Raw genomic sequence first — 72,089 nt, forward strand, 5'->3', positions numbered from 1 at the left:
TGGTTTTATTTCCTTTCTTGTTTATTATGAAATGACATATCTGGGAATTGAGGGAAAGGGATCCTTTTACTTTTCCAGATCTGTAATTAAAAAAGGTTCCAGGGTGCTCACCTTGGACTGGAATCATGAGTACCTATTTGGGACCTTGCTTCCAAAACTTTGCCTTGGTTGGAAGAGAATTATGGAAGAGAAATGCAACTGTCTGCAAAATGAGCAAGGTTGGCTCGTGAGGGCCAAAAAGGATGATAGGCTTAAAAATTGCTAACAAACGACTCACAACGTCTGGAACTGAAGGAAACATGATCTGTGGTGCCAAGAACCAAAGAGGGGAAGAATTTGGGAGGGAAGCAGATTAGAAGACCTGAGTCTGAGGACATGAGCCTTGGGGATATGTGAATCAGAGTAAGATGGGGACTTCAGGAAAAGACTTGGGTGGCAACAGGACAGGTTTGGCCACACAGGGTTGGCAAATATTTAGTGATGGCTTTGTCAGAGAGGAGCAGGCAGGATAGTAAGTCAAGGGGAATCAGACCCCCTAGAGATGAGAGATGAACAGTTGGTCATAGAGGATTGGGAGAGCAGCACCAGACAGCAAAAGAGGGGCCAGGGAAATAAACGGGTGGTCTGAACATGGAAGCTATTCATTCTCTGATTCTCTGAGCCCCCCCCCGCCGACCCCGCTTCCCTTCCTGTTGGTCATGGAACCTCCCGGCCCATGGCTGTTAACTATGGCCAGGAATGAGCCAGAGGTCTTGGAAGAGCTCCACCCCTTATCAGGACAGAGGATGGAACCACATTACTGCCATCACTGCGAATCCTGAATTTGTAAATGCTTTCTCCTTGGAGCCCAGGTTACCGTCTAAGAGTTCAAGGTTCACTTTTATGTACTTGCATCTAACTCGAAGCCAGCTGGCCATTATTTGGGTTTGGATTTTGGTGTTTGCATGGAGGAGTGGGAAGTGTATCTGTTTGTTTTGAGTTATGACTTCTATTCTCATTTGCTTATTATTATTTAGGACATCACCATTTTTGGTTCACAGATGTCCCTCCTTATTTTTTCCTGTGGCTGTTATTGATTAAAAAAAAACAGACTCATTTTCTTTTTTGTAATTTCTGAAGATTTTAGATATGAGGACGAGGTAGGTGCCATCTTGATCCAATCTGCTTAGCTACTTAAAATTGTTTTTTTTCTATTAAAAATTGTTTTTTTAAGTTTATTTATTTTAAGAGACAGAGAGAGTGAGCAGGGGAGGGGCAGAGAGAGAGGGAGACAGAATCGGAAGCAGGCTCCGCGCCATTAGCATGGAGCCCCATGACGGAGTGGAACTCACGAACCATGAGCCAAAACCAAGAGTTGGATGCTCAACCAACTGAGCCACCCAGGCACCCCTACTTAAAATAGTTTTTATTTGTAAATAAGAAATAGTACACAGAATTTCAGCACACCCTTTCCCCAGATTCACCTATTGTTAACATTTTGGCACATTTTGATTTATTTGGTTTGTCATTTGCCCTTTGAATGTATGTGTGTGTGTATATATATACATATGTATCTATCTATCTATCTATCTATCTATCTATCTATTTATCTAACTATCATCTATCTATCTAATTTTGGAACCAATTGAAAGTTGCATAGAGTATAACTAAATACTTCACTGTAGATTTCCGAAGAATAAGATCCCCTGCACTATGGGATCCGGCTTAGGATGAAGTAATGCATTTAACAGTCATGTCTTTTTAGTATCCACAATCTGGAACAATTCTTCAGTCTTTCCTTTTCTTCTATGACATTGAAATTTGTAAGACTGCGGTCCCCTTTCTTTTTTTATTTTTATTTTTTTTTTAACGTTTATTTTATTTTTGGGACAGAGAGAGACAAAGCATGAACGGGGGAGGGGCAGAGAGAGAGGGAGACACAGAATTGGAAACAGGCTCCAGGCTCTGAGCCATCAGCCCAGAGCCCGACGTGGGGCTCGAACTCACGGACCGCGAGATTGTGACCTGGCTGAAGTCGGACGCTTAACCGACTGCGCCACCCAGGCGCCCCTGCGGTCCCCTTTCAAAGCAGAATGTTCCTCATTTACGGTTTGTGTATGTTTTGTCTTGATCAGTTTTAGGTTATGCACCCCCCCCCCCCAGTCAGAATACTACAAAAGTGGGGCGTCTGGGTGGCTCAGTTGGTTAAGCGTCCGACCTGGGCTCAGGTCATGATCTCATGGTTGGATTGGTTCGAGCCCTGCATCAGGCTCTGTGCTGACAACTCAGAGCCTGGAGCCTGTTTTGGATTCTGTGTCTCCCTCTCTCTCTGCCCCTCCTCCACTTGTGCTCTTTCTCTCTCTGAAATGATAAATAAATAATAAACTGTATTAAAAAAAAAAAAAAGGAATACTACAAAAGTGATACTGTGTGCTTCTCAGGGTGTGTCATCCAGAGACAACAGTTTCCATTGCCTTTAACTTACAATGATTTTGATCAGTGTAGCTTGATTTCTCTACTAGATGATATTATTTTCTCCCTGGCTCCTAATAAGCAATCTTTGGTGAGACGTTTTCAGACCATGCAGATATCCTGTTCCTCATCAAAGTTTACTCCCTACACACCCACTAGAAATGGCTAAAATAAAAAAAAAAAAAAAAAAAAGGAGTGACAATACCAAGGATACAGAGCAACTGTAATTTTCCTATATTACTGTGGGAATGTAAAATGGTGCAACCACTTTGCAAAATATCTGGGAGTTTTTAAGAAAGTTAAACATGCACTTTCCATATGACCTAGGACTTTGCTCTCTGTTATTTATCCCAGAGAAATGAAAGCCTACGTCCATACAAAGGCTTATGCAGAAATACATACATGGCAGCTTTGCTTATCATTGGCCCAAACTGGAAACAACTGAAATGTCCATCAATAGGTGACCACAGATACAAATTGTGGTGTATTCATACCATGGAATAAGACTCAGCAATGAAAAGGAACAATATTCTGATACATGCCACAGAATGTATGAATCTCCAAAACGGTATGCTCCATGAAAGAAGCCAGAGACCAAAGAATATGGGATGTGTGGTTCCATTTATGTGAAATTCTAGAAAAGGGGAAACTAATATCTACTGAGAGAAAACATATCCGTGGTTGCTTGAGGCCAGGAGTGTGGGGGGTGTTGACTGCCAAGGGGCACGTGGGAATTTTTAAGGTGATGGAAACGATTTTAATCTTGATTTTAGTGGTGGCCACCTAGGTATATAAATCTGTCACAACTCCTCAAACTCTACAAATAATGGGTGCACCTTATTATGTGGCAATTTTGCCTTTATAAAGTTGGCAATTTCCCTCCTATATTTAGCACCCATTTATGATTCTGCCCTGAACCGGTCCTCATTGTTAGGGCTAGAAAATGATGATTTGCTGGGGAGTATGGGTGGCTCAGTTGGCTAAGCGTCTGACTCTTGATTTCCACTCAGGTCATGATCTCAGTGTTTGGTTAGTGAGTTCGAGCCCCAAGTCAGGCTTTACACTAACAGCACAGAGCCTGCTTGGGATTCTCTCTCCCTCTCTCTCTCTCTGCCCCTCTCCTCTCTCACACATACGTTCTCACTCTCATAAATAAATAAATAAACATGAAAAAAATTTAAAAAAAACAAGAAAATTATTTGCTAGCTCCAACATTCTCTCCACATTTGCTACTTGGTACTTGGCTTTCTTCTATTAGCAAGTGTCCGCCCTTGTGCCAGTATCATTCTTGCCTTGTTTGTTATCATTTTCTTTTTTTTTTTTTTTTTTTAATTTTTTTTTTTCAACGTTTATTTATTTTTGGGACAGAGAGAGACAGAGCATGAACGGGGGAGGGGCAGAGAGAGAGGGAGACACAGAATCGGAAACAGGCTCCAGGCTCTGAGCCATCAGCCCAGAGCCTGATGCGGGGCTCGAACTCACGGACTGCGAGATCGTGACCTGGCTGAAGTCGGACGCTTAACCGACTGCGCCACCCAGGCGCCCCTTTGTTATCATTTTCAACTCACTGAGTCCCATTTCCCCATGAAGGGCTTATAATTTATTAATGCCTTTAACTCTTTTTGGCACTTACATTGTCTTGTCTTTGTCTCTAGGTCGCCCCAACAGGCTGATGCCTGTGTCCTTGGGACACGCCCCATCCTTTGTTTTTGAGGACTTCTCTCCTTTCTGGTGTAAGACGAAGTTCCAGTCTCATCTTGTACTTTCTCTGCGATAGACCGGGAATAGCTATTTTTTAAGCCATCTTGCTTTCTCTTAGTGAGGAATGGTAATAGAAACAAGGATCTGGCTGTTAGATGTGCTCAATGCTCCTGGGCCACTTGTGCTTCTAGGCTCTTTCAGAGCTATTAAGTTTGTTTCCTTTCCTTCCTTCCTTCCTTCCTTCCTTCCTTCCTTCCTTCCTTCCTTGTAGGCTCCATGCCCAGCATGGAACCCAGTGTGGGGCTTGAACTGACAATCCTGAGATCAAGAGCTGAGCTGAGATCAAGATTCAGATGTGTAACCAACTGAGCCACCTAGGTGCCCCCATATTTTCTACTAGAGTTCTTTTAGAAAGGAATGAAAGGAATAGAAGGAATAGGGATTAATTGCACTAGAACTCTCTGCAAAGAAGGTGAAGAAGAGGAGTAAGTCCAAAAAGGGAGAAAATAATTCTTAAAAAAACCCTTTTGGGGCGCCTGGGTGGCGCAGTCGGTTGAGCGTCCGACTTCAGCCAGGTCACGATCTCGCGGTCTGTGAGTTCGAGCCCCGCATCAGGCTCTGGGCTGATGGCTTGGAGCCTGGAGCCCATTTCCGATTCTGTGTCTCCCTCTCTCTCTGCCCCTCCCCCATTCATGCTCTGTCTCTTTCTGTCCCCCCCCAAAAAATAAATAAACGTTGAAAAAAAAAAAAACCTTTTTCTGGAAATCCTCTAAAATCCTAACCTAAAGCCATAATCACTTAATATTTGTGTGCTCTAGACTTTGCTTTAGCCCCTTTTACTAATTGCCATCACCTTGTATTCTTCATTTACTTTGTGTATTTTCATGTTTATTGTCTTGGCCAGAAAGCAAATACGATATTTTCATCAGAGCTCTGTTGGCCACACTGCTTCTCAGGAAGGCAGCTGCCTCTGTGGGGTGTGCATGTATGAATGTGGTTGAAAGTGTGTGTGTAATTTATTTTTTTAATGTTTATTTCTGAGAGAGAGAGAGACAGAGCACTAGTAGGGGAAGGGCAGAGAGAGGGAGACACAGAATCTGAAGTAGGCTCCAGGTTCTGAGCTGTCAGCACAGAGGCCAACGTGGGGCTCAAACCCATGAACCATGAGATCATGACCTGAGCTGAAGTCGGAGAGTTGACCGACTGAGCCACCCAGGCGCGCTTTGTGTGTGTGTAATTTAGGAAGGAGACACAATGTGATCAGAAAATGGAGGTGGGATCTAGAACAGCAGGCTTTGGAATTCTGCTTCCAAGTAAGGTAGGGCAAAGAGAGAATCTGAATAACTATAATTTCACAAGCTTCTCCATACTGTTAACAAGGCAGCCTGACCAAGGGTATATGAATGTTAAGAGAGGTGGTTCCTAGATTTTCTTCTTGTTACTGGAAATATCCATCAATGAGTCTAATCTATGGTACCATTGTTGCTTAATCAGATATCAAGGGAACTGTGGCATGCCAGGAGGTCCTCTTAGAACTCAATAATAAGGCACGGATGACCTTTCCTCACATCATAGCGTATTTGTCACCCTGTAGATGTAAGAGAATGGTTGGCTTCTATAATGGGAAATAGATGAAACCCTGACACTTGAGTCATTTAATACTGAACTAAGAGAACCCCGGAGAATACACACAGGAAACATTGACAGGAGATGGGGAGGCCTTCTCCAGCTATAATTGGTATTATTGAATAAGAAGAAGACAGGGATGCCCATTAAGTGATTGGAATGGCTGTCTCAGCTCGTGTTTCCTGTAGCGAAATCAAATTTACAGAATGGAAACTCCATTATAGTGTTTTCTTTGACTCATCCAACAGACACACTGAGCACATTATAATGGAAACTCATCATGGTAATGCTAATTGTTTTCTTCTCATTTTACTCTTATTCTTATTTTTCATTTTGCAGACAGTGGACTTTATTGGTTTTGTAAAAAGGATATAAACTTTATTAGAAATTCAAGTCATAAAGAAAAGGAAAATGGAATCGCTTAAAGCCCCATTTAGGATTGTTCTTAATATTTGGTGAACCCTATTCTACAGGGGTTTTAACTCACATATTCAGGCAGGATAGATAGGAATCATCTGGAAAACTGAGATCATATGTTACATACGAATTTAAATAAAATATATCAAATAAACTTCCCTTGACTTTTGCTTCGTTCTGCAGAAGAGACACTAACGTTAAATGAAGGAATTGCTGAAATCCAGTAAATATTTTTTCACTCTGTGGGATTTGGAAAAATGAAGATGTACATGTATGTATGTATCTGTGTATGCACTTGGCACATGTGATGTTGTGTTTGCACGTGTCTGTATGAGTGTATGCCTGTATATGTGTACATGTGTATGCAGGTATGTTTCTGTGTGTGTGGGTGTGTGTGTATGTGTGTGTGTGTGTGTGTGTGTGTGTAGGTATGTGCACATGTGTATTTGTAAAAACGAGTGTTTGGAACTGGAATCCCTAATTCTTACATACATTGAAAATGCCTTTTGGGGCACCTGAGTGGCTCATTTGGTTGGGCGTCTGACTCTTGATTTCTGCTCAGGTTGTGATCTCACAGTTGTGAGATTGAGCCCTGCATTGGGCTCCATCCCGAATGTGGAGCCTGCTTGGGATCCTCTCTCTCCCTCTCTGCCTCTCTCTCTCTCTCTCTCTCTCTGTCTCTCAAAATAAATAAATAAAACTTAAAAAAAAAAAGAAAGTACCTTTCTTGCAAGAAGTCTTGAGTCAAACTTTCTTTCCTTGGGAGATTTATGGACATCACTAGCAATAATCTGTTTTTTCACTCTATAGGGCTTGCTTCATAGGTGTAAATGTCTATACAATTTTTTTTTGTACTTGAAGCCCAGAAACTCCTTCGATAGTCGATCATTCACTGTTTTTCACAGCACTTGGTATAGGCTCTTGAGTTGCACATTCAAACATTTCTTGCTTTCGGGAGAAATACTAACGTACATTTGCTAGGTCAGTGTTGATTTTGGTAGATTGTCATATTTCAGGAGTTTCCTCTTATTCCTGTTTCACCTCAGTTTTTATCCGAAATGACTATTGGATTTTATAAATTTTCTTTCCTTCAGTTTGCTGATGTAATCATTGCACTGGTGTCTTATATGTGTTTGCATCCCTCCAACAAAATACTTCTTGGTCATGGTGTCTTGTTTCAATATGCTGCTGGATTTAATTAGATGATGTTTTATTTTGAATTTTTGTATCTGCATTCACGAGTGCAGTTTACATACTTTAACTAATATTGATGTGAAGGTATTATTAACTTTACAAATAGCTCTCTTTTTGTGCTGTTGTCTGAACTAGTTTCACTATTATAAGACTAGGAATTGTCTGTTTTATAAAGTTTTATTTTAACCTGCTCACAAAGCCCACTGATAAGAATACTTGAGGCGAGGATCTTAAATGGTAGATCTTAAAAATTGCTTTTCATGGGGCGCTCCATTGGTTAAACATCCGACTCTTGATCTCAGCTCAGGTCTTGATCTCAGGGACTTGAGTTCAAGCCCCGCATTGGGCTCCATGCTGGGAATGAAGCTTACTTCAAAACAAAGCAAAACAAAACAAAACAAAAACCCTTTCTTTTCAGACCTACTATTTATTTTTCTAGAAAATCATCCAAGTCCTTTGGCTCTTCAGCAATGTTGATAATTGCAGATGATATTCTTTTGTAAGTCTTCTGATATCTTCTATACTTTATAGCATTTTTTGTAGCTAATATTGTTAATTTTGTGTTCTCGCTTTTCTAGGAGTTGATTTAATTCACTTTCTTTGTGGGGCACCCAGCTGGCTCAGTTCATGGAACATGCGACTCTTACTCTCAGGGTCATGAGTTCAAGCCACATGTTGGGGGTAGAGGTTACTGAAAAAAATCTTTAATTCACTTTCTTTTCTAGAGCTTTTGTTTTGTTTATCCTTTCTACTGTTTGTATTTTCTCTTTTGTTAAATCAGCTTTTCAACACTTTATTAATCTCTTCCTACCTATGTGTACTTTCTTTTTCCTTATACATATTTCCAATTTGTTATTTTGCATGCTTAAGTTATTCTTTTATTTTTTCTCATCAATTCTAGTCTCTGGCTTGAGTAATGAACACAAATTATGTGTATGTTGGATCCAGTTTATGTGTGGCTTTTCTTTGTAATATTTTTATCTCTTTTCCCCCTTTCTTTCTCAAATTCTACCTGCTTGCCTTTTCATCCATTCATGCTAACTCATAATATCTTCTTTGAACTATGGAATCTCTAATTTGAGCTCTTTTTTTTAAGTTTATTTATTTTGAGAGAGAGAAAGAGAAAGAGTATGAGTGGGGGAGGAGTAGAGAGAGAGGAAGAGAGAGAATCTCAAGCAGGCTTCGTGCCGAGTATGGAGCCTGATGTGGGGCTTGATCTCACAAACCATGAGATTATGACCTGAGCTGAAATCAACAGTCAGACACTTAACTGACTGAGCCACCCAGGCACCCCTGACCTCTTTTTAAATAATCAGTAAGCTTTCTGCAGTTTCTTTGAGGCTATGAATGACTATTGCTCTGGATTCATTTTGGCTTTCTTTTTGGCCGTTCCCCTTTTAAATGTGTTCTCTACTTGCCTGTTGCTTGTATTTTATTCCACCTTTACCCTCCCCTCCTTTTTTTTTTTTTTTAGATTAAAAAAAATTAGAATGTGAGTGAGGGAGAGGGGCGGATAGAGAGAGAGAGAATCCTAAGCAGGCTCCATGCCCAGTGTGGAGCCTGACATGGGACATGATCCCGTGACCCTGGGATTATGACCTTACCTGAAATCAAGAGTCAGATGCTCAGACAACTGAGCCACCCAGGTGCCCCACAGAGTTTTAAATGCACATGTCCAGGTTGGTTCTTTTGTGATTGTTGTTCATCTCTGAGTTTGCCTGGCCACCTGTACGGGGTGTGGGGAGGGAGTGGGTTGGTGCCCAAGAGGAGGAAAAATTATCTGGATAGTCCTAAATGTCTACTGTGATTTTCTATCTTAAAATGTCCGCCTGAAATGTGTTATTTCTCTTTTTTTCCCATGAGTCCTTTAGGTGAGAGTCTTTCAGTACTGTGATTTGTCAGCTCCTGACCCCTGCTTTGTCTTCACGAAGCCTCGTCTATGGGAGCTTCCTTGGCTCGGATGCTAGAAGTAGCCTGACAACATGGTTCCTCCTTCAGCCCCGCCTCCCCTGCCAGGTATCTATAGGAGCTTTCACAGTTCCTCCATGGTGTTGGGCATGTCCCATGTCACAGGATCAGAAGCAATGTGTGTACTGGCTGTAAACTTTTGAGGAAATCTGTACTGTAGGGGCCAAGGGCAGGCCGCCCCAAGATGGGCCACTTTGACATGGAACTTTACTCTGAGTTAAAAGCAATCAAAACCCAGCAGACTCAGGAAAAGCTCTTTACCTCCCCCTCAACTGCCTGCTTCTACCAGGAAAAGAGCTAGTAACACAGACTCCCCTTTACCGAAGCAACGTATCTACATAACAGGGCAGAGCCTCTTTGTTTTCTAAACATTTCCCCTCACCTTCCTGCTCATGGTCTTTCTCCTGTTTGTGTCCTTGGGCCCCAACCCCTCTCCTTAGCTCATGGAAGCATCATATTGCCTCATTGGTTTTGCAATTTCCGTGTCTGTGTAGATTCCCTTTACATATGCTATTACATTTGATTTTCCCTTGTTAATTGTTCTCATGTCGATTTGACTCATGATCCAGCTGGAAGGACCTTGAAGAGTAGAGGCAATTATTCCCCCCAAAACAGTATGTTGCTTGAGACACGGGTAGGGTATTTTGCACACTCCCTTGTCTTAATCCCGACTTCACGGGATTTGGCTGGTAGGCCTCTGAATTTGTAGTCAGTGGTTCTGTGATCGTTCCCACTGAGCCTTTCAGAGAGCCCAGGATGAAGCAGCTGAGTGGGTGTTCAGGTCTGCCAAAGAGAAAGGCAGCAAGGGAGAAGAGAAATAAACCGTGAAAATCTACCACCCAGTTCATCAGTCCTTGAATTACTGAGCCATCTGTATTCACTTTAGAGCAGAGAGGAGAGGCAGACCATTTATACTGGGACAAAGTGACTTACTGGGATTGATTTTGTTATTCTTTGAAATCTCAGAGTGGTGCAGCCCAATTTATATTTATATTTTGGCAGGTAAGATGCTTCATATGCTCAAGGTTGTGTTTATCTATCTCTGGCATCAGCCTCCTTGCTTCTGTTGGTGGAGATTTAGTGGGTGACTCGTGTGCCCTGTTTCAACATTAATAACTAGAAGTCCACATCTGTTTCCAGAGGTAAACAAGTTGAACTCTTCAACCAAACGGCCTCAAGTAGCTGCCAAGCAGCCACCAGAGTGAACACGTATCTGAGATCGGGTGGGAGACGGGTGTGCTGTTGTTTCCCAGTTCCAAATGCACCTGTCTGTACCCCTGCTTTGTGATGCTGTGGAACAGCTTTCTCTTTTGGATCCTAGCTTTCCCGTAGGTCTGCCTATAGGAGGCACTAGAGAGCAACCGGAAGGCTGGTGGAGGGAGAAGGTGTACATTGTCCAGTTGGCTCCTTGTTCCTGCCAGCAAGGCCTCTTCATCTTGGCAGTGCACTTAGTTCAGGTCTCCAGCTGTTTTTTCCCAGCTTTCCAAGAACGAGCCTCTTGGGATACAGTAGCAGCAGCCAGGCGGCTCCCTTCCTGAGGGGATTTGAGTTCTAAGAAGTAAAGTTGGCGTTGTGCGTTTCACGTGACATATTTATATTGTAACCAAAGTTTATCATTGAAGGTTGATGGTTTACTGACCTTAAGGAGTCATGAGTAGGGAGCTCTAGGAAGACTTAAATTAATAAATAATAAGGGAGAAAGGGAAAGAGGGTGGTCGGATTCTGATACTGAAGTTCTTTGGCTCTTCAGCTGGTTGTGGTACAAACCCAACAAATAAATGCTTTATATATATTTATAATATATATTATTATAATATATGTTACATATTATATAATATATGACATAATAATATACATTATTATATTGTATATATACAATATATATTATATATTGTATATTTATAATATATACTATAGTATATAATGTATAATATATAACATATTATAATATAATATACAATATATAATATATTATAATATAATATACATAATTTGTGACATATAATATATAATAATATAATATATATAATAATATAATATATTATATATAATATGAATAATATATATAAATAATTATATACTATATATAAATGTATATTTATATAAAAATATATATATATTTACATATACATATATATAACATATATAATATATATTTCTTTTTTTTGCTTATAGCTGCTAACAATTGCATTGCTATACTTGGGGTGATGTTCGAGTATACTGTAAAAGAAATGCAGCACTATAGCTGAAGGTGAGTGTAGTGTGTGCAGCTAGGGGAAGAGTAGGATCTAGATTCAGAAACAAAATCTTCATACAAACTAAAAGTATGAAAAGTGTCAGTAATTGCACAGGCTACCCCTCCCCCTCCCATCCCCCACCACGTGTGAAACACTTGACTAAGACACAAGGGTCCTAGTTCAGGGAAACACCCTTTCCAGAGTGTCTGGGTATCAAAGCCACCATTTTGTGGTGGAACAGTGGCCATAAGCCCAAGGGCCTTATGGGCTTGGAAGTTTGATATTGTTACTTTTTAAAGACACATTTTAAGCATTTTTGTTCCCAGTGAAATTTGTCAGGTAGTAGTTTAAGTTCTCACATGAGAGGTGTGACCTTTCCTTCTGTATCTAGACTGCTGTTGTGTGGCAGGCAGTGTTGTAACTTGGAAATTCTTGTCTTGCACATGTACAGACACAAAAACACATCTATGTTTGTTTTTTAAAAAGTTTATTATTTATTTTGAGAGACAGAGAAAGAGAGAGAGAACCAGTGAGGGAGGGGACAGAGGATCCAAAACTGGCTCTGCACGGACAACAGAGAGCCTGATATGGCACTCGAACCCACTAACCATGAGATTATGACCTGAGCCAAAGTTGGATGCTTAACCAACTGAACCACCCAGGTGCCCTACATCTGTGTGTATTTGGTGAGCATTTGACGACTTTCCCAATGACCTTCCTTTGTGGTAATTCATTGTTAATAATTTAACTTTCCTCGAGGGCATGATATTTACAGGGTCCTTTGGAACAATTTTGATTTTCTTTGTAATATCAGCTTGGTGGAAGTGATTTATAAAATGTTCGCTTTTATGAAAACATCCAAATTGTTTGTGCTGATATGGAAATGAGACCAGTCTGTGTTACTTTCCTGGATAAATTGGAAGAGTGCAGACCGACTGCCTTCATCTGGCAAACTGGGTTGTTTGTGTGGCTTAATCAATGAGGTCAGTATATTGGCTGATTTCTACATCCCTCTCCATTTCAGAACTTGGGGAGCTCATACTTCTCTGTCTCTATATTGACTCCTCTAAATAGCTCAGGCTATGTGATTACATTTGAAATTTCTGGAGGGTACAGTTTGAATAATGCCTCCTTATGGAGAATGTCTTGCTTTATGGATTTGTTCCTTAATTTATGCAACAAATCTGGTCAGTTGTAGTTGTGTGTTAGGAACTATGTGGGAAGCAGACAACACACAGATAAGATCTCTGTGCTTATGGAACTAATGTTCTAGCGGAAAGTAGTAAAAAGCATACTAAAAAGATTAATGATTGGGGCGCCTGGGTGGCTCAGTTGGTTGAGCACTGACTTTGGCTCAGGTCGTGATCTTGTGGTTTGTGGGTTCAAGCCCCGTGTTGGGCTCTGTGCTGACAGTGCAGAGCCTGGAGTCTGCTTCAGATTCTGTGCCTCCCTCTCTCTCTGCTCCTTCCCCACTCATACTTTGTCTTTGTCTCTCTCTCTCAAAAATAAATAAACATTAAAATTTAAAAAAAAAATGAAAAGGTTAATGATAATTGTAATAAGTTCTTGAAAGGAAAGGAAATATGGTCTCGGGAATAACTATGTGGTGATATGATGGTCTGGGAGGTCTCTCTGAAGAGGTGCCAGTAGAGCAAAGGCCTGAGAACAGGAGGACTCAGTCATGCTGAAAAACCTTAAGGAAGAATATTCTAGTGCAGGCTGAAGAAAGACCAAATTCTAGGATATCAAGGCAAGAAAGAGCTTGGGATACTTCAGTAACATGAGATAGGGAGACAGAGCATGGGAAGCAAGGAGGAACATGAGAAATAACAACCATCATGCAGGAACTTCTAGAAATTTAGAGTTTATTTGTAGGGCAGTAAAATGCCAATAAAGGAGTGTAAGCTGGTGAAGGACAAAATCTGACACATGGCAGCAGTTTTGTTCCTAATCGAAGCAGAAGGGTAGCAAGTGGACGTTTGTCCATGTTTTCATAATTGAGGAACATAACTCTTAAGTTTCTATTCCCTAAAATGTGTTTAAGATCATTATTATTTCATGTAAAGTCTAAAATCGGGTTGGGACACTTGAGTGGCTCAATCGGTTAAGTGTCTGACTCTTGATTTCTGCTCCGATCATGATCCCAGGGTTGTGAGATTGAGCCCTGTGTTGGACTGAGCATGGAGCCTGCTTAAGATTCATTCTCTCTCTCTCTCTCTCTCTCTCTGTCCTCTCTCTCTCTCCCTCTGCTCCTCCCTTGCTTGTGCACTCTTTCTCTCAAAAAAAAGGTCTAAATTCAGATTGGACGAGATCTTGAAAAACTGAGGACTGTGGGTAATGCATGAATATTTTTTCCATTGCCTATCTTCTGTGTTTTAAAAGTAGAAACATCCATTATAGAGCAGGCATTGCTAATGCTTAATACTCTGACGAGGACCTCAAGGAAGCCTCGGAATTCTCTGGAATAACTTGTTTACCTGTGGGTTGAGAGGTGGGGGAGCATGGGAAGTGGCAGATTTATCCTCATGTTGACAGCTGCTCCCTGCTAAGAGTGTACCCTTGGTGTAGCTGGTAGGAGTTTGAATCAGGACATTATGTCAATACCCCCTTTCCTTCTTCCTCCTTTCTCCACTAGGTCTTTTCCCAGGCCTTGGAAGCTCCTGACTGATGCTGTAGAATGTCCTTCAAGGAAGACACGGTCTAGTCTCCAGTTTCTTAGGAAATACAAATACACATAAAAAAGAAGTTTACTTCCTGTTTATTGTCATCAGGCACATAAATGTGCCAGCTGGGCATTAGAATTAGGTTGGATTGGGGGAATTAGCTTGTATGGTGGAGCTGGGGACAGAAAACGGGTGACCAGCAATCTGCTGTCTAACTTTGACATTGTGGAAGCGTGATGGCATTGTGGAAACTTTAGTCCTACTTGTTGACCATGGTAAGGAGGAACCCAAAAGGTCAACTTTCCCCACACATTTAGGGGAAGTAAAATAGACAGGAGCAGCGCCCTGAATCTTTTAGAACAGGGTTTCCCAGCCTTGACATTTGGGGCCATATAATTCTCTGTTTGGTGGGTGAAACTGTCGTGTGCACCGTAGGATACTTAGCAACATCCTTGAGAAGGACCTGCTAGGAGCATCTATGTCATTGTGACAAACAAAAATGTCTCCAGCCACCGCTGTTTTAGATCCTCAGCCAGGTTATCCCCAGGCCCACCCCTCTTCCTCCTGTGTCTTGACTCCTTAAGCTGTCACTTAACGTTGGTGAACATCCAGGACTTTGTCAACTTTTTTCATCAATCCCTTCTCTTATATCCAGTAAACCTGGGCATTGGTGCAATGTGTCTGCGCTTGAAGTCATTCCAGCTGCTCTCTATTTAGTTTATTTTGTAGGTTCAAGGCCCTGAATTTTCTCCGATTATCAGCAAGGAGAATTTAGAAAAAAAAATTGCTTCCAAAGGTGTTAAGTGTTATCTCTGGTAAACATGAGGTGAGAGTGAAGAGAACGAGGTGGGGGGAAGTATCTTTTTTATCTTATCAAATAGAGCTAACATTTGGTCATAAATTCCTTAGGGTGAATGGAACCAAATTTTTATTTTTATAGACTTCACTTGTATCAGATGAAAGAAAGAGAAAGCAACTTGAAAGATGAACTTCAAGGTTCTAGAATATTTTGATAAAGCCAACCTTAGCTTCCTAATTTTATAACAACAAAATTCATCCCTGAATGTGTTTAGAAATTGATGGCATTCAACTGATGACCTTAAATGTGTGATATGAGGATATTCTGAAATGACAAAATGGGAAAACCTGATTCCAATGAAATGTGATTTGGGGACTTAGTAGCTGGGTGACCTTGGACTTTCATTTTTCAATTTAGGGATAAAAAGTTACTCATTAGGTATGCATGTACGTAATACCTTCGGTTTGGGTAACCATCCTTTAGAGGCCCTTAGTAGAGGTCATATATGTAATATTTCCTAACTAATGAATATGTAATAATATGGAGAGAAATTTACTTTCTGTGTATGTCAGGAGCAGGACTTCAAGGATTTAGTGTCTAATTGACTTCACCAGAGTCAAACATTGGCAGTATCATAGACAAAAGTCTTATTGGATTGACTCAATAAAATCAAACTTTAGTTTTTCAATTAATTTTTTAAGCTCAATTATCTTAATAAGTATGTACATTTAACTGATCAGCAATCTAGGTGAGAGATTTAAAGTTTTTCTAGTTCCAACCTTGATAACCAAGTTCAAATAATGCCACTAGGCAGTTCTGACTTGGAAGGAGCTTTATCGCTCTTCCTGAGGTACTCTTACTTCATTCAAAGATTTAGTTTTTCTTTTCTCAACAGGATAATTATGTTCGTTACTATGGAAAATGAGATACCCCTTAGTTTCCTCCAGGCCAAGTCTTTATGTTTCTAGTTATCTTATTGGGGAATTTGGTTTTCCAATATGGCGACATGAGTTTGTGAAGTCAATGAAATCAAATGGGAACCTGACCTGTTGGTGGCTTGGCAATTGTAGGCCATTAAGAAATTCCCCCCCACCTGGCATTGTATGGCCTTTGGGTATCTGACCCTTACCCTAAGCATTCCATACTCTATCTATTCTATTCCCTCTCAACTCTCTTGGCTTCCCAACCATGGCTAGTTTTATCAATGCATTCATGGTTATTCCAGTACCTCATTTCCTTGACAAATGCTCCAGTCTGTCTCAGCTGTCACTTGACTCTCCTTCCACCACACTCTTACCACCTCCCCCAGTTTCCCTCCCTCTTCTCCCTCAGCTCTGATGGTATCTTTCACCCCATGGCCTATTCTGGTGACTGTGCAAAAGGGGCAGGAATTCTCACTTAGCACAGTGGCCAAGTTAGCCATTCATTATGAAATACTCACAAGTTCTTAGCATGTTTCATGCACTGTGGGTAATTTAGTGTCTCGTCCTGGAGCCTATGTGTAGTGGGGAAAACAGAAATCAAATAGGCATGCAAATAACATATATAATGACAAAGTATGTGGGTGGAGGAAGACATTACTACAAAAATAGCACAGATAATGGCCCTGAGGTGGGACTCAGGAGAAGGAGAGAGGCCAACTTAGTTGTGCTATAGTGAGCAGGGGAGGGCGAGTTATATTCCACTGTAGACTGTCCCCCTTACTCATTTCACCTGGCTGTCAGTCAAGTAAACTCAGAGTCAACAAAGCAAAGAGATTCTGAAGGATGGACAGGTACCCTGGGAGATGGGGCATCTTTGGGGAGCCCTCGCTATGGCTCTGTCAGGGCTCTGCTTTTATGTGAGGCTTAACACAATCTTGGCCAAATGTCCTAAATGGTATTCCTGTCTGCTTTGTACCTCACATTCTGAATCCATTTCTCTGTGAATCCATTTCTCTCTCTCCTTTCTACCCCCTCTCTGTCCCTCCCTTCCTTCTTTCTTCAAGTGAAACTTCCTTAAAACTTCCCAAAATTTATAACAGAAACCAAACTACAAATTCAGGAAGCTCAGAGAATCAGAAGCAGGATAAATAATTAAAAAAAAAAAAAAATCGATGCATAAACATACCGTATTCAAGCTGCAGAAAGCCAAAGCCAAAGAAAGAATATTGAATGAAGCCAGAGTGGGGGAAACTTTACCTGTTGTAATATTGTGATTTGTAATAAGAAATATATTGGGGACACCTGGATGGCTCAGTCAGTTAAGCTGAGGCTCAGGTCATGACTTTGGCTCAGGTCATAATCTCACGATTCGTGGGTTCGAGCCATGCATTAGGCTCTGTGCTGACAGCTCAGAGCCTGGAGCCTGCTTCGGATTCTAAAAAATAAACAAAACAAATAAACAACTTTATAATAAGAAATATATTAGGGCGCCTGGGTGGCTCAGTCTGTTAAGTGTGTGACTCTTTTTTTTTTTTTTTTTACTGTTTATTTTACATTTTTTTTTTTCAACGTTTATTTATTTTTGGGACAGAGAGAGACAGAGCATGAACGGGGGAGGGGCAGCGAGAGAGGGAGACACAGAATCGGAAACAGGCTCCAGGCTCTGAGCCATCACCCCAGAGCCTGACGCGGGGCTCGAACTCACAGACCGCGAGATCGTGACCTGGCTGAAGTCGGACGCTTAACCGACTGCGCCACCCAGGCGCCCCTACTGTTTATTTTAGAGAAAGAGAGAGAGAGAGACAGAGTGCAGGCAGAGGAGGGGCAGAGAGAGAGGAAGACACAGAATCCAATGCAGGCTCCATGCTCTGAGCTGTCAGCACAGAGGCCAACGTGGGGCTCGAGCCCACGGACTGTAAGATCATGACCTGTGCTGAAGTCAGTTGCTCAACCGACTGAGCCACCCAGGCATCTGACTCTTGATATTGGGTCAGGTTATGATCTCATGGTTTGTGAGATCAAGCCCCATGTTGGGCTCTGTGCTGACAGCATCGAGCCTGCTTAGGATTCTGTCCCTCTCTCTCTCTGTACCTCCCCTGCACACTCTCTTTCAAAATAAATAAACTTAAAAAAAAAAAGAAATATATATTTGGTATTCATCCCATATAGAGAGGAGTCTTTTGCTATGTTAATTAGGTGACTTTTGGACCCCAAATGAGGGGGGAGGCTGGTTGCTGGGGAAACCAACCATGGGACTAGGAACAGGGCTGGATTTCGAATCAGTCACCAGTGGCCGATGATTTTAAGCAACAATGCCAATTGAAGCCTCCATAGAAACCCAAAAGGGTGTGGTTTGGAGAGTTCCAGATGGGGAGCTTCCAGAACTCCGGAAACTCATTTACTCACTAGAGTACCCATTTAGTACAAATGATATTAGATGATATGAATCAATAGCCACATAAAGAGATACATAGGGCAAGGTCCCGACCAAAGGAGCTTCTGCCCCCTTGGAATTTAGGGCCCAGAACGTGGCATGTGGAATGTGTTTTGGTTCATCCACCAGAAGTGTAGAAGATAGTCTAATAGATAACTGCTCAAGGTAATTATAGCATAATGTATTAGTTGAATATAGGATATGGATAAGTGGAAGGATGGAGACCATGTTGCAAGGGATGGGAAGGAGGATGGTGAATGCTCTTTTATGAGATACCCTCCATGAGGTGCCGTTTGAGAGTGGACTTCGATTTGTTGAACATGTGGTTCTAGGGAAACCACTAACAAAAATTTTTTTAAAAGCTACAGAAGTTGATATAATTCAAACATTTATTTTATCCGCTGCTCATACATGAGAAATACCTTTAAATTTAAGTGTGAGCTCTTTGTAAGAGTGAACCCTTGTCAGGTAGTGGAAAGTGACGTACCTGGCTTTGGGGAATGTGGGCTCCTATTTGGTCTCCATTTTATGTTTCAAGGATTAGGATGTAAAGAGGAAATGGAAGACGGTACATTTCTCTCTGTGTGCTCTGATGTTGTCACTTTCACCTTTCCCAGCCCTGATTCCTCGCTTGCCAGTGCACTACCTGCAGAGGTAGCCCAACAATGCTGTTGTCAGCTTACATGAAACAACAGATATTTAAGCTTTTGAGGAATCCTAGGACTTCCCTCAATTCTTTTTTCTATTTTATACTCAGTTTTTAAAAAGAAAAATACTTTTCGGGCAAAGGGAAGTTCTCAACAAATAATCACCAAGCTGTCTGTCTTTTATGGTTGCTAAGCAACTGTTAGTTATTTCCTTCCATGCCGAACATGGAAGCCATATTCATGAAAGAAATGCACTGTTTTGTCTGGAAAGTTTTGCCACCTGTTCCCCCCTCAGCTTAAACTATAAATGCTAAGGGTCCTGGGGTCTAACAGTCTAGTTGTTGGCTTTGCTGCAGAAGTTTTGTTCCTCATTTCCTAATGAAATATGTGATGAGTTCAAATGGGATTAAAAATCTCTTGGGGGACCTGGGGGGCTCAGTTGCGTAAGCCTCCAACTTCGGCTCAGGTCATGATCTCGTGGTTCATGAGTTCGAGCCCCATGTCTCAGGGCTCTGAGGAGCCTGCCTCAGATTCTGTGTATCCCTTTCTCTCTGCCCCTCCCCCACTCATACTCTGTCTCTCTCTCTCTCTCTCTCTCTCTCTCTCTCAAAAATAAGTAAAACATTAAAAAAAATTTTTTAAGTGTCCAGTGAGTTTTCAAGGGTAAATTCTTTACTTGTCAAAATGAATCAGGAATAACTACTCCCATTTGGTTTTGTTTGGTTTGTTTCAACTGTTAATGGAAAGAAAATCTTTCAGAAAGGCATATTAGTCATCAAGACACTCTACTCCCACTTTATTAGATACATACCTCGTTTCTTGAGTATGATGGTGACATCACAGAGAGCGGAAGTTTGCCTTTCCAAGTGCTGGCTACCAGCCAGATGGGGCCACGCACAAGTTCACAGGCTCTGCACCTAGGAGGTAGTGCACTGAAGGATTGAAGGAGGAGGACACGATCAAGTAGGTAGGTCAAACTTTTTGCATATTTAGGGAGCTCTAAAGTCAGAGCTCACAGGCTTGCAGCCCCTAAGTCTCACTTCCATGTTCCCAGTGAAGGAAATGGGGTGGAGAGTGACCCTGAGCAGGGCAGAGCTACTCTGCTATTCCCCTCAGATGTGGGCATGCAGACAGCTGCCCAAGGAGCAGAGCCTAGGCATGCTTGGAGATGCCAGCTGCTGTGGGTCATGATCTCCACGAGGGAGGTGATATCGTCCAAAGGATATGTAAATATACAACAGTCCCATTGCAAAGCCATGGGGTCTCAAGGGACCCTGAGGCAAGGAGCATGAAGAACTGGGGAAGGTCCAAAGCCAGTCTCAGGAAACAGCTCAGATCAGAATAACTGTGGAGACAGAAAATACAGGGAGAACAGAGGGTGCCTTTCAAGTACATCTTGTTTTGTAATTTCGAAGTTACTGGGTTTCAAAACAGCTGCTTATGTCTTATTAGCTAAGCAGACACCTCATTTTGTAAATGCTGGAGTGACTTAATTAAGCCAATGGATTTTAATGTTTGATGATGGAAGAGGCTGAAGTTACAGGCATCGATTGTAGGGAAAATGAAAAGCTATAGTCAGGGATCTGGGAAGTAATTACCAGTCCTGTCCAGGATATTCCCTGAAATCAATGGGTGGAAGCGTGGTGTTCGTGAGATGTATTCAATTCTGTTAACAGGGAAACTCTCCCTCATCATAAATGCAGACCTGAGTCCCTAGCATGAAATAATAACTAAAGCTTTGCCCAAGAGCTGCCATGACTGCAGAGGTCACGCAATCCCGGGAAACTCCCACAGTGATCCTAAATTTTAGGATACTGATAAGATAATCCCTACAGGTTTTTTTTTTAACGTTTATTCATTTTTGAGAAAGAGAGAGCATAAGCGGGGGAGGGGCAGAGAGAGAGAGAGAGAGAGAGAGAGAGAATCCCAAACAGGCCCTGCACTGTCAGTGCAGAGCCCGACGTGAGGCTCAAACTCACAAACCATGAGATCATGACCTGAGCTGAAGTCAGACACTCAGCCAACTGAACCACCCAGGCGCCCCTCCCCACAGTTTTTAAAGCAGCCTCCCATACGATTGCAGAAGTATTCGGACACAGGACATCATCAGACTCATGACATAGTACTGTTTATTGACAATACTTTATTTTGTAATTTTTTAAAATATTTATTTATTTATTTTAGAGGGGGGAGAAGGGCAGAGAGAGAGGGAGAGAGAAAGAATCCCAAGCAGACTCTGTGCTGTCAGCCCAGAGCCCAATGTGGGGCTTGAACTCATAAACCGCAATACCATGACCTGAGCTGAGATCAAGAGTGAGCCAAGTGAGCCACCCAGGTGCCCTGACAATACTTTAAATCCCGAGGTTGGGGCACCTGGGTGGTTCAGTCAGTTAAGTGTCTGACTTTGGCTCAGGTCATGATCTCATGGTTTGTGAGTTCAAGCCCTGCGTTGGGCTCTGTGCTGATAGCTCAGAGCCTGGAGCCTGCTTTGGATTCTGTGTCTCCCTCTCCCTCTCTCTGCCCCTCCCCCACTCACGCTCTGTCTGTCTCTGTCTGTCAAAAATAAATAAACATTAAGAGAAATTTTTAAAAATCCCAAGATGCATGGGCATCCATCCCCTGGGCATAGTCCCTCAGTAAGACTCAGTGATGAGATTCTCTTCTGGAGGCAAAGAGAAATTCAGGGTCAGCTGATCTGCTCAGTCTTCGGTTCCCTATTTACATGGTAACACTTGGAATAGGAAACAGAGACAAAGCGGCCATGCTGGGCCACTGGTGCTCCTCCTTCTCCTCGTGGTTCCCTCTTTGCTATGCCCTGGTTCCGGTGGGCAGGAGGAGGTAGCTGGCCCGCTGGCTCCTCTGGGTTTCCATTCAAGCATGCTCCCTTAACCTGGAGATCACAATCCATTTGGAAATTCAAAGTAGTGCAGAAACCTTCCTTAAACCTCTCTGCTTTTCTTTCACTGGGACACAAATGACCACCTGTTGTCAAGCTTGGCTGGTGCTTTGCTCTGTCTTCTTCATATTATCCCTTCTGGCTTTCCTCTCTTATTTTAATCTCCAGTCCTCTCTCTCTTATCCTGTTGGTCGGTCAGCTTTTCCCTTCTTTCGTCTGGATGAATCTACTTTGTGTCTGGATGCAGATGTTGTAGAATGTGTATTTTAAGGCGCCCCCCCCCCCTTTATAAACCAGATCCTAGAAAAGTCAATTATCTATTTATATTTGGTTCTCTGTTTATAGCCAGGACCAATATGCTGCCTCATAATTGTTTTTGAGAAAATGATATATTAGTAGCTTGGTGGTATGTTTTTCCATTCCGTCAATTCAATCTTCTGATGAAGGTTTGGATTTATTTTTCCTGACCTGTTATCTACAGATTTAATTACAAGTGAATCCTGTATCATTTTCTGCGGCCTTTTGCTGGGGGGGAGGAGTCACTTGCCATGTGCAGCAGTAAAACCACAGGGGAATTTTTTCTCTGTTTTGAACAGCAGCAAGGTTAGGAAAGGAAGCCACATACGTCCCCCGTCTCTAGCAAAAGGGAGAGGGAAATTTTGCCAGACCAAGCTTTAACTCAACAGGGGTACAAGTACTTGTTCATTAGAAAGAGGGTTTTTCGGGAGTGTTTTAAAAGTGATTTTCTCCCTCATATAAAGTAAGGGAATGTATCATGCACGCGGGAGCCTGGCATCTTTTTTCTTGGGATTAAAAAGTTTTTTTTAATGTTTATTTTTGAGAGAGAGAAAAACAGAGCATGAACAGGGGAGGGGCAGAGAGAGAGGGAGACCACAGAATCTGAAGCAGGCTCTAGGCTCTGAGCTGTCAGCACAGAGCACGACGCGGGGCTCAAACTTGCGGACCGTGAGATCATGACCTGAGCCGAAGTCGGACACTTAACCGACTGAGCCACCCAGGCGCGGGCAAGAAGTTTCCTTAACAGGAATTTCACATCTGTTGCTCCATCTATTCTGGACTTGTATTTTCATTATACTTCCTGCAGGGAATTTTATCCCAGTGTAGTATATTTTAGGCTTGGAATTCTTTTACTGATCATTCTACCACATGTCTGTGCAAGAAAATATTTATATAAATTGAAAGTAAATTGTTCTTCCTAAATTTGACTTTACTATGATATTCTTTGTGAATGATTTCTGGGGGAAAAAAGTTTCTTTCAGATTGATTTAACCACAAATTTGATTATTTCTGCATAATTAATCAAAATAAAATAAATAAAAATATTGATGTGTGACTTGTAAACACAAAAGATAACATTTTTGAGGACACTTTTCTCTTAATAAAACCAATAGGACTTGTTGTCCAGTCCGTGTATGAATATCAATAAATATTACTTATTGCTGGAATAAAAATAGGATTGAACATCACTTTTATTTATATTTTTCTTTTCTAGATACGAGCACCAAAGCCCTGTTCCCATACCCATATCCCATAAGTATATAGAAGGAGCTGTGTTATGTGTATAGCAATGAATTTTTGAATTCCTTCCAAATTGTGCATCCAAATCACATAGGTATAGGTCATCAAAAATTAATCTTAATGTATAAATTATAAGTATATAATATATAAAGTTTTAATGTACCAGCTGATAACTTGATTAGGTGCCGCTTCAATTTTGTTGAAATTGAGGAATGGAAAACTATCTGATTTCCTTCCAGGTGGATTTATTACCTGCTCACTAGACCTATCCTCCCTCCCAATTTCAGGAATGCATATCAAAAAAAACTTTATCAAGACTTACCAATGATTGTTAATTGTACCCATGATTCTTTACTTTTTGGGACCTTGTTGAATGTATCCCCAGAAAGGGTTGGAAAGCAGAAATATTATTGATTTAAGAACACTTTTGTCGGTTTAATACTTTTAAAAGTGCCCAGAGGCAGTAAGGCTCTGGGATCTGTCTGCAGTCTTCCGTACAGTGTCCTCCTGGCCTTGATCTCTAGGGATTCCCTCTCAGGGAGGACAGAATTGTGGGGCATGGAAGAGGTCATGTCCGGGGCGCCTGGTTGGCTCAGTCAGTGGAGCATCTGACCAGCTCAGGTCATGATCTCACGGTTCGTGAGTTCGAGCCCGCATCAGGCTCTGTGCTGACAGCTCAGAGCCTGGAGCCTGCTTCAGATTCTGTGGTCTCCCTCTCTCTCTGCCCCTCCCCCATTCATGTTCTGTCTTTCTTTCTCTCAAAAATAAATAAACAACAACAAAAAAGAAGAGGTCATGTCCTTGGGCATCCTGGACCTTTTTATTTTATTTATTATTATTTGGGGGGGTAGGGGCAGAAGGAGAGGAAGAGAGAGAATCTTAAGCAGGGTCTATGTCCAGCACAGAGCCTGATGTGGGACTTGATCCCATAATGGTGAGATCATGACCTGGGCTGAAATCAAGAGTTGGATGCTTAACTAACTGAGCCTATCAGGTGCCCCTCCTAGAGTTTTTTAAACCCTGAAGTGATGCACCCTAGTAGAATTGGGGGTGAGAGATACTCTTTCCAATTGTAAAGGGTAAAGGGTGACTGGGAAGGAGGAAGAGGGTCGAAAGGAGAGAATCAGCATGATGTCTCCAATCGAGACACATTCTTAGCTGCTCCATTTTTTAAAATTGAGATATAATTAATATAGAACATTTTATTTATTAAAAAAATTTTTTTAAGTTTATTTGGAGGGGGGAGGGACAGAGAGAGGGAGAGAGAGAGAGAGAGAGAGAATCCCAAACAGGTTCTGCACTGTCAGCATGGAGCCCACCTCAGGGCTTGAACTCACAAACTGTGAGATCATGACCTCAACCAAAACCAAGAGTTGGATGCTTAACCGACTGAGCTACCCAGGTGCCTTAGAACATTTTATTAGTTGCTGGTGTACAACATGAGGATTCAGTATTTGTATATATTGCAAGTCAGCTGATCCATTTATGAAACAAGAGGTAAGAATTGAGTCTGGATGGATTTCCCTGAAAACCCACCATGCTGGTCGCTCGTTTTTCCCTTGGAAAAACTTAATAGCCCTCAAAATGTACGTGTTTTCAAGTTTGCAGGCCACTGCTGTAGGGCAAGCCACCAATATCCTTAATATCCTTATTTGTTATATGTTTTCCTCAAGGTAAATACGTAATTATCATTCATAGAAAGTTTTGTGACTTTTGGCGCACTTTCCTTGGGGACGATGAATAACGCTTACAGAATTCACCTTCACTTGTCTTATGAGAAGGAAAAATGGTCATATTCCTGGCACCAGAGGAATTTCCGCTTCTGTGGAATTTACCCGGAAAATGCCTCCATAATATCTAAAGCTGGCCCCTGGATAAATGACCACAGTAACAGACATGAAATCTCCAAACCCTCCTTTCCAACAGTTCGCCCGACCCTCAGTTCCATTAGTGCTGATGATCCTGCCTAGGGAATGATAACAAAGTACAGTGCCTGAGCCAGACCTTGGCAGTAGCCTGCCTGAGCTCCTCATTGCACACGAAGTTTCTCCCTTGGCAATTACCGTTTGCTGGTCGACATTTCAGGAGACATAAAATCCCAGCAACCCTGAGCGACTCTTAATGTCTCCAGACAATCTGGGAGCCAAGCTTATTTTGACACACTCCTGACTCTGTGATTGCCCAAACCTGTTCATTTTGGGTTAGAGCCACAGACCCTTTTTGAGTGAACATTTGAAAAGAGGAAAGCAGAACTGCTTTATTGTAACTATGGAAATGGGCCTGGAGTCCTGCCCATGTGTCTATCCCTACGTTCTGGACAACTAGGTTTATAAAGCAGTGTCTCAGGTGGCTTCTCATGGGCCAGTCTTACTTGCCTCCAACACCTTTGTCACAGAGCAAGCATGGTTGTTATTATATGGGTGTTTATTGAAATCACCTGCAAGCTTTAAAAGATACTGATGCTTGAGACTTGTTCCCCCACTGCCAAAAGCTTCTGTTGTTTTTTTTTAAATGTTTATGTACTTTTGAGACAGAGAGAGAGAGAGAGAGAGAGAGAACATGAGTGGGGGAGGTGCAGAGAGAGAGGGGGACAGAGGATCTGAAGTGGGTTCTGTGCTGACAGCAGATCATGTGATCTTATGTGAGATCATGACCTGAGCCGAAGTCAGATGCTCAACAGACTGAGCCACCCAGGTGCCCTGGGCTTCTGTTTAAGAGCTCTTGGATCTCCTGGCCTAAGTGATTATATAATGTGCAGCCAAAGTTGAAAATCATTGCACCAAAGAGTTTTTTTTTTAATGTAAATTTGATTATGTCACACTCACTCTTGATATCTTAGTTTTTTTTTTTTTTAATGTTTATTTTATTTTGAGAGAGAAAGTGGGAGAGATTGGATTCTAACTGGGCTCCGAGCTGTCAGTGCAGAGCCCGACTCGGGGCTCGATCTCATAGTGAGATCATGACCTGAACTGAAATCGAGAGTCAGTCGCTTAACTGACAGAGCCACCCAGGCACCCCACTCTTAGTATCTTAAAGCTTCTTGGTGGTTCTCAAAGTGTGGTCCCCAGCCCCACAGCTTCAGCATTGCCCGCAACCTGTTAGAATTACAAATGACTGGACTTAACCCCAGACCCCTTAAATCAGAAACTGTGGGAGTGGGATTCAGCAATCTAGTTGAACAAGCCCTCCAGGTGGTTCTGAGTCATGCTGAAGTTTGAGAACAACTGGCCCACAAAATAAAGTCCAAGCTGGAGAGCCTGGCATGCGAGAATGTTACCAGGCCCCCAGATGAGTCCCACCAACAGAGTACTTACTCTGTGGTCTGTTTTCTGTCAATACACGTTTATGTTTATAAACATATCTTTATAAACATATTTGTTTTTGTTTATAAACAAATCTTTATAACATAAAGATATTTAAAAATAAGATCCTTTCATGTAATCATGGTTTAATATATCCAACCTTCTTGTGATTTTCAAACGTTATTGAGTAAAAGCAACTCTGACAAACTTGTACATGCGAATGCCTACAGCCATCCCCAGAGACTGATTCAGTAACTCTGGGTAGGACTCAGACAGCAGTTTTACTTTTTATCTATTTATTTATTTATATTATTATTTATTTTTATTTTTTCATTTATACGCAAGTTGGTTAGCATATACTGCAATAATGATTTCAGGAGTAGATTCCAGTGATTCATCCCCTACGTATAACACCCAGTGCTCATCCCAACAAGTGTCTTCCTTAATGCCCCTGACCCATTTAGCCCATCCCCCCCTCCCACAACCCCTCCAGTTTGTTCTCTGTAACTAAGAGTCTCTTATATTTTGTCCCTCTCTCTGTTTCTATATTATTTTTGCTTCCCTTCTCATATGTTCATCTGTTTTGTGTCTTAAATTCCACATGTAAGTGAAGTCATATGATATTTGTCTTTCTCTAATTTCGCTTAGCATAATACCCTCCAGTTCTAACCACGTAGCTGTAAATGGCAAGATTTCTTCTTTATCCATTCATTCATCGATGGACGTTTGGGCTCTTTCCATACTTTGGCTATTGTCGATAGTGCTGCTAGAAATACTGGGGTGCATGTGTCCCTTTGAAACAGCACACCTGTATCCCTTGGGTAAATACCTAGTAGTGCAATTGCTGGGTCATAGGGTAGTTCAGACAGGCAGTTTTAAAAGCACCACACCTCAGGTGGTACCTGGCTGACTCAGGCGGGGGGAGCATGCAGCTCTTCATCTCAGGGTTGTGGGTTCGAGTCCCACATTGGGTGTAGAAATTCCTTAAAAATAAAGTCTTTAAAAATAAATACATGAAAGCACCACAGCTTGGTTCTGATTGTAGAGAAAGCCACCACTCTGAGGGTCACACCAAAGGAAGCACAGCAACTTTAGCTGTGCTCTCCTGATGACCATGTGGGTGAGCCTGTGAGATAGTTTAAGAGAGGGCATCTGGGTATCTCAGCCTCTCCCTACATGAGGGAAAAACTAAGCCCAAGAAGACATACCTTTCAGCATGATAGCAATTTGTGAAAATAACTGGTCACTCAAGCCTATTGCCTGGGCTTTTTTGTAATTTGCATTTTTGAAAACAACAACGTCAACAATAACAACAACAGGAGAGAACGTAGGTGACGACATTAAATGTCAAGTGAGTAAGGCATACTTTAAAAACTTAAGAAGAGAAAGAAAGGTCTTTCTGTTTAAGCTATGTGAGAGTCAGGCTTAAGTTACTGGAGGTGGTTCCTAAAGTCGCAACTGATTTATTTTGGAAACCGAACGAGTGTGAGGTAAGAGTCAACGCTCTTTATTTTAATTTAATTTTTTTTGGCACGTCCAGTTGTTACAGCATACTTTGCGGAATTACCTTTGCATCTTGGTCGAAATAGGTTGCGTGTGTATATGCAGGTCTATTTCTGAGCTCTGTTCTGCTGATCTCTGTGTTGGATCTTCCCCTGATGCCAAACTGTCTCGACCAAGGTAGCTTTTTCATAACTCAATTAGTGTAAGTCCTCCAACTTTATGTTGAAAAAAATTAGTCTGGCTATTCAAAGTTCTTTAGATTTTCATATACATTTTAGAATCAACTTGTTGATATCTCTAAAAGAAGCCTCCTGGCACATTGAGGTGCTGAATCTTCAGATCACCTTGTGGAGAATTGACAACATTGAATCTTTCCATTTATGGGCATAACTCTCCATTTATTTAGTTTAATTTAACTTAATTAATTTAATTTAACTTAATTAAAAAAATTTAACTTAATGAATTTAATTTAACTTAATTAAAAAAAATTTTTTTTTAAGAGAGAGAACACATGTGCTCACTTGAAGAGGAGGGGCAGAGGGAGAGAGAGAATCTTTTTTTTTTTAATGTTTATTTATTTATTTTTTTAGAGAGAGAGTGCACACATGCAAGAGGGCACATGGAGGGTGGGGGGTGCAGAATATCCCAAGCAGGCTCCACACCGTCAGCACAGAGCCAGAAGCAGGCCTCGATCTCATGAACCGTAAGATCATGACCTGAGGTGAAGTCAAGTACTTAACCTACTGAGCCACCCAGGAGCCCCTATTTATGTCTTTTAGAATTTCTTACCAAGATCTTTGATTTTCAGGGTCCAGCTCTTACATAGAGTTGGTTACATCGGTCCCAAATATTTCTTGTTTTTTGATGTTGGTTATATTGTTAATGGTTTTTTAAAATCTGTTTTAATTCAAATTTTGCTAATCTATGTATAATTGATTTTCATGTATTCACCTAGTATCCAGCGAACTTGCAAACTTGTATAATAGATCTAAAAAGTTTTTGTAGACGTGTTAGGATTTTTGTTTATTTTTTATTTTTTAATGAAAATTGATTTTATTTTTATTTTAATTTTTATTTTTTATATTAAATATAATTTATTGTCCAATTGGTTTCCATACAACACCCAGTGCTCATCCCAACAGGTGCCCTCCTCAATGCCCATCACCCACTTTCCCCTCTTCTGTTTTTTATTTTTATTAAAAAAAATTTTTTTTTAATGTTTATTATTGAGGGACAGAGAGAGCGCAAGCCGGGGAGGGGCAGAGAGAGAGAGGGAGACACAGAATCTGAAGCAGGCTCCAGGCTTTGAGCTGTCAGTGCGGAGTCTGATGTGGGACTCAAACCCACAAACTGTGAGATCATGACCTGAGTCGAAGTCAGATGCTTAACTGACTGAGCCACCCAGGCACCCCGACGTGTTAGGATTTTCTATGCAGATATCATGCTGTCTGGGAATAAAGACAGTTTTACTTCTTTCTTTCCAATCTCTATGTCTTTTTTTTTTTTTTTTTTTTTTTGCTTGCTTTATTAAGGTGACTAGAAATTCTAATAGAATGTTAAGTAGAAATGGTGAAGGGCGTCTGGGTGGCTTAGTCGGCTGAATGCCTGACTATTTTGCTTAAGGTCATGATCTCATGTTTTGTGAGATTGAGCCCACATTGGGCTTAGCACCAAGCATAGAGCTGGCTTAAGATTCTCTCTCTCCTCCCTCTGCCCTTCCCCGCACTCATGCTCTCTGTCTCTCTCAAAAAAAAAAAAAAAAAAAAAAAAAAGTGGTGAGAGTGGGCATTGGCTTCTTCCTGCTCTTAGGGGGAGAGCATTTTTTCACCATTAAGTACAATATTAGTTATACTTTTTTTTAAGGTAGTCTTTATCAGATTAGGGTAGTTCCCTTCTATTCCTGGTTTACTGAGAGCTGTTTACCACTAGTGACTATTGAATTTTGTCAGATGCTTTTTCTGTACGTGTTGAGATGATCCTCTGGTTTTTCGGCATACGTATGTACTGTTGGTATATTGATGGTGTTGATGTTCTAGCAGCTATGCTTTGGTAAGAGAAATCACCTAACTTGAGAGGAAATTTAAAAAATGGAACTACCACTGACAATCAAGAAACCTCTTCTTGTCATAGATTATTTCCCCCTGCTGTGCTTCATGACTTTAAACAATTGCAATGGATTAAAAAAAAAAAAGTTGGTTTTTCCTTTCATCTATGCTAATGATTTCCATTAGGAATCAATGATATTGGATTATCCAAATTTAGTACTGGCATTTTTGCAAGGGAGAATAATGAAATGTTGTCTTCTGCCAGAGAGGAAAGGGAATTAATGTTGATTAAGAATTCATTATTCTTATATAAGCTCTTTGCATGTAGTTTATCATGTAAAACTGTCCTTACAAATACCTAGTAGCTGAGAATCATCTTCATTTTTCAGATGAAACGACTCAGAGAAATTTACTCATACAATGAATCAGATTAATGCATTTTTAGTTTTAAAAACAATAATAAGGACACCTGGGTGACTCAGTTGTTTAAACCTCCGACTGAATTCAGCTCAGGTCATGATCTCATGGTTCATGAGTTCGAGCCCCACATCAGGCTCTGTGCTGACAGCTCAGAGCCTGGAGCCTTCTTTGGATTCTGGGTCTCCCTCTCTCTCTGCCCCTCCCCTGCTTGTACTCTGCCTCTCTCTCTCTCTCTCTCTCAAAAATAAATTTTAAAAAATTAAAAAAAATTAAAAAAACAACAAAAAACCCAACAATAAAACATTACAGAAAATTTGGAAAAAAAGAAGTAGTAAATCACTCACCATCTCCATGCCCTTATGCAATAAGTATTTTTGGGAACAGATGTTGATTTTTTTGGTCTAAATATCAATATGAAGAGCCACTGTGTTAAATGCTTATATATATTCTTCTAATATTTACCATTTACCACGTGTGTATGAGGGAGAAATGTAGGTAAAACACCTGGTACTATATCCAGCACTTAATATGAACCAATAAGTGATGGTTATTTAAAAAAAATTAATTCTATTTGGTTATTTTTTTCAAAATTTTTAATGTTTATTTATTTTTGAGACAGAGACAGAGCAGGAGTGGTGAGGGGCAGAGAGAGGGGGAGACACAGAATCTGAAGCAGGCTCCAGGCTCTGAGCCGTCAGCACAGAGCCGATGTGGGGTTTGAACTCACGGACCATGAAATCATGACCTGAGCTGAAGTCTGATGCTTAACCGACTGAGTCACCCAGGTGCCCCAAATGAGGGTTATTTTTATTATCGTTGCCATTTTGTGTCTTGACCACAGCATGGTCTCCCCAAGGGTACAGATAGTGTTCTCAATAGTAGTCATTCATAGTGCCCAACATGAGATGTGGCTTTTAAGCAATACTGTGGGATCAGTGGCTGGTTGATGAACTCACCAACCGGGACCTTAGTTTGGCAGAACAGGAACACAGTCTGTCCAGCCTGCTCATGAAAGAGAAGGAGGAGTAAGAAAGACTGAAATCTTCTGGTGATGGCAATAAACAAAAGCACATAATATTGCCTGTTACTCAGAATCTTCAATTCAGGACAAAGGAAATGCTCAGTTGGTCACTCAGAGCATGGTGCTTGTGGCTTCATGATCCTAACTCACCCTCAGCCCTTTGGTTCCTCCACCTGCAGGCATACCCATCGTCAGCTTCAAAGTCACGTTCTCAGTCCTGACCCACCAGTGAGCGTCGTGTTAACTCCAAGGAGGAGGAAGAACATTGAATGGTGGGAAAACAGGTGGAAGGCTCTCTGCTGGCCTGTGCTGGAATCCTGGTTCTGTGTTTCGGGAAAAGTTTAGGATGCTTTTAGTGGCTAGTTGAAATAAAAATCGGAGCACATGAAAGCTCTCTCAACTCGTCTACCAATAAGGTAATTCCTCAGTTCATGTAACGGGACTTCCCAAAGGGAGTAGGGCTTCAGAGATGGCGGTTGGCTCCTCAAAGATGCAGTTGAGAACTTAGGTCCTGCCGTCCCTCCGTTCTTCCACCCTTGTGTTAATGGCATCCTAGGCCCAGCAGCTTGATGGCCATGGTGTTCCTGGACATAGCATTCACATCCAGCAATGACCAGGAGGGAGGGAGGAAGAGGGAGACTATGTGTCTTTTAATTCCCTCTTATGAATCACAGGAGGCAGGCATCACAGCAGGACTGGACAGAATTGGATGAGTTACCGGTGAAGGAATGTATTATCACAAAGCTGTCAGGTGTACCCTGGATGTGGGGTGGGACCAGCTTCCCAGAAGACCCTTCTATACACAAAATCTTGGCTTTCAGGAGAAAAAGGGGCAGGGATGGATGTTGGGTAGGAAAGTTCTGTGTTTACATTATGTGGTCCCTTTGGAACTGGGTGTCCTGAGGCTGGAGTCACAGCCTGAAGTGATTTGAGTTAGTTTATCACCTGTCAAGTGGGAATATTAATGCACTGCTCCCAGGGTTTTTATGTACGTCAACTGAAATTATACATGTAAAAGAGCCATGGAAAGTGGTGTCATTGTTGTCTTATCTCTTTAACTCACACCGGATATCCTAATGAGTTTAGTAGTTCAGTAATGTTTTTCTGTGTCTTAGTCCTATCTCCAGTCAGATTGTAAACATCCTGAAATTGCTTATCCTTTGGTGATCTATATTTGCTAGAATATTGAGCCCATAGTATGTTCTAAATGTTTAATTGACTGCAGTATTCTCCATTTAAAAAGCATCTTTTACAGACAACAGAAAGAATCCTCATAAAAAAAAAAAAAAAAAACATTTATAGGGTTCCTGTGTGACTCAGTCAGTTAAGGATCCAACTTTAGGCACAGGTTGTGATCTTGCAGTGCGTGGGTTTGAGCCCCACATTGGGCTCCGTGCTGACAGTGCTTTGGATTCTCTCTCTCCTTCTCTCTGCCCCTCTGCTTGCATTCTCTCTCTCCAGAATAAATAACCTTTAAAAAGCCTTTCTTTTGGAGTGTTTCAGTCTTCTTACCTTTTGCAATGTATAGATTCATTTATTAGCACTTTTGCAAATAAGGGAAAAGTACATTCAGTTCCTCCATGATTTTAATGGCTCCATAGAGTTTCCATTAGGGTCAGTGATAAAGTACCAGACAGAAATCAGGATCAACAATGTGAAAAATGATCAGGGTCAGGGCCTGTGTCTAGCCCGGTGCAGGTTTAATTCTGGTAAAATTGTGGTTAGTGATACACACGGTTACTGAGAAACACGATGCATGGAACTGGACGGAAAATGAGCTCACACGGCACTCCAGGAGGCCAGGGGATGTACCGTGGACATAGAGGGTGGAGGTCAGTCTACTCTTGTTTTAATCAGAGACTACATGGGCTTTAGGCCTTATCTCTTAAGCTTCTTGTAGGAGCTGAAAAAGCCATTTCTCCTCCCGGTCTCAAAGTTACTCTCCTCGTTCAGGGTCACCACCCCATTTCACAGTTTATCCAATATTTTCTCAACTTCAGATCTGATAAAATTTCTTAATGATGGAATACAGTCCGTGGTATTGTAATAGCGTTGTATGGTGACAAATGGCGGCTACCCTTGTGGTGAGCACCGTCTAAGTACAGAGAAGTTGAGTCAACGTGTTGTACACCTGAAACTAATGTCATTGTGTGTCAATGATACCTTAATGAAAAAAATTTTTAAGTTATTTTTAGCCTCCCTTTGCACTTATATTTTGCCACTTTGCTACTTAAAGTAGCAGCACCTGCTAGGTTACCAGGCACATGTGATAATAATTGGTATCATAATTAATTGAGAGCTTGTGTTCACTAATGTTCCTACTCATCTTTTTTTTTTTTTCTTTTTTGATGTGTATTTTTGAGAGAGAGAGAGAGAGCGGGAGTAGGGGAGGGGCAGAGAGAGAGGGAGAGAGAGAATCCCAAGAAGGCCCTGCAGTGTTAGCGAAGAGCTGGATGCAGGGCTTGACCCCATGAACCGTGAGATCATGACCTGAGCTGAAATCAAGAGTCCAACACTTAATCGACTGAGCCGCCCAGGTGGCCCTCTCCTCATCTTAAAATGACTTTTAAGTCAACTTTTATTAGTCCGGTTTTATAGATGAGGAAGCTGAGCCTGAGGGGTTTTTGTAACTTGCTCAAACTGATTGGTAGATGAAGGACCTGAATCCAGGTAGGTCCTTTAGGCTTGGAAGCTGCCGCTCTCGTCTGACTATATCTCAAATACGATCTTGCTGAGTCTCTGTGTTCTTGTCGTTAAAGTTGGCCAGTAAGCTTACCAAGATTTTCCATGCCTTGAGGCTCTAAGTTTTATGAATTCTAAGATTAACTCATCAAAATCTTGCAGGGAAGTAACATTCTTGGCATCCCTCCTCCTGATTTAAATACCCTGGATCGAGTGGGTATGTTCAAAAGTAAAAGGGCTTTATTTACATGTGAATATGTACATGAGTATGAATATAGATGTATAGAATATCTTCTTTAGTATTGAATATTTACAGACTTAACCAAGATTTTAGAAGTTGTGAGGTTTGGAAACCTCCCCCTCCCAATATGCCATTAACAGTAGCTTTCCTTGAAAATATAGGAACATTTGGTAATTATTTGGTAATTGAAATTATAAATATTAGATACATTTTCTGTGTGATAGAACAAGTAGGTACTCTCGTTAATAATCATTTTTATTTGGGGTGCCTGAGTGGCTCAGTCAGTTAAGCATCCAACTTAGGCTCAGGTCATGATCTCACGGTTTGTGGGTTCGAGCCCTAAGTCAGGCTCTAGGCTGACAGCTCAGAGCCTGGAGCCTGCTTCAGATTCTGTGTCTCCCTCTCTCTCTGCCCCTCCCCCACTTGCACTCTCTCTCTCTCTCTCTCTCTCTCTCAAATATAAATAAACATTAAAAATAAAAATAATGATCATTTTTATTTATTGGGTTGATGGGCTTTGCTAAGGGCCAGCATTTAAATGCCCTAAGTTAATAAAAACTAATTTATTTTGGGGTGCCTGGGTGGTTCAGTCAGTTAGGAGTCCCACTTTGGCTCAGGTCATGATCTCCTGGTTCCTGAGTTCGAGCCCTGCATCAGGCTCTGTGCTGACAGCTCAGAGCCTGGAGCCTGCTTCAGATTCTGTGTCTCCTTCTCTCTGTCTATGCTCCTCCCCTGCTCACACTCTGTTTCTCTCTCCCTCTCTCTCAAAAATAAATAAACATTTAAAAAATTAAAACAAAACTAATTTATTTCAACAAATCATTATTAAGTGAATCTCAATTTTTCTGGAGTTTATGTAAAATATATTCATGAGCGGTTGGGTTTACTTTGGCAGAGGAAGGCAATGTATCCTGCTAACTAAAAACCTTATCTCTTATTTTGAGAAGTAAATTGGTGAGCAAAACCAGATTTAAGCTGGAATAACTTCGGTAGTCAATGAAAGAGAAAATACAAATCCTGTTTCCAGGGAAAGTGTATTTGGTGATGACTCAGACGAATGCCAGGGCCTGATAAGAGGGCTCCTTTAGGGTTTTAATTGAAATGTGACTACAACAAGGGATTGACAGAAATCACTTCTGATTTCCAGATAAATGCATACATCCAATGTCACCGAAAGCTGATAAGACAGATTTCCAGCAAAGAGATTTAAATAGTACCTCCTGCCCGGCTTATTCTGAAAGAGGAGGACGCCCTTGCAACTTTGTTTATTTGACAACTGAATTTTTAATGGCCGTCCGGGTGTCACTGGCAGTAGAGTAGTATTATTTCCATTTTCTCAGACGTTTTCAAGCACCTTTGTTCTCTGTGGCTATTGAAATGTGAAGTAATAAGAATATCAACAGCTAGCTTACAGGCTTCCATTGTCATTGTTAGAGCAGAACACTGACCTCTAAGGTTGTTGGTTTCCCAATGTGCCAAGAAACGCATCTTTGGAATCGAGGTCCAACACCTGCCTTATCTTACCATGCTGCATGCGCATGCACCTCGGGGCAAATGGTGCCCAGCAGCCGAGCGCATTGGGAAGCATGGGTCTTCCTAGTACTTTGTTCCCCAGGAATGCAGCTTCTGGTACTCGATGCAAACCAGGTAGTATTCTGTCACCTCCCTTCAGTGTGGCCACTGAGACTACTTCATTTGCAACTGCAGGAAGGAATCTCCTGATTCAGTGGAAGGAGCTAATTAACTATAGAGGCATGGGAAGAGGATCCTGTTTGGGGAAGAAAGGATTAACGGCCCCAGAGCCTTTCCCTGCCATTAGAAATTGGGTTGCTCTGGTGCAGCCACTCTGAAAACAGTGTGGAGTTTCAAAAAATTAAAAATAGAACTAACCTACAACCCAGCAGTTGCACTACTAAGAATTTATCCAAAGGATACAGGAGTCCTGATTTGAAGGGGGCACATGCACCCCAGTGTTTATAGCAGTGCTATAGCCAAATTATGGTAAGAGCCCAAATGTCTATCAACTGGTGAATGGATAAAGAAGATATGGTACATATACACAATGGAATACCACTCAGCGACGAAAAAGAATGAAATCTTGCCATTTGCAACAATATGTATGGAACGGGAGGGTATGATGCTAAGTGAAATAAGTCAGTCAGAGAAAGACAGATATACATGATTTCACTCATGTGTAGAATTTGAGAAACTTAACAGATGGCCATAGGGGAATAGAAGAAAAAATATGGAAGGAAAAATATGAGGGAAGCAAACCATAAGAGACTCTTAAATACAGAGAACAATTGAGGGTTGATGGGGGAGGGGGAGATTGGTGACAGGTATTAAGGAGGGCACTTGTTGGGATGAGCACTGAGTGTTGCAGGTAAGTGATGAATCATTGGATTCTACTCCTGAAGCCAAGACTACACTGTATGTTAACTAACTTGAGAATACAAAAAAAGAAAGAGAGAAAGAAAGAAAGAAATTGGGTTCCTCACCCACATCCATGTCCCAGCAGACTCTGAGATGGATACTGGTGTGTGGAAGATTCCTTAGGGAATACTCAACACCTGGGGAAGGGAGGAAAAGGAGAGGAAGCAGGACTGGTCAGAGGAAGTTGGGCTGCAAAGCAGTATCAAGATTCTCCACGGACCTCATCGGAAGTTCTGAAACTAACAGGGTGTTATTCCACATGGCAAAGGGGCATCACCTGTATGTTTCCTGCGTTGACCATCACTAGATTCATGCTATGCCTGGAAGGAGGTGTGGCCAGGGCTAAGGTGCTGTCTTCAGCCAATTTCTGGAGCTGCCCTTGGAGATCTGTCAGCCTCTGCACTTTCCAGATCATCGGATCCTTCGGTCCTGTGGGAAGATCTGTGAGACACATCTCAGCCATCAGTTGTCCACAGCCATTCGTTTTGGACTGAGCCTCAAGGTGGGACCAGAGGGTGGGAAAGATGTACTTTTTCCAGGAGTTTCTACAGGAAGAATCTGGAGACCCTCACATACATATGAATTACTGGTAAGTCCTTTCTATCTTGAGATAAAATAGTGTTAACAAGCACTTTTCTGTATTTCCGGCCTGATTGCATATTGTCCTTCATGACTTGTTTACTTTTTAAGGTCCAACCTTGATACTTGTTTTGTTTTTTGTTTTTAAAATTAAGTAGCCTCCACTCCCAGCGTGGGTCTTGAACTCAAGACCCCAAGATCAAGAGTCGCATGCTCTGCTGACTGTGCCAGCCAGTCACCCCTAAGCTCAATATTTTTTTTAACCAAGCTTCTCGTGTATGAAAATATTGAGGAAATATAGTTTTCTCTTGGTTAGTAACTTGTTACTAACATAGTAACTTGATAGTAGCTTCCAGTAATAGGAGCTTATGCGTCTTCTAGGCCTGGGAGTGTGCCATTTAATGTATTTTCTAGGTAAATCTTTCATTTGGTAGAGTTTGAAAACCATAGGCCTGGAAGAATATGTTCTTTAGATTGTTCGGAAGTATGGATATGATGGTTTTTATACCTCCACTTGACTACACCACGGTACCCAGATATTTGGTTCAACATTATTCTAGATGTTTCTAGATATTTCTGTGAAGCTATATTTACATAAGATTAATGTTTTAGATCCATGGGCTTTGAGTAAAGCAGATTATCCTCCTAATGGGGGTGGACCTAATCTAGTCCTGTGAAGCCTTAACAGAGAAAAGACTGACCTCCTCTTAAAGAGGGAGGTTCTGCCAGCAGACTGCCTTCAGACTCAAACTACAGATCCTCTCTGGGTCTCCGGCCTTCTGGCTTACCCTTGCTGGTTCTGTTAGGTCACAAAGAAAACCTTGATAAATTTTTTAAAACATGGAAACATAGAAATCGTGGGATCTTACTCTCAGATCACAATGCAGTAAAAGTAGGAGTTAACACAAAACAAAAACCTCTCCCATACAGCTAAAAATTTCAAAAAAGAATACGGTTATCATTGTCACATTCCATATAGAAACTCCTAGCAAAGGCCACTTATGAGTTCAGAAGAGAATTTGTAGCTTTACACTCTTCCTAAACAAGGACGAATGGAAATAAATTACGCATTCTACTCAAGACCTTTGAAAAAACATCCCATGGAAAATCAGAAGAAAAGATGTAACAAAGAAAAGGCAAAGCAGGAGTCAAAAAATAAATGGAATCTAAAAACAAACAAAGTAGATAGAAATAGACTCATAAATACAGAGAACAAACTGGTGGCTGCCAGAGGGAAGGGGGTGGAGGGATGGGTGAAATGGGGGGAGGGGATTAAGCAATACACACTTCCAGTCATAGAATAAATAAGTCATGTGGATGAAAAGTACAGCCTAGGGAACACAGTCAATAATAGAGTAATAAAATAGTATGGTGACTGATGGTGAGTACACCTGTGATAAGCCCCGAGTACTGTATAGAGTTGTTGAATCAATATGTTGCACACCTGAAACTAATATAATGTCATATGTCAACTCTATGTCTATAAAAAAAAAATCTCAGGTAAATGACTTTATTTCTCAAGGAACTTGCAAAAAGAGAGCAAACTAAACTCAGGAGTTAGCAGAAGGAAATAATAAAGATTAAAGCAGAAATAAGTGAAAGAATAGGAAGACAAATAGAAAAAGTCAACAGAACTAAGAGGTGGTTATTTTGGGGAAAAGATAAACAAAATTAACAAACCTTTAGCTAAGAAAGAGAGTGAGCTAAAATGAATTCAGAAAGGAAAGAGGAGATATTGCAACTGATGTCACAGAAATTAAAAAGGATCCCAAGAGACTACAGGGAACAATTATACCCCAATAAACTGGATATCCTCTAAGAAATGCGCAAATTGCTAGAAACATCAACCTTCTAAGACTGAATCATGAAGAAATAAAGTCTGAACAGATTCATAATAAATAAGGAAATGGATTCAGTGATCCAGAACATCCCAGAAAAGTCCAAGACCAGATGGCTTCACTTGTGAATTCTTCCAAATATTTTTAGAAGTATTAACATCAGTCCTTCTCAAACTCTTCCAAAAAATTGAAAAGGAGGGAACATCCCAGACTTATTTTACAAGGCCAGCATTATCTGATACCAAAGCCAGACAAAGACATTACAGGAAGAGAAAATTGCAGGCCAATATTCCTAATGAATATAAATGCAAAATACTAGCTAACAAAAATACTAGTCATCGTCCACAGAATACTAGCAAACTAAATTCAACAGTACATTAAAAGGATCATACCCCATGACCAGGTGGGATTTATTCCTGGGATTCAAGGATGGTTCAAATTAGGTAAATCAATAAACACAATATATTACATTGTGATGTAATTACAGTAGAATATTTTCTACTGTACAATGAAGTAGAATTACAGTAGAATGAAGGATAGGGTGCTCCAGTGGCTCAGTTGGTTAAGTATCCAACTCTTGATCTCAGCTCAGGTCTTGATCTCAGGGTCATGAGTTTGAGCCCCATGTTGGGTTCCATGCTGGGACTGGAGCCTATTAAAAAAAAAAATAATAATGAAGGATAAAAATCCATATCTCAATAGATGCGGAAAAAGTATGTGACAAAATTCAACACCTTTTTATGATAAAAACTAAAAAACAAACAAACTCAACAACACTGGGGATAGAAGGAAATTATCTCAAATTATAAAGTGTGTATATGAAAGCCTACAGCATGTACTATGGGGAAAGAGCAGTCTCTTTAATAAATGGTGCTGAGAAAATTGGTCAGCCACATGCAAAAGACTGAATCTGGACTGCTAACTCAAAATGGATTAAAGATTTAAATTGAAGACCTGAGACTATAAAACTTCTGGAAGAAACATAGGGCTGAGTTCCTTGGCATCAGTCTTGGCATTGACTTTTTGGGATTTGACACCAGAAGCAAAGGCAACAGAAGCAAAAACAAGCAAGTGGGACTACATCCAACTAAAAATCGTCTACACAACAAAGAAAACCATCAAAAAATGAAGGCAACCTACTGAATGGGAGAAAATATTTGCAATCTACACACCTGATAAAGGCTTAATATCAAAATATGTAAGGAACACTTACAACTCCATAGCAAAACACCCCTAATAACCTGACTTAAAAATGGGCTAAAGACTTGAATAGATGTTTCTCCAAAGAAGACATACAAATGGCCAGAAGGTATATGAAAAAATGCTCATTGTCATTAACAATTAAGGAAATGCAAATCAAAACCACAATGAGATATCGCCTCACACCTGTCAGTGTGGTTGTTATCAAAAATACAAAAGACAACCTGTGTTGGTAAAGATGTGGGAAATTGGAATACTTCCTTGTACACTGTTGGTGGGAATGCAAATTAGTGTAGATGCTATGGAAAACAGTTCGGAGTTTCCTCAAAGCGTTAAAAATAGAACTATCATATGATCCAACAGTACCTGTTTTGTACTCCGGGGTATTTATGCAAAAGTATTGAAATCAGAATCTTAAAGGGATATTAGCACTCCCATGTTCATTGCATTGAATAGCCAAGAGGTGGAAACAACCTAAATGTTCGGGAACAGATGAATGGATAGAAAAATGTGATAAATATATATTATATTATGCAGATTATAATTATTATATATTATTCAACCTTAAAAAAGAAGGAAATTCTGTAATATGTAGCAGTATGGATGAGCACATTATACTGAGTGAAATAAGGCAGTCACAGAAGGACAAATATTGCATGATTGCAACTTACATGAAATATCTAAAATAGTCCAGCTCATAGAACCAGAGAGTATAATGGTGATTACCAGGAGCTGGAGGAGAAGGAATTTCTAGAAATCTAATATACAATAGTGTGCCATCATTAACAACACAGTACTGAACACTTTGTTATTAAAAATTTGTGAAGAGGGTTGGGGTGCCTGGGTGGCTCAGTCCGTTAAGCATCTGACTTCAGCTCAGGTCGTGATCTCGCGGTTCATGGGTTCAAGCCCCATGTCAGGCTTTGTGCTGACAGCTCAGAGCCTGGAACCTGCTTCAGATTCTGTGTCTCCCTCTCTCTCTGCCCCCTCCCGCTGCTTGCACTCTGTTTCTCAAAAATAAACATTAAAAAAATTGTTAAAAGGTTAGATCTCATGTTAAATGTTGGTACCACAATAAAATAAAAATATAAAAAGAAGGGGATGCACCTGGGTCGCTCAGTTGGTTAAGCATCTGACTCTTGATTTTGGCTCAGGTCATGATCCCAGGATTGTAGGATCGATCCTTGTGTTAGGCTCCACGCTGAGCTTGGGGTCTGTTTAATATTCTCTCTTTCTCTCTCTCTCTCTGTCCCCCCTCGCTCCCCCTCTCTCTCTTGCTCCCTTTGTTCCTTTCCCCCCATCATGCTCTCTCTCTCAAAAAAAAAAAAAAAAACTTAAAATAAAAAGTAAAAAAGGTAAAAGAAATGCCTCTGGAACCAGAAGAAGAGAGTCATTTAGAAAAAGCCTTCTTTGTGGGGCGCCTGGGTGGTTCAGTTGGTTGGGCGTCCGGCTTCGGCTCAGGCCATCGTCTTATGGTTCTTGAGTTTGAGCCCTGCATTGGGCTCTGTGCTCATAGCTCAGAGCCTGGAGCCTGCTTCTGATTCTGTGTCTACTTCTCTCTCTGCCCCTCCCCCGCTCGTGCACACACACTCTCTCTCTCTCTCTCTCTCTCTCAAAACCAAAAAGAAACCTTACAAAAATTAAAAAACAAAAAAAGAAAAAGCCATATTGTGAGGAGTTGTAACTTTTAGTTCTACCCTACAAGGAGGAAGAAGGAAGATACCTATTCCAGTGTGACTTTCCTCCCTGAATATCACCTCTTGCTGGGACCCTCTATTTGCTAAGTCCAACCAGTAACAAAGAACCCAGGCTACAGGTACCCAACTCTCTGCTCCAAGAGGTAGGCTCTCTACCTCTTGGAGCAGAGAGTTGGGTGGAGAAGGTTGAAGAGGGGACTTAAAATGGCAAATGGAAGATACACAGCCCAAGTAGGGCCTCTCAGTAAGGTAGGCTTGTTTGGATAGTCTTTACATCTTTGTCACCCCAGGCAGCTTATTGTAGGAAGGTGCTCACACAGATGGATTGAAATCAAAGACCAGCCTTCTGGCTGGGGTGGTATCCTCTCTAGGGTTTCTTTTGGGGGGCTGGCCTAGTTGAACTGAATCTGACTCCACTCATCCGGTGAAGGACGCTGGGTCAGCCGGTTATATGAGGCCAAGGGGGATGAGATGAAGTCAATCTTGTCGAAGAAAAAAGACTGTTAGTTAACACGGTGGTTATGTAAACATCCTTTGTTCAAATGGAGTTCCACCTTGAGTTCCAGGTCTTCACATGTGAAGGTGGAGCTGCTTGGGATGAAGAGGAAAGGAAGTATGGAGGCCTCCAGGAATTTGGGGCTGGAGTTTTGAGGACAGTTTTAAAACAGTGGGTCCATTAATTAATTAATTAATTAACTAAGAGAACATGTATGCATGAGCAGAGGAGAGGCAGAGAGTGAGGGAGACAGAGAATCCCAAGTAGGCTCCACACTGTCAGCACAGAGCCCGACATGGGGCTCGATCTCACGAACTGTGAGATCATGACCTGAGGTGAAACCAAGAGTCGGATGCTTAAGTGCCTGAGCCACCCAGGTGCCCTAAGTGGGTCCTTTTAAAGGCTCTCCCCATGCACACAGGAAAACCAAGAACCAGTGAGTAGAAGTCTAGTGCTCAAGGTCAAACAAGGAGCTAGTAGCTACAACATGTCCAAAGCCAGGTCTCCTCACTCCCAGTCTCATGGTCTTCCCATCTTTCCTTGCTGCTGTGTCATAGCCTGGACTGTTTTTACTTTTAATTGCACATGTTCTCTATGCATAGGCTGCCTGCAGGATATATTTACTCCTTGTGCTGCTAAAGGAGGAGAACTGCCTATGTTCTTTGCTCATAGATGTCAAGGGGAATGGATCCCCTACTTCCTCGAGGTTGTGTATGGTTAATATGGGCACGGCAGCCTTTGACATGGTGTCCTTACAGGGTGATGTTGGCTTGTAATTGCCACATTTTTCGTCATAGTAATTCTCTTAATTATATTTTCTGGGGCTTGACTCACTGTGACATTAGCTGTCCATTTGTCATCTTAATTTTGCAGGTTTTTTTAGAGAGATGCTACTGTGAGATCCTGGTGCTTCTCCAGAGGGCTCGACAGAGTTCCCGGAGGCAGGTGCACAGTCAGGCCTCTGTGTACCTGAAGATTTGGTGGGTGGCCTCCCAGAGGAAGTGGAACTGCTCCCCTGTATCTTCACACTTTGAAATACTACTTTTTAAGAACGAAATGGCTAGTCTTCCCCAACTTAAGATGAACCAAAATAGTGCTTTTAGAGCAACAATTTATTGAAACCAAATCCTGGGGTACCATATTAATTTGTACTATTTTCAAGCCAAAAGAAAGTATTGGTATTTATTTCTATTATTTATTATTTTATTATTAACATGATCGATGAGACTTTTGTATTAAGCTAATATCTTAATAAATGAAAGAATAAAAAACCATAGTTTCATTCATAGTCTTTTATATTTCTGTCTGTAGTTGAAAAGGAAAGTTGATAATTTTTCCCCCTCACTCAGGAAATCCGTCTTAGCATTTTTTTTTTTTTTTTTTTTTTCCTGAGAGAGACAGAGTATAAGCAGGGGAGGGGGCAGAGAGAGAGGGAGACACAGAATCTGAAGCAGGCTCCAGGCTCCCAGCTGTCAGCACAGAGCCCGGTGCGGGGCTTGAACTCATGAACCATGAGATCATGACCTGAGCCAAAGTCAGATGCTTAACCAACAGAGCCACCCTGGCACCTCTCTCTTAGCATTGTTAATCTAGACATGTCTTCGTGCAAAGCGGGCATAAGATATACAATTGTTGTGGTGCCTTTTTCTTCTATCTTCTGAAAAGGGAATCTCTCAGGGATTGTAACTTCAGGTGTCCTTGTCATTTATCCTGTCTAACCCCAGGAAGAAGAGTAAAGTGCTCAGGGTCACATTGCAGATGACCTTGAATCTCCAGAGTCTTCTATGAATGCTAGCAAAGAATCTTAAATCTTTTTTGTCTTAAATCTTTTTTAATCTCTTTGAAAGGAAATCATTGTCAATGTATGCACTCTGGCATTTTACCCATTTACTGATTGAACAAATATTTTCTCAGGGCCCATTAGAGGTCAGACACTGTGCTAGATGCCAGCCACATAGCAGAACAAGATGATGTGAGATTGACTACCGAAACAATCTAACAGACTATTACTCAGGATAGACTAAACTACGTTCTGCTGAAAAACCCCAAGGTTACCATGGCTGAACACAACAAGGGTTTATTTCTCACTCATGTTAAAATCTTACAATTCAAGGGGGTGCCTGGGTGGTTCAGTCCATTAAGCGTCCAACTTCAGCTCAGGTGATGATCTCATGGTTCGTGAGTTCGAGCCCTGCGTCTGGCTCTGTGCTGACAGCTCGGACCCTGGAGCCTGCTTCGGATTCTGTGTCTCCCTCTCTCCCTGCCCCTACCTGCTCTCACTGTCTCTCTCAAAAATAATAAACAAAAATAAATAAATTGTAACACCTTACAATTCTACTATCATGAAGGTCTTTGCTTTCAGCTACATTAATGAGAGAATATGGCGAAGTTTCTATTAAAGACCAGAGCGTGTCATACCTCCCAGCCAGTGGACTGAAGCTAGTTACCAAACTCTATTCTACAGCAAGAAAGTCTGGAAAAATGTGGAGGGAATACTTGGAATATGTAGTAGGTGATATGGTCTTTGCCACACTCTGGGTAGGGATCAAGAGCTACTTCTCTGAAGAAGAGACATTTATTTAAGCTAACACATTAAGCAAGAGTGAGGGTAGTAGAAAGAAATAGGCAGAAAAGCATTTCAGGCAGAAGGAGCTACGTATACAGAGGCTGTGAGGTGGAAAAGAGCCTGATTCATTAGAGGCACTGAACAATGTCCAGTGTAGCTGTAATGTGGAAAGAAAGAAGCAGGGTCGGGGGAGCTCATGTTAGGGAATGGACATAAACCAGATTAGGCAGGACCATATCATACTGGTTATGTTCAAGATTTTGGATCTTCTAGACTAAATGTAATAGAAATCCATTTAAGGGTTTTAAGCAAGGGAGTGACATTGTGACTGTGTTTAAAAATATCACCCTGCCCTCAAGGAGAAGGATTTATTGGAGAGGATAGGCATAGGTCTGGGAGAGGCACCTAGGTGGCTCAGTCGGTTGATCATCCAACTCTTAATTTTGGCTAAGGTCATGATCCCAGGGTCTTGGGGTTGAACCCTTCATTGGGCTCCATGCTGGGCATGGGGTCTGCTTAAGATTCCCTCTCTCCCCCTCTGCCCCCGCTCTCAAAAAAAAAAAAAAAAAAAAAAAAAAAAAAGGTCTGGTAGACCAGTTAGAAGGTTTTCCAGAAGTCCAGAGGAGAGGAGACCATGGCTGAGGTCAAGGACAGAGCAAGGAAAGTGGAGAGAAATAGATGTATTTGAGAAATCTAGGAAGTAGAATTAACAGAAGTGGGTGACTAATTAGTTGTAAGGGTGAAGGGAAGAAGGGATCGGCCATGGTTCTGGGTTTCTTGCAAGAGCAACTCTGGAGCCTGGACATGTTGGAAGATGTTGGAAGCACAGCTTGCAGATTTGCCAGGTGTAGGGGTGCGTTGTGGGGAAAGTGGTGACACCTTCAGTCTGAGACACGTAGAGTTGGGGTTGCTTGCTAGATATCTAAATGGAGCTGTCAACAGTTGGTTAGTTATATTTTTATGGGGTATCAAATAAAAGTCTGGACTGAAATTATGCATTGGAAGCCCTTGGCTCATATGTGGTAATTAAAACCATAGAAGGGAGGGCTTCAAAGAAGAGAAGAGCAGGTGGCCCAAGATGGACTTTGAGAAACTCAAGGAGTCAAAGTTTACAAGAAGAGTTGGAGGTGTGGGTGACAAAGAACAAGAAGGAATAGAGGAGGGGGAAGAGAGAAAGCTAGAGTATGCAAGGGAAGGGAAGAGCTATTTCAAAGAAGGATTCCTTTGGGCATGGCTGATGAGGGGTCAAATAAGATGAAGTCAGAAAGTGTCATTAGATCGGGCACATGGATGTCCTTAGTGACTGGGCCAGAACAAGAGTAGCTTTCCTGGACCATCACTGTGCTTTTAGGTTTGCAGTTAAATTACAGCCCTGTTTGGCAGGTTCCCTGAGCAACAACTCTAACAACTGGATTTTTTTTTTCCCCAATATTTCAGGATTTTTTTTTATAGAACAGAACACTGTTTGACAGAATTGAGCACTTAACTGTTTCAGCACGCAGCAGATGCATACAATTGATAGAGAGTTCCAACGCTGAGCATTAATGAACAATGACATTCTCAAGAAAGTTTCAAAATGAGTATGCAATTGGGACAACTGTGATCTAAAAGTGAAGCTGTGTAGTGTGCCTTCTTATTGGTTCTGAACTTCTTGTCTCCAGTTTGCTTTTTTATTTAAAAATGGCAGTCATGTGGGCTTCTGTCGTTCTTTGATGGGGTTCTCTGGAGATGGGAGGTCATCATGTATCTCTAAGAGATGTCACTGGTAGGGGATTCTCTTGCAGTTTTTTTTTTCCTGCCTCCAGAAAGCTTTTCTATATTGTTGAGCTGTTTCTCTGTGCATAGATACAGCCCTTCCAATGGATACGAGAGATTTTAGATAGACTGTATGGATGTCGGGACAATAAGGAGGAGCGGGAGAAGTGGATTACACTGCAGGAAAGGAAGACAAAACTGGGTATCCATGTTGCTGCTTCCGGAGTCTGTCCGTGCACAGCACACGGGCCCCCTTCTGATCATTTTCCTTCTTGCTCCTGGACTTCCGCCATGTTGTTGGAGGCCATTGGTCTCTTGCGCACTTTCTCATCTCTAATTTTGGGGTCTCAGAGGCCCCCACCTTCTTCCTTATTTGCCTTATAAGGAAGCAATAAACAATCCATGTCCAGATTGTCAGCTTTTTACACTTTAAGTGTGGCTGCTTGTTGACTTAACTGTGGTTCCAGAATAGCATTTGTTTTCCTCTGCAGAGTAAAGCACATCTAGATGTTCTGTTTTGGCTTTTTTTTTTTTTTTTTTTTTTTTTTTTTTTTTTTTTTTTTTATCAATACAGCCCTGACTCTTAAAAGAATGAATTATTCTTAAAGACTTTGAAGGTTCTGAGCCTGGGTGGCTCAGTTGGTTATGCATCTGACTTTGGCTCAGGTCATGATCTCACAGTTTGTGGGTTCGAGCCCCATGTCGGGCTCTGTGCTGACAGCACAGAGCCTGGAGACTGCTTCAGATTCTGTGTCTGCCTCTCTCTCTGCCCCCGCCCCCAATCATGTTCTCTCTTTCTCTCAAAAATAAAATAAAAACATTTTTAAAAAATTGAAAAAAAAAAAAAAGACTTTGAAGGTCTCAAACCAAATTACTAAGTGGAGTCAAATACTTGACACTTGCCTTCCCTAAATCAGTTTCTGCCGGTTTTAGCTAGTGGAAAGTTTGTTTCCCCAAATTGCCGAAAGTTAAAATAAATTTCTCCCCCTTACATTAATATTCCTGATATCGTACAATCTACATTACAGTGGTGCTTGGTAGAGGAGGATATGCAGACAAAAGCATATTCACACAAAAGCTTCTAGAAGAACCTGGGGAGGAATTAAAGAGAGTGAACTTCACTTCCGATCTGCCATATCCATGGACCCTCAGGTCCTGTTGATGTTGCCTCCTCGATGTCTCTCAAATATGCCTCTTCTGTCAGTTCTGCCCATTACCTGCCCATTACAAACAGTCTCTGCTGTTTTTGTATTCCCAGCTTCTAACGAAGACTGGCAAATAGGAGGTGTTCATTCAAAGACTCATGAAAGTACTCATCATAGTACTCATGATTGGTTGGGTGGACAAATGAATGAGAAAGGACTCTTGATTTCAGCTCAGATCATGATCTCATGGTTCATGAGATCGAACCCTGTGTCAGGCTCCCAGAAATTTGAACCTAGAAATTTGAGGGATCCTAGAAATTTGAGGATGGAATCCTATGTAAATGGGACTGGAGAGACTATTGTGGTTGTTGTTGTTTTATCGGAAAACTGGAAGAGAGAGTAAGGGAAGTAAACAGAGGGCTCAAAAGAACAAAGTGAATTTGAAAAAGGTAGAATCTGAAGACTGCAATGAATTTTTACACAGCTGGGCAGAGAGCGGAAGTGTGGTTCAAGTTCCTGTGTGAAACAGCAATTTGTCTTTATTTACAAGCTAACCTTGAGCCATTATCAGGATGAGGGAATAAGAACCAGCACCATTGTGTATCAGATGCTCACTAGTACCTAGCATAATACTAAGCCTGTTGTGAACATCACCGTGCCTGTCAGCATGATATTGACGAACATCAATGTCATTAGTCCTTATACCAAATGTATACAGGCAGAGAATATTATCCTCATTTTTACAAAGGGAGAAATTGAGATTTGGAGAAATTAAGTAACTTCCCCAGGGTGACTTGGGATGAAGTTGGAATTCAAACCCAGATCTGTCTGAATCTAGGTATTGTGCTATTAGCCTCTGTGCTGTGTTGTGCAGAAATACAGTTCAGGGTCACCTGGGTGGTTCAGTCGGTTGAGCGTCCGACTCTTGGTTTCGGCTCAGGTCGTGATCACACATTAGTGGGTTTGAACCTCGCATTGGGCTCTGTGCTGATAGCACACAGCCTGCTTGGGATTTTTTCTCTCTCCCTCTGCCTCTCTCTCCCACGCGCATGCTCTCTCTCTCCAAATAAATAAATAAACTTAAAAAAAAAAAGAGATACAGTTCATACACAGCATAAGGTGTAGAGATGTTGAATCATATGTTAAGTACCCAAAACTAATGTAACATTGTGTGTTAACTACAGTAAAATAAAAAATAAATAAATACTGCTCATACGTTGTATCTCCCTCATTTTAATGTGGCTGGATAATCCCATTTGCAAGAAGGAAGCAGCATGAAGGCAGGAGTATAAGCTTAAAGGACAATGAAAAATCCAGGGAGAGGGGCTTCATCCTGACTTATTGCACAATTTTGCCTAGGGTTGCTGTAATTATCCCGGCGTGTAGGCTAAGATTTTTAATGGTAATTATATATCAGGTACACACTTAATTCTCCTCTAAATTCATTTCTTAGATGAAGAAGCTAAGGTTTAGGGAGATTCCTTGTATAGATTCATGTAGCTAATACCCTAACTGGGATCCAGCCCCCAGCCTGTCCGTCTTGAGGCCACGTTCTTGCTGTAACTACAAAGTGACCTTTTGTGTGATAGCCAACATTTATTAGGCAGTTAGGCATGAATGAGGATGGATGAGGCAGGTGATGGCCACACCCTCAGACCACCCCCTGAGGGTTACAGCCACACTTTCTGAGCCACATCTGAGGGCTAACCTGACAGGAAAGGCTAAGTAGCCACAGAGCTGGCTCAAAAGCCACCAGGGGACTTCCAAGAGCTGAGCCAATGCGCACAAAGGGTGCAAGTAAGCCCTTAAATACCTTTGAAGGTCACAACAGAAGCTCATTAGACACTCATAAGAATACAGCACACGAGTACATCCAGTTATAACAGAATGCATCATGGGTAGGCTCATGCGTGAAGCCAAACTATGAAAAAACCACCAGCCGCCAAGTAAAACATGTCAACCAAAGCCAGGTTTATGTGTACACAAAGCAGACTTAAAGGAATGCAGGTGGAGCTTCTTGGGGTCACCGTCATTCCTGCTCCAGCAGCGCATCCGCTTTCAGTCTTGCAAAGTGTGCCGTACTTACCTACTCAAACTCTGTTTCGCCATTCTGGTCTTGGGTCTCCAATTCTTTGCTGAATCTGGGCCAAGAACCCAGCAACTCTTAACAGATTCATAATATATATTTAAGTTTATTTATTTTGAGAGAGAGAGAGAGAGAGAGAGAGAGGCAGAGAGAGGGGGAGAGAGAGAGAATCCCAAGCAGGCTTCACACTGTCAGCATGGAGCCTGACACAGGGTTTGATCTCACGAACCATGAGATCATGATCTGAGCTGAAATCAAGAGTTGGATGCTTAACCGACTGAGCCACCCAGGCACCCGGATTCATATTTTGTAGTGAAAGGATAGCAAAGGGATTACATACCTCAATTCGTTCATTTTGCACTTGAGGAGACGGGGTAGTAAAGCAAATTGACTTGATCGTGATCGCAGAGCTAGTCAATGCGAAAGCTGTGCTAGGATCCAGGCTGCTTGCATTTTATCTAAGTCTTCTTGCTCCCAGAATAAACTGCCTTTTTGAATTTCAAGGACATTCTTTGATGAAAGCCATATCCAGATCTGTAAACCAACACAGTACAAGGAAGGGTGAATCTTTCCTTGTCTTGGGGCAGCACTCTCAGGGAAAGTGTATTACAAAGAGCCCCAATGTGGGCTCTGATCTGTTTTCTTTGGTGATGCCAGGTGTGTGGAATTAGATACCATTGACTTGCCCTCAGGCTTTCTGTTAGACTTCTAGGGAAAAAAAATCTGCCTGTCAGCTGCTTCAAAACCAAGCCTAATTATTCTTCATTCTGCAGTGACAGACATCATCAGGGATGGCGGGTTTGCGTTCAAATACTGCAAATACTTGATGTACATTATATTCTAAATACATGAATATATTGCCCCCAAGCAAAGAGTGTTTCCCTGCTAATAGCTGCTGAATTGTAGAATTCAGGAATTTTATGAAGCGGAGGGAACCCTGGAGAAATTAGCTTGGGAACAACAGACTGCTTTTCAAGGATAATCCTCTGTGTCTAAATTATATATGTATTATTGTCCTTCATTTGCATGACCAATTATAGGGAAGTTCCTTATTGTGAGATGCCATAATTTTGTATAATTGTAGTGATCTCAGCAGTTTTGAGGGAGGTTTCCCTAGTAGAACGCAGTCTCAGGGAAAGCAAATTATGTTGATTTACTAGCAATTCTGCAAATGGATAGGGTGTCTTTTTTATGCAGCACAAAGAAACTGCACGCTGTTTGACACTGTAAATTGCTTGCTTGGAATATGTCAAGCTGCAGACCTATAATTGCATGGTGTTGCCTCTGAGGGGCCACCATTTTGCACTTGGATTTGGAGACTTTTTGTGTGATGATTCAGGGAGAAAAATGGTACTCATTTACCCAGTAGCAGAGGGCAGGGCAGTGGCTATGAACATCCAGGAAAAAGCAGAAAAGAACCAAGTCTACGGTAAATTTCTGTCTAAGAGAGCTCCGGTATCTCTGTGGTTTTACTGAAATTAGCTTGTATGAATATTGTCACCAAATGAACGGGAAGAGAAGGGACGTTAACTGGCTACCTCAAAATCTCTCCTAGCCTCATAAGATCTAGGAAGAGGTGGGTTTTAGAGCTAATCTAGGCTGTGCTGCTGTCTGCGCCCTGGGCAGGAAAGCTGAGAGGTTAAATGCTATGTCTGGCAGGTGCACAGCTGGATGGGGGAGGAGTCCAGGCTGAATTTTGCTGGCAGGCCGTTTCAGGTTCCATCAGGGTGGAGGATCCCTGGCAGGATGATGGTATTGGATAGGGTCTTGCAGAATTTTACAAGCACTGGTAGGGCTTTTTATTTCTTTCCTATGACACCCTAGAAATTGGTGATTTTCAGAGGGCTGAATGTGAGCAGTTGCTGAAGGAGACCAGGGAGCTGATTTCTTTTTTTTTTTTTTTTTAATGTTTAATTATTTTTGAGAGAGAGACAAGAGTGCAAGGGAGGAGGGGCAGAGAGAGGGAGACACAGAATCTGAAGCAGGCTCCAGGCTCTGAGCTGTCAGCACAGAGCCTGACGCGGGGCTCGAACTCATCAACTGCGAGATCATGACCTGAGCCGAAGTTGGATGCTTAACTGACTGAGCCACCCAGGTGTCCCTTAACCTGCTGGATATTTTAAACTTTTTATCGGTATTACTCATGTGGGACTTCTCTGTAACTTTTTTTTGTTTTACACTAGATTAGAATATTACAGAGGTCAGACCCTTAGTCTGAAATAGCTTGACATCTTCTGTCCTGCTTGGCATGGTGGTGCCTCACACATAGTGGGTTCTTGGTGTTGCTAAATGAATGGACACATCCCTGACCATCTCTGGACCTTTCACTCTCTGGATCTTTCCTGTGCCTGCACAAGGAGGGTTTCTGCCCATGATTTCTCTTCCTCCCAGATATGGGGCATAATGGCGTGGAGACCTCTGCTTTGGTCCTGACATCCCCCTTATTCACTCAGTTTCTTTTTTCAGGACTTGTCTAATAACAAGAAATCTCCAGGCGGTCTTCCAGACTTAGAGCTTTGTGCACATCAATTTACTGGGTTCAGAAACTCAGTAAAAAATTTTTTTCACTGCCCAGACAGTACAAAGTATGCTTATTATATTTCTAGTGAGTTTGCTTAATGGGAAATATAACTGCCATCATTTTAGAGAATTAGGTCCCTTTTGCATGACCGTGCAATTTTTTTTTTCAAGCATCTTTCTAGCATTATCAACAATAGCCTAACTATGAAGAGAGCCCAAATGTCCATTGACTGACGACTGGATAAAAAAGATGTGGTATATAAATACAATGGAATATTACTCAGCCATCAAAAAGAATGAAATCGTGCCATTTGCAATGATGTGGATGGAACTAGAATGTATTCTGCTAAGTGAAATAAATCAGTTAGAGAAAGACAAATTCCATATGATTTCAGTTATATCTGGATTTTAAGAAACAAAACAGATGAACATATGAGAAGGGGGGGGGAAGAGAGAGGGAAACAAACCATAAGAGACTCTTAAGGGTAGAGAACAAATTGAAGGTTGATGGAGGGACATTGGGGGGGATGGACATTAAGGAGGGCACTTTTTGGGATGAACACTGGGTGTTGTATGTAAGTGTATCACTAAATTCTACTCCTGAAACCAATATTGCACTGTATGTTAACTAACCAGAATTTAAATAAAAATATGAAAAGGAAAAAAAATTCTTCTAGAACAGTGAATTGTTTTTAGTGTTTAGTTTTTCTGGAGCCACTATCATTCTTCTACCCCTTAAAACACAGAACATTGTAGAACCATTATTTTGGCAATCTCTCTGTGAAGTAGATTAAAGGCTAATACGCCGGAGGCCGATTTTATTAAGTAGGTTCTCAAGAAAAGTTAGTTTTAGATTTGTAAATAAATCTTATAATGAAGTACATATGATTCTAAATGTATTCTGTGTGCACTCCTATGTGAGAGCAGAGTCATTTGACTATATCTTCACAATTCTAAAATAGAATTTTAGTAAGTCATTGCAGTATTTTAAGTGGAGTAGGAGGAATTTGAGAAGGCCCTGGAGGTAGAGCTGACGACCAGGTTGGATAAACTTGTCACCAAAAAAGCAGGAAGTGAAGGAAAAAGCTGAAGACGGAGGAGAAGAGAGAATTGACTAGAGCATGGGAGGAAGGGTAGTTGTGGTGGAAACTGAGTCAGTGTGTTAGAAATGACAGCGAGTGTAAGATATGTGATCTGGGAGAGGGGAGGAATACGTTTGTCTATGTTAGGTAGCTGTGGAGGTATGCAGTTGGAATGGCGCCTGGGAATTGTGTCCAGAGTTTAGCTGAAAAGGGCTGGGCCCCCATCAGATATTTGGGCATTGAAATCAGAGGCGCCTGGGTGGCTCAGTAGATTAAGTGTCCGACTTCGGCTCAGGTCATGATCTCACGGTCCATGAGTTCGAGCCCGATGTTGGGCTCTGTGCTGACAGCTCAGAGCCTGGAGCCTGCTTCAGATTCTGTGTCTCCCTCTCTCTCTCTCTCTCTCTGCCCCTCCCCACTTGTGGTCTGTCTCTCTCTGCCTCTCAAAACTAAAGAAACATAATAATAATAAAAAAAAAGAAACTAATTCAGAACCATTGAAACCTTTTGCTCTCTAAGCATAAGCAAGGATAGAATCACTCTGTTCTAGAAATTTTATAAACCAGAGTGCATAGGACTCCCAAGGAATGAATATTCATCCTTGAAGATGAACTCGTGTTTAAAATTGACAGATTACATAACTGAGATCCAGCAGATGAAACCAACAAAATAATTGGTATCCAAAAATGCAAACATAAATTAGAGAGAAATTATACACTGATAATATTTAGTATGAGTGTACAGATAAAAAAAAAAGTATTCACTCACACCATGAAGGAACAAAATAGTATGAAAAAGAGCAGGTGGAATAGGAAAGAGGAACTGAACAGATGCGTAGGTGTAAAAAAACCAAAAATGCAGTCCTTGAAATTCACAGATTGAGAGATGAGTGAAATAGGGGATTAGGTACAGAAGAAGAGAGAATCAGTTAAGTAACTAACATTAAAGGGAAATCCCTAGTGTGTCAGACAGAGAGATAGGATGGAAAGAGGCAAAGAGCAATCAATAGACAAGTAATTCACAGGAATAAAAGTCACAGCATGGGGAATGTAGTCAATCGTATTGTTGCATGGTGACAGATGGTGGCCACACTGGTGGTGAGCACAGCACAATGTCTAAACTGGTCGATTTGCTCTGTTGTTCACCTGAAACTAACATAACATTGTGTGTCCACTCTACTCAAATAAAAACATTTTTTAAAGAGTAGCTCATAGATAAAGATGACCAGATAAGCGGTATAAAGTATGCAAGAAAGAGAAGGGAGAAGAGATAACGTTTGAAGGGATAAGAATTTTTTACGTGAAGAAAGATGGAAGTCACATTTTAAGAATCACAGTGTATTCCTAGTAGAATAAAAAACCCTGTCCCCTACTATTCCCGTTATTTAATATATCATCCTCTTCATTGCAAACCTCATATTTAATTAGTTAATTAATTAATTAGCTTTTTGAGAGGGGGGAGGGGCAGACGGAGAGGGAGAGAGAGTCCTAAGCAGCTTCATGCTCAATCTTATGATCTCATGACAGTGAGATCGTGACCTGAGCCGAAATCAAGAGTCGGATGCTCAACTGACTGAGCCATCCAGATGCCCTGCAAACCTCATATTTTAAAAATATATCCATGCTACTGTAAGTAACGTACCATGAATAAAAGATGGACTAAAACAGCCCCTATACTTGGGGAGCTCACAGTCATTCTCAGCATCATCAGCAAGAACATATATCAAGGGTCAGAAACTGAACTAAGCATTTAGGTCAATTACTTTATTTATTATTTAAGTCCTATTTTACAGCTTGGCTAGACTAACTGAAAGACGACATCCTGTATGTCTCCTCAATAAAATAAGGGGACCAAAATTAATTTTGCAGTAAAATGTTTTATCTTTTCTGACATTCCATGGGAAAAATCATTTTGCAGATGCATTTAGTGTAATTCAAATGGATGACCAACACAATTAGATTAGTTTCTTTAAGAAATTCAGTAGGCATTTATTGGTCACCTACTATGTACATTAAGTGGTGTAGGCACTTTAAGGTATGAGGGTTTTTTTTCTCAGTTTCTTATTTTAATTCCAGTACAGTTAACATACAGTGTTATATTCATTTCAGGTATACAGTATAGTGATTCAACAATTCTATACATTACTCAGTGCTCATCATGATATGTGTGTTCTTTAAATTTTTTTTTTTTCAACGTTTATTTATTTTTGGGACAGAGAGAGACAGAGCATGAACGGGGGAGGGTCAGAGAGAGAGAGAGGGAGACACAGAATCGGAAACAGGCTCCAGGCTCTGAGCCATCATGAGCCATCAGCCCAGAGCCTGACGCGGGGCTCGAACTCACGGACCGTGAGATCGTGACCTGGCTGAAGTCGGACGCCCAACCGACTGCGCCACCCAGGCGCCCCATATATGTGTGTTCTTTAATCCCCATCGAAGGTCTAAGGGTTTTACCAATTATAGTACATGTATCAATATAGCAGGACTTACAGGCTCAAAAAGCAAACATTTATTTGCTTATAATTCTGTAAGTTGACAATATGGGCTGGGCTCAGCTTGGGACAGTTCATTTCTGTTCCCCAAGTTGAAGGCTGGGCTCACACATGCAGTTGGGCTTTGGCTCAGATGTCTGGCATGGCTGGGATGGCTGGAAAAGCAGGGACCTTACTCTACATGCTGTGACACCCCCCAAAAAGCTACCTAGGCTTTTTCCCATGGTGGTGGAAAAGTTCCTTGTAGGCAGGCACTTTTCAAGCCTCTGTTGTATCACATTTGCTAATATTCCATTGGCCAAAGCAACTCACATAGTCAAGCTCAGTGTCAATATGTGTGTGTGTGGGCGGGGGGGGGGGGAGATAGACAATGGGCATGGATACAGAGAGATTATATTCACTGGCGCCATTTTTAAAAAATATTTATTTATTTTTGAGAGAGAGCTGGGGAGGGGCAGAGAGAGAAAGTTTCAAGCAGGCTCTGTAATGTCAGTGCAGAGCCTGATGTGGGGCTCAAACTCATGAACCATGAGATCATGACCTGAGCCAAAAATCAAGAGCTGGTCCCTTAATCAATTGAGCCCCCAGGTGCCCCCATTGGGGTGGCCCCATTTTTAAAACAGTTTACCTCAAAGGTAATTAAAATTTTAACTGGAGTTGAAATCTCAACCCAAAATTGTAGGACAAACAACATTTGAGTTTTATTACCTTTTAGTTTAAAAAATTTTTTAAATGTTTATTCATATTTGAGAGAGAGAGAGACAGAGTGCAAGTGGGGGAGGGGCAGAGAGAGAGAGGGAGACACAGAATCTGAAGCAGGCTCCAGGCTCTGAGCTATCAGCATAGAGCTCCATGCGGGGCTCGAACCCACAAACATGAGATCATGACCTGAGCCGAAGTCAGATGCTTAACCAACTGAAAACACCCAGGTGCCCCGAGACTTACTACCTTTTAAGATTATAAACCTCAGTCATTTCTTAGATCATGACAGTCCATCATGAAGCATTCGTCTGGGCAATTTCGTCTAGATGGGCAACCAATCTGAATTCTGAAGTTAAAGGCAGACTCTTGTAAAAAGAGCATCTGAGAATCTGTCCATTTTAGCTGAGTAGATTGGTCTTATACAGTCCCTCAAAAGGGGTCCTTTGGAGAGCTTACCTTGGAAGCAGTGAATTATTGCTTCTGTGGAAGGATCAAGTGACTAACCTTCCATTCATATCTCACTGCCACAGGCAAAGAATCTCTTGACCTCCTTAGAAGCTGGAAGAAAGATGATGCCCTCTAGTACATTGGACAGTTCAGCCTGCAAGAATATAATTAATCATTACTTTCTGGGTCAGCTCCTGAAACTGCTCCTTTATCATCATCCATCTTTTTCTAGAAGGGATCTTTAAATTCTACTTTGTTAAAGAAAGAATAATGTGGCTGCTTTTTGTGGGGGTGGGATATGAGTTTGGGGAGGGCATCACTCTTTTTCTTTTGAGAGAGAGAAAAAGATCTTTATTTTTATTAAAAAAATTTTTTAAATGTTTATTCATTTATCAGACATGGAGAAAGACAGAGCATGAGCATGCGAGGGGCAGAGAGAGGGAGACACAGAATCCAAAGCAGGCTCTGGGCTCTGAGCTGTCAGCACAGAGCCCGATGTGGAGCTCGAACCCATGGACCGTGAGATCATGACCGGAGCTGAGGTCAGAAGGTTAACCAACTGAGCCACCCAGGCGCCCCGAGAAAGAGATCTTTAAACATCCGTAAGTACATTTGTTAAAGTCTTAAAGTTTTTCAGGATACTCGCGTCTCCAAAAATTATCACTGTGCGGACTGTAACAGGCATTTGCTGCCAACTAGCGTTCCTTTATTTCTTCCCAGTAACTCCAGATTTCCGTGAGGGTACTGACGTGTTTCCTGGAAAACTGGCTCGATCCCTAGCTTCAAGAACTAAAGACTGAGATTCCAATCAGACAAGCAATGAATTTTATTCTACTGGCATCAGTTCAGATGTGGGCAGGTAAAGCCAACTATTATCATCAGATTGCGTTTGTGGGAAGGTTAGGGCAACTATTTTCTTTTCTGCAAGGAAGAAAAAGCATACAGCATGTGGAGTGGCAGATAGCTGTGCCTCTTAAGACCACAAACGGGGCCAGTGCTAGATGAAGAAAGCCATGCTGAAGGCAGAGTGGCAAGATAGGAAGAGGTCAGGTTCAAGGTGGCATCAGGGAGCTGTTGAATCAAGCTTTACCTGAGCAACTTTTCAGTTATGTGAACCAATAAATTACCTTTTTTTTTTTTAAATCTAATTTGAGTTAGGCTATTATATTTTCTGTAGCCTACAGCATCCCCACTAACGTACAGCCGACCTCAAAGAACAGATGATATTCTCCTTTTGTGAAACCCCTTGAAGCTACAGGGTAAGAGGATACTTTTAAAGGATGTTGATGAGGGAGAGGATGATTATGACCTAGAGGAGGAGGGAGAGCTTTGTCTAATACATTGTTCCCAGCAGATCCTTGACTGAGAAAGATCTTGACAGAGGGTATTTAATGGTGCAAGCACTATCAGTGATAAAAAACTTATTCAGAAATTCAGAAAAATTATTCAGAAATGGAACTATGTTCTCGTATGGAATAAGGACTGTTTTAGTTGTTTTTTGTTTGTTTGTTTTTGTTTTTGTTTTTGTCTGGGACCAGTCTGCCTTGGCATTCCTCTTACACACAGTCATTTGTATAAAAATTGATTTCACAGGGGCGCCTGGGCAGCTCAGTTGGTGAAGCATCCTACTTTGGCTGAGGTCATGATCTTGCGGTTTGTGGATTCGAGGTCATCATCTCGCGGTTTGTGGGTTCGAGCCCCTCCTTGGGCTCCGTGCTGACAGCTCAGGGCCTGGAGCCTGCTTTGGATTCTGTGTCTCCCTCTCTCTCTGCCCCTCCCCTACTCATGCCCTGTCTCTCAATAATAAATAAATGTTTAAAAATTTTTTAAACACTTATTTCACAGACATTTATTGAGCATCTATTATGTGCCGGATGCTTGGAATATGGAAAATAATAATAATCCCAATACTCAAAAATTCAAAAATTAGTGGAAAGAGAGTGGGAGAGGTCCAGTAAAATAAACACAACTCAATGTTGCAAATCTGTAGAAAGTGTTACAAGATGATGGAACGGCCAGTTCTGTCTGTAGTCTGGGACAGTGGTTCCCAGTTATCCACGGCTGGTTTTTTTGGTTACCATTGTTTTCCTGCGGCAAAAGGAGACAATTAAGAACAACCAAATGAGTGAAATTTTCCTAAAACCAAATTCATGAAATTGAAAACCTCTCCTTTATTCTGAGGTGATATTCTTCCTGGGCTTGTTTGTTTGTTTTTGGTTCTAACTTATCCTCCATATTGTGGTAGGTACCTGTTTATGTGTGCATGAACAAAGTCAAAGCAGACAATACTATATTAGAACTTCCTTTGTAAATATTGATAATGCCTGTATTACCAAACTTTGGCAATCGCTCATCTAGATACTTGGAGAAGCTTTGGAGGGGTTATTCTGGAATGGATCTTGAAGAATAAATACAGTTTCAGCAGGCAGACTGAAGAAGGCAGGGGCTTAGCATATGCAAACACACAGATATGAAATGGGAAAGGGCTGTTTGGGGAATGGCATGTATTTTGGTATATTTAAAGAGGGGAGGGGTGCCTGGGTAGCTCAGCCAATTAAGCATCCGACTTCAGCTCATGTCGTGGTTCAACCTGAGCTCACGGTTCGTGGGTTCAAGCCCCAAGTCAGGCTCACCGCTGTCAGCACAGAGCCTGCTTTGGATCCTCTGTCTTCTCTCTCTGTCCCTCCCCAGCTCACATGCACATTCTCTCTCTCTCAAAAATAAATAGACATTTTTAAAAAAATGGATACTTTTAAAGGATGAGAGAGAGAGAGACAGAGTGTGAGTGGAGGAGGTGCAGAGAGAGAGGGAGACACAGAACTCAAGGCAGGCTCCACGCTCTGAGCTGTACAGAGCCTGATGGGGGCTCAAACTCACAGACTCCCGGATGGTGAGATCATGACCTGAGCCAAAATTGGCCACCCAACCGACTGAGCCACCCAGGCGCCCCTAAATAAACATTAAAAAAAGAATATGAGGTGAATGGTGGCACTGAAGTTGAAATAATTGGCTTCATTCCAATATTAAAAGGCCTTGAATGTCATGCTAAAGAACTTGGATTTGATCTAACAGGCAGTTGGAGCTACTGAAGCGTTTAAAATAGGGGAGTAACATGATCGGCTACGTGATTTTGAAAGCTAATAAAAGTAGTAGGGAAATGTGTCCGCTTCTTTGACAGTTACATTTCTTAATGGATCTAAAAGTAGAAATGGCGTTTCAAATATAAAGAATAAAACTCTTAAGAGGGCTCTGATATTTATCAGCACGCGCAATTGATTAGTGATTCGTGAAAACATAGGAATGACAAATTTGGCATTTTCTGGTTATTTTTCAAACAGTAAAGGGACCCCAATCTCCCCATCCCACCCCCTCACACACACACACAGCTCCAGAGAAGAGCTCTTAATTTTCTGAGTGGTTCCCTTTCTTTTATTTTATCTTAGAGTTAGGAACAGATCCTCGCCTGATTTGCTGCAGAAGCCAAACTGTGTTTCCAACGGCGCACGTTCGGAACCTCTGGAAGGCGTCTAGTCACCGTTACAAGGAGCCTGGGAAAGACAAGCTGGTAGACTCTGGGTCTCTCTAAGGGCACACTCAATTTAGATTAGGAGACATTTGGTGTCATTGGCCCATTCCAAATGAAAATAAAACCGAAGAGCAACTCAGCTGCCATTTGTATCCACATCTCAACACTAGCTTAAATCGAGGCATAATCGAGTGGAAAGAAAATCCTTGTGATTGACAAGAATTCTGTGGGAGGTCCAGGTCCTTGATTATTAGCTCTGCGATCTTGGCCAAGCATCTTAACCTCTTTGGTCCTCAGGTCATGAGCCTACACTGTCTCAGAAAATTGCTAGGAGATTTCAGTGAAATGACATAAGTAAAGCCCAATCCCTGGCCTGTCATGCATGCCCACAGACTGTCAGTTGGCTTCTCACAGAATGGTGGGCTATTCTCATGTTACGTGTGCAGGGTCCGGGCAAGAGTGCAAATGGAAGCCTATGTCCCACGTGTCTAGATACTTAAAAGTTCTAAATCAAACGAGCAAACTTAAATACATCTGTCATAAGCTTCTAGGTTGGCAAATATACCTTCATAGCGAAGAGTTGAAAACTTTGTTTAAAGAAAAGTTCATAACGGGGCGCCTGGGTGGTTCAGTCGGTTGAGCGTCTGACTTCGGCTCAGGTCATGATCTCACGGTTCGTGGGTTTGATTCCTGCGTTGGGCTCCGTGCTGACAGCTCAGAGCTTGGAGCCTGCATCTGATTCTTTGTTTCCCTCTCTGTCTGCTCCTCCTCTCCTTGCACTCCACCTCTCTCTCTCTCTCTCTTTCTCTCTGTCTCTCAAAAATAAATTACGCCTCCCCCCAAAATTAGTAAAGTTCATAACAAATCACTGTGGATATAGTGCAAATTTCAAATTAATTTCATAGCTGGCAAAGACCACACTTCTTTCCAGGAAGACTCACTGCAACCGGGTGAGGAGAGAAAGAGGAGAGATTTCTCCTTCGCTGGCTGGCTAGCTTGTGCATGTCCCTAGGCCCTTCTTGACTTTGTCTTCCTCTTCACACAGGGGAAGCTTCAAGATTTCTCTTCACCTCTTCAGTCTTATCCTCGTTAGCTCTTACCCACAAATTGCTATCAATACCCCTCCGCCCACCAGCATGTCCCATTTAAATCTTTCAAAAGAACCTGAAGCTGGAAGGCCCGGCCGTCACATTCCCTCCAACCTCTGGCCTATTGTTTATCTCCTTGCCTTTCCATATTTGTCTCTACCCTGAAATAGGGTTTCATGTGCTGGACACACCAGCCTGTAGGTCCAAGCTCTACCCACACATCACAATAGCTGCCCTTGCCTGTCCCCTGTGCTGAAGGGTATACACAGTGGTGGCCTTTCAGGAAGCTGGATCAGGGGAGAGGCCCAAGCAGAACCTGGAATTGGAATTACAACCACTGGGGCAGGAATCTCAGAGTCCCTGTACCCCGTATTATAGAGAAGGGGAGGCCCAGCCTATAGGTGGGCACATCACTTCTCTGTGAGCAAAGGTATAGAAACAGAAGGGCAAGAGGGGGCCCTTTAAAGTCTAGAGCTCAGCATAGGGGAGCTTCTTCCTTTTTTTTTTAAGTCTTTATTTATTTTTTTAATTTTTTAAATGTTTATTTTATTTTTGAGAGACAGAGAGATAGCATGCGAGTGGGGGAGGGGCAGAGAGCAAGGGAGACACAATCCAAAGCAGGTTCCCGCTCCAAGCTGTCAGCACAGAGGCCGACATGGGGCTCGACCTCATGAACTGTGAGATTATGACCCGACCCGAAGTCAAGAGTCAGACACTCAAGTGACTGAGCCACCCAGGTGCCCCTGTTTACTTATTTTGAGAGAGAGCAAGAGTGAGCAGAGGAGGGGCAGAGAGAAAGGGGGGGGGGGGAGAGAGAGAGAGAGAGAGAGAGAGAGAGAGAATCTTAAGCAAACTCCATGCTCAGGACAGAGCCTGACATGAGGCTTGAACTCACAAACTGTGAGATCATGACCTGAGCCAAAATCAAGAGTCAGACACTCAAGTGACTGAGCCACCCAGTTGCCCCAGGAATCCCACTCTTAATCGTAATGCGGAGGACACATGCGGCAGGGGGTTCATTGCTGTGTTGTGTGACAGAATGATGTGGGGGAGGTAAAACTTTACCTCTCCCCATCGAGTTTTCAGTTCTGTAACCAAAAGACAGATTAACAAGAGAAAAACCAACAGTTTCTCGAGCAGCTCACATCATGTGGGAGAAACCTAAATCAAAAAAGCAAGTTGAAGCCTGTGGCTTAAAATTTTGGCTTACGTGGCATCTTCAACAAAGAACAGAAGCGCATTTGTAGAAAAGTGACAGGACAAAGGAAAGCAATTTTAGGCCTCTGGGGGCAGCACACTGTGGGAAGGTAAATATACGGGAAGGAACTAATGAAGTCAGGGTTGTTGGCAGATTCCTCTGGTTACATCTCTGGGCTGCTAAGAGTCTGTCTCCAGTGAAAGGAGAATTTATATTCTACTTTTAGGAAGAAAAAGGGGAACTTGCTTTGTGTTTGTAGCTTCTTAAATAACTTTGGTTCAAAAGATTTAAAACAATTTTTTAAAAGCTTATTTATTTTGAAAGAGACAGAGACAGTGGAGTGGGGGTGGTGCAGAGAGAGAGAGAGGGAGAGAGAGAGAGAGAGAGAGAGAGAGAGAGAATCCCAAGCAGACTCTGTGCAGCCAGCACAGAGCCTAACGTGGGTCTTGAACTCATGACCTGAGCCGAAACCAGAGTCAGACGCATAAGCGACTAAGCCACCCAGGTGCCCCCAAAAGATTTTTGGTGTCAAAGAGACATCTTTTGGGGGTGATACTCTCTAATTTCCCTCAATGGGGAGCTGGAGGTGGTTGGGAAGTCTATTACTGGAGGAGTGGATAGGCAAATGTGGTGGGTATGCATACACAACACGGATAGATTCATAAAAGCATGTTGATGCATGAAGTCGTAGAGAAGTCATACCATTATGTCAAATAAAACTTCAAGGGGCGCCTGGGTGGCTCAGTCGGTTGAGTGTCCGACTTCGGCTCAGGTCACGATCTCACGGTCCGTGAGTTCGAGCCCCACGTCAGGCTCTGGGCTGATGGCTCAGAGCCTGGAGCCTGCTTCCGATTCTGTGTCTCCCTCTCTCTCTGCCCCTCCCCCGTTCATGCTCTGTCTCTCTCTGTCCCAAAAATAAATAAACGTAAAAAAAAAAAAAAAAAAAACTTCATATATAAAAATAACATAGATTTCATGAGAACAAGAAAATCGAGGAGCCTCGTGTGGACTCATGATAATAGGCCATGGACAACAGTGATTAACTCAACTCTAGGCACCTGAAATTCAAAACAACAACATGGCATTTTTTGGGGGGTTATCCACCCATGGTCATTGAATCCTATCTCTTCAGCTGGCCAGCAGCCATAGTCTCTAATGGCTTCTTGTGGTCACAGCCTCCTTGATATTTATTGTGCCCTTGATCCTTCACACCCTAGTAAGGGTCGTGGGGAAAGGGGGCCAGATTACACCCTGCTGGGGAATCATCTGGCTCTCCCCCGAGGACTCTGGGAAGGCTTTGCCATACCTGCCTAACAAAGAAAGTCAATTTGTAGCTCTAGTTTCTGCCAGGTATGGTGGCCTCAGGACCTTGGCCTAGAGTGTACCTGGTCTCATTTCCTAGTTTTAAAAAATGATAGTAAAGGTTGCTTTGGGTTTCCCTTTTCTATCTCTCCCTTCCACTTTAGCACTGTGCCAACTAAAATAAAATAAAAATAGAATTATCAATGGAGCCATAGTGAGAGTCAACTGATTTATACAGAACTGGCTTGTGGTTTTGTGCAGTGATCTCCAAGGTTGGGTGTGGAAGAGAATCCATTGAGTTGTCAAGAGAAAGTTAGAAATGTCCATTTACTTTTTATTTTTTATTTTCTGTATTTTTAAAAAACAATAACCGCAATACATTAAAACATATTAATTTTTTTAATGTGTATTTATTTTTGAGGGAGACAGAGCACAAATGGGGAAGGGGCAGAGAGAGAGGGAGACACAGAATCCGAAGCAGGCTCCAGGCTCTGAGCTGTCAGCACAGAGCCCGATGCGGGGCTTGAACCCACAAACTGTGAGATCATGACCTGAGCCAAAGTTGGACACTTAACTGACTGAGCCACCCAGGCGCCCCAAAACATACTAATTAAAGGTGCAAACTAAAAGGTAGTTGGAGACCACTGCTTTAAGGAGACATTTATTTGCCTGAACGCTTTGGACCCTTTGATATGGGTGATTTGGCATTGGCCTACACAGAGGAAAATTGTGCAGTTTTCCACAAGCTTTTTTGGGTGATTTATACTTTTGGCGGGGAGGTTTGTGGGAAGGAGTTCCCTGCTGGCTCCCAAGCATTTAATCGCTTGCCTGTTATTGTCTAAAACGTAAGCTCTTCATTCTAGGACATCTCTTGTTGATCCCATAATGTTTCTCCATGGAGGGAGCTGGTGGAATTTTGGGAGGGCAGTCCTCCCTGGTGTGGGACCTCCTGAATCTCAGGACGTTTAGCACCCACTTGAAGGCAGAGGGTCTTTCCTATTCTTGGTGATAAACCCAAATCCCTCCAAGCATTTCCTCCAGCCCGTGGGGGTAGGGGTTATTACCTGCCCCTTTAAGAACAATTCTCCTTGGGGCCCCTGGGTGGCTCAGTCGATTAAGTCAGCTCAGGTCATGATCTCACTGTTTGTGGGTTCAAGCCCCGCATCGGGTTCTGTGAGGACAGCTCGGAGCCTAGAGCCTGCTTCAGATTCTGTCTCCCTCTCTCTCTGCCCCTCCCCTGCTTGCTTGCACACTCATTCTCTCTCTCTGTCTCTCTTAAAAATAAGTAAACATTAAAAGAAAAAGCAATTCTTCTTGATGCTCTGCTTGCCTTTCTGGACTTGTTGCAAACACCTGCTCTTCTGCACCTCCACCAGGATCCCCTCCCTGATTGCACCAACCCACAAAGATCTCTCCCTCCTGTGAATGCACAATATCATGTATTTGGCTTTATATGTCATCTCGTGGCTTCTATTACACAGTTGTCTTAGGTCATTATTTAGTACACATATGCTTCATAAACTTTCATGTGTCCAGATATTACTTTCTCAACTGGCTTACAAAACAGGGATTCCTGAAAGGTGAGGGAGGGGAAACAAAAGCCCTCACCATGTTTCCTTTTCTTTCTCTCTCTCTCTTTTTTCTTTTTTTACCGTATAATCATAACCAGAATTATTTTTTTATTTTTATTTTTTAATTTAAATTTCAGTTGGCATACAGTGCGATATTGGTTTCAAGAGTACACTTCAGTGATGCATCACTTCCATACAATAGCCCATGCTCATCACGTGCCCTCCTTAATACCCATCACCCCATCTAGCCCATTTTTTTTTTTTTTTAAATTTTTTTTTTCAACGTTTATTTATTTTTGGGACAGAGAGAGACACAGCATGAATGGGGGAAGGGCAGAGAGAGAGGGAGACACAGAATTGGAAACAGGCTCCAGGCTCTGAGCCATCAGCCCAGAGCCCGACGCGGGGCTCGAACTCACGGACCGCGAGATCGTGACCTGGCTGAAGTCGGACGCTTAACCAACTGCGCCACCCAGGCGCCCCTAGCCCATTTTTTTTTTTAAAAAAAAATGCTCATTTATTTATTTTGAGAGAGAGAGAATATCAAACAGGCTCTGCTCTCAGATCTACCTGTGGCTCGATCCCAGGAACCTTGAGATCATGTCCTGAGCGGAAATCAACGGTCAGACGCTTAACTGCGTAACCGACTGAGGCACCCATGTGCCCCTGGCCCATGTTTGATCAATGCCTCCTTCTAAATAAGGTTGCTATGCTAAAAGCCTTCATCCTCGGAAAGCCTGGACTAAGGGGCCCCAAGCAATTTAGGGAGGATCTGAGAAATTTCTCTGTGGATTGAGAACTTTACATTTCTTTGGGGGACTTGAGTTTAGCTTTGGGCCAATAAATACGGTTGGATCAATGAATTAAGGTTTGTAGTAATCAATGTCTTGTGAGAACTTGGTCAAAACAGCTTCCTTCGCTTACTAGGGTAACTGGCAAATTTCTGTTTCTCCATGAAAAGAGGAAAGATAAAAACAGAGCAAGAGGCAAACTGTAAGAGACTCTTAAGTCCAGAGAACAAACTGAGGGTTGATGGGGGTGTGGAATGGGTTAAATGGGTGACAGGCATTTGTTGGGATGAGCACTGGGTGTTGTAGGTAAGAAATGAATCGCTGGGTTCTACTCCTGAAGCCACAACTACGCTGTATGTTAACTAACTTGAGAATAAAAAAAAAAAAAAAAAAAAAAAAAGAAGAAGAAAGAGAAAGAAAAAGAAAAAGAAAAGAAAGAAAAGAGGAAAGAATGTTCTCTCCTGTAAAGTCTATGTCCTGACCCTGAAAATCACCTAGGATTTTGGTAGCATTGTTGCTAATGCCAAAAGCTCTTTTTTTTTTTCCTCCTGATTTGATAAGTGAGCAGAAAGGCAGTGACAATTTTAAAAAGTTTTTGTTTTTCTTTTTCCTCCCCATGAGCATCTTGGAGGAACCTGTCTTTGGTATGAAAGACTTTTTTACAACTTCGTGCTTGTAGTTACCTTCAGCTAACAGCCAATTAAACGTGCATGGGGAAGGAGTCTAGTGAGAGCTTCGGGTTGCAAGAACAGAAATGCTAGGGAACATTAAGAACATACACATCATCATGGACCAGGCCTGTGAGCTTGTTAAGCTTGAAGCAGAATCAGTAAGATTCACCAGGTCAAGGGCCCCTAGCACCTGTGTGTGTGAGGCAAGAGTCTTAACTGATAAAGGTCCAGCAACAGGGCAGTGGGGTGTTGGCTCCTGTTCTGCCAGTCGGGGGACCAGAACATACCACCCCCAAAATATGCCATTTGGTGTAGGGATTTTGAACTGGAGGCAGCAAGGCATTTTCCCAGATCTTCCCCCATCTGACTAAAAGCAGAAGCTTCTGAAACATGGGGAGTGCTGTGAATGCTCTCTCTTGGGGAAGTTTTATGGCCACCAAGAAGAGGGAAAGAAGCAGGGCAGAGATGGGAGGACATAATCTTTATTTTCTTCGTTTCCCAGTATATTACCTCCCCAGGGGGTGCCACCCTTGAAAGCTGACCACCCTTTTCCTTTGTCTTGTCGCTTGCCTGCAATGTATTGTTCTTCTTTGGAAGATATCACAGAAGCCTACATTCTAACAATCCCTTTGCTTGACTCCTCTCTGCTGAATAAGCATCCGTTTGGGTATTTTTCTGGTCAATCTGTCTTTTGTCAATCTAATCTTCTGGGGCCCCAGGGCTGGGGGCACAACATTCCAGGTTGCAAGGATTTAAGAGATTTTCCAGATTGGCTCCAAACAGTGCAGCTAGCTCAAAACTCTATAAAAATTGTCTCCTTTTAGTGAACTCCACAGTGCATTTGTGGTAGGAAAATAGATGCGTTGCTGGTAGAAGTCATGCTGCCAGGCCAGCACAGCTGACACCGAACTAGAATTCTCCACAGTACACATCTGAGTGCAAAACAGTTTGGAATTCACGGAAGCCGGCTGGTGTCAGACATGCACAACTCACAGTTTGGGGCTTTCCTAATGTGCCCCAGCCACACTGGCTCCCGGGCTGTTTCTTAGTGAGCAGCCATGTGCCCACCTCAGGGCCTTTGCACTTTAAAACAAATTTTTTAAAAAATATTTATTTTTAAAACAAAATTAAAAAAAAATATTTATTTTTGAGAGAGAACACACAGAAGTGGAACGGCAGAGAGTTCTAGAAAGGGACACCTAGAATCTGAAGCAGGCTCCAGGCTCTGAGCTGTCAGCAACAGAACCTGACACAGGGCTCGAACCCACAAACTGTGAGATCATGACCTGAGTCCAATTCGGGCGCTTAACCGACTGAGCCACCCAGGTGCCCGGGGCATTTGCACAGTTAAATTTTCTCTGTCTTGAGGCTGGTGGCCCAGAAAATGAAGTGGTCCACTCACTTCCTTTGGCTCTTTACCCCGTTAAAAAGCCAAAATTTGACAGAGTAAATTTGAAAATATAATTGGTTTTATTAAATGATTCATGAATTGGGAGATGTCCCACCTAGCATGAGGAGAAGAGCTCTGTGGGAGCTCCAGAAAAGCAAACGTTTTTCAAAGTGGGGGTGTAGGGCATGGGGGGAGTGGTGGGTGTAGGTGGCGGAGGGGAGGGGGGTAGTTAACAAAGAATCCATTGTTTTAGGCTTGGTGGCCCTCCTAAGGGGAATGGAACGGTATGTCAAGGGATTACCTTCTGGCTGTTGACGAGGAAATTCTAATTTGGCTGGTTAAAGGTCATGGTGAAGTTTTGGGGTGATGGGGTGGTCCAAAGCTGATGGCCAAGAAAGAATTCTTGAAGACATCTTTGGTACAAAAATGTAATTTTATTCAAGCATGGGGACAGGACCCACGGGCAGGAAGAGCTGCACTGGGGTCCTGATGGGTAACTCATTATATACCTTCAGGTTGGGAGGGAGTCAGGGACTGAGTAAAGCTCTAAGAAATTTTGGAAGCAAGGTTTCCAGGATCTTGAGGGGCTATCTGTTGCTAGGGAAACACCATTTATTACAGTTTAATAAAACCTCAGCCATGAGACCCTTCAGATGTATATCAGGAGGCCATAAGCTTGGAGTGTGATTGCCAGCATGTATCCTGGGGCGGTTGGGATAAAGGAAGTAGATTTACAGGATCCTCAAGGTTGGGACAATGTTAAGCCAAGGTTCTCTTTTGCCCCCAGCAAAGTGTCCTCATCCAGGCAGCTGAGCTCCTGCCTGTTTCAAGGACTTGTCAGTAGGCTGCAGGCAGTAAAGGAATTTAATTTTTCATTTGCCTTAGGTTCCCACATCACCATGGCAAGTGCTTAACCCCTTTTCCTTTCTTCTTGGGTAGCTGGGAGTGACCGAGGAATATCACACAGATGCCACCTGGGGTGGGGGTGTGCCAGTCTGTATTTTGCCATCAGCTTGCCCCAAGCTCCCTCATCAGTTACATCCTGGTGGGGGAGGGGAACCAACAGTTAGGTTAAGTGCTAAATCTTAGTTTACTGACATGGGACCTTAACCTAAGTGACGCCATTTTGGTCCGTTGGTTTACTTTTTAACATCTCAATGACACTGTCTTCAGAAAGCTTTCCCTGGACACCCCATCCAAAATTGTCTTGTCCTCCCCCCCACTATCTTTCTCTCAAGCTCTTGCGATTATTTAACAGATTCTAAAATGTACTCCCCATCTTTTTTCTCCACTCTGTGCTCCAGAACAGAGTATCAGCTTCATAAAAGGGAGGTTTTGTATTTTTTGTTCCCTGCTCTATTCTCCACACCTAGAATAGTGTTAGGCACATAGTACTGATAGAAGATAGGATTCAGAAGGCAGAGAGGGCAAGGTTAGGGCCTGAGGTCCCTGGGTGGGGAAAAACACCTATTTTGGAAAGGTGCTGGGAGTGTCTGACCACAGCAAACCCCCTCAGGCGAAAGGTTCCTCTTCAGAATGTAACAGAGCCCACCTCCTCCCCCAAGGGTTTCCCTCAGGAATTTGACAAAAGACCTAAGTATGGCCATAGACCACCCCTCACGCAATGCAATGGAGCCAGTCAGGAATGGGCAGCCCAGCACCTGGAGCTATCAAACCAATAAGGGTAGAACCTGAGATGGAACAAGGGGGAAGGGCAGGGCAGGGGGTTGCTGACCAGAACCTTATAAAACAAGGACCCTGGCCTAGCATCCTCAGGCATTCATTTTCCAATGTCCCCTCTCTATAAAGAGAGCTTTCCTACTACTCTTCCTCTCTGATCTTATATTCTATTAAACCCTGGCCTGCTGCTCATTTTGTGTCCACCTCTTCGTTCTTCCAAGCGGGGAGACAACGAATCCCGGGTGTTGTGGTAAAAAAAATCCTGCAGCAGTAGGACGTCAATAAATATTGGTGGAAGGAGCTGAGTGACTGACCTCCCCACTGGCCCAGCTGTCACTCTGCACTCCCGGAGCTCAGCCACCACCCAGCGCTCACACCCACCTCGCCTCCCCCAGCTCCTGGGTCCTCAGCTCCACCAGGCTGCCCTCTTTCAGGCGAGATGCCTCTCCAACTCTCTTAACTCCCTTAAGCCACCGCAAAACTTTTAAAATACTTTTTGCTGCGGGTCACTGATGTGGGAAACAAAGGCAGAAGGAAATGGCAGGTAAAATTGAATTTCCTTGTAGCCTGCAGCCCCTTGACAGAGCCCATGGACTTGGAGGCAGACAGAGTAAAATGTTTCTCCAGGAACTCCCTCTGTCTTAATGTTAATGCTTCGCTAGAGGGGAAAACGGCCTTAGCTTGACAACAGCTAGGAAACCTGGGAGTCTTCTTTAGCATATGAAAATCTCATTGGAAACTTCCCCTGGACTTTACCTTCTCAAACTCCACCGTATGTAACCTGTCTCTCGTGGTCCCTGGGCAGCTCTTTCTGCCCACGGGTGCTGTCCCCGTGCGTTAATAAAATCACCTCTTTGCATCAAAGGTGTCTTCAAGAATTCTTTCTTGGCCATCAGCTCCAGACCCCACAAACCCCACTATCACCCCCAAACCTGATCAGTAACAACATTTTAAGTTTTTTATTTTGAGAGAGACAGAGACAGTGCAAGTTGGGGAGGGGAAAGAGAGAGGGAGGGAGAATCCTAAGCAGGTTCCATGCTGTCAGCACAGAGCCCAACATGGGGCTCAAACCCAGGAAACTGAGATCATGACCTGAGCTGAAACCAAGAGTCCCATGCTCAACCTG

The 72,089-nt window shown here is 42.2% G+C and overlaps 1 long non-coding RNA gene across 1 annotated transcript; it reads left to right on the forward strand.

The window, feature by feature from the left end:
- The first annotated feature begins 19,924 nt into the window (after nt 1-19,924).
- LOC123599623 lies at nt 19,925-44,217 on the forward strand. Its single transcript, XR_006713240.1, has 3 exons — nt 19,925-20,027; nt 31,966-32,202; nt 43,826-44,217. It is a non-coding gene; the product is annotated as an uncharacterized LOC123599623 (long non-coding RNA).
- The last annotated feature ends 27,872 nt before the right edge of the window (nt 44,218-72,089 follow it).

This window comes from Leopardus geoffroyi, chromosome A1, assembly GCF_018350155.1.
Source record: "Leopardus geoffroyi isolate Oge1 chromosome A1, O.geoffroyi_Oge1_pat1.0, whole genome shotgun sequence".
Taxonomy (NCBI): Eukaryota; Metazoa; Chordata; class Mammalia; order Carnivora; family Felidae; genus Leopardus; species Leopardus geoffroyi.